General features: G+C 34.4%; 3 protein-coding genes across 3 annotated transcripts; 2 read left to right on the forward strand and 1 right to left on the reverse strand.

The window, feature by feature from the left end:
* Positions 1-16,416: 16,416 nt before the first annotated feature.
* LOC114720258 (uncharacterized) lies at positions 16,417-16,965 on the forward strand. The gene has a single exon (XM_028905903.1). It carries the CDS (start codon positions 16,417-16,419, stop codon positions 16,963-16,965), a length of 549 nt encoding a protein of 182 aa, XP_028761736.1.
* Positions 16,966-28,559: 11,594 nt separating this feature from the next.
* Positions 28,560-31,921, forward strand: LOC114720250 (probable inactive purple acid phosphatase 2). The gene is made up of 2 exons (XM_028905889.1): positions 28,560-29,334; positions 30,319-31,921. The coding sequence occupies exons 1-2, from the start codon at positions 28,630-28,632 to the stop codon at positions 31,561-31,563; spliced, it is 1,950 nt and encodes a 649-aa protein (XP_028761722.1). The 5' UTR covers positions 28,560-28,629; the 3' UTR covers positions 31,564-31,921.
* A 14,500-nt stretch (positions 31,922-46,421) lies between these two features.
* On the reverse strand, positions 46,422-49,132 carry LOC114720267 (putative SNAP25 homologous protein SNAP30). Its single transcript, XM_028905914.1, has 5 exons — positions 48,662-49,132; positions 48,260-48,353; positions 47,133-47,263; positions 46,936-47,033; positions 46,422-46,521 (listed from the first exon to the last, which is right to left on the reverse strand). Exons 1-5 carry the CDS (start codon positions 49,130-49,132, stop codon positions 46,422-46,424), a joined length of 894 nt encoding a protein of 297 aa, XP_028761747.1.
* Positions 49,133-58,578: the final 9,446 nt, after the last annotated feature.

Raw genomic sequence — 58,578 nt, forward strand, 5'->3', positions numbered from 1 at the left:
CCAATAGAACTTAGAATCACTCAATTTTGATTTTTTTAAAATTAATTATGATTTTTCAAAGTTTAGCCAAATTATAGGTTGCTATGAATAGTAACCTGAGACAAAATTTTTCAAAATCAAATTTTTCAAACTTTTGGCTATCAAATGTCATTCTATTTACTTCTAATTGGTCAATTATTTGATATAAATTAAAGGTGTTACATAAGACACTCTCTTCTCTTTGATACTCAAAAGAACATTCCCCATTAATATCAACTCCTCCATGAGCTCCGAGAGAATTTGTTGGAAGCCTCTCATGAATAACTTGCCAAAAGAAGAATTTGACTTTTTTTAAGACCTAAATTTTCTCGATCTTCTTACAATGGCCAGTAGTAGTTGGCTCTTGCTGTAGGATTTTATAGGCTGATTTAATGGTAAAGCTACTATTATTAATACCCCTCTAAATAAATCCATCTTCTCCGTACCCATAGAGGCCTTAATTCTACTAATTATGTTTATAATCCATTGAGGTAGAAATCTCTCCCATTCATGTATCTTCCACTATCCATTATCCATCACAAAAGAATGCATCGTGGCTATGGGTTCAACCAGGTAAATATCTCTTTCCACATAATGAATTAAAGGCTCATTTAACAGCATCTAAGAATCCTACTAGAAATTAGTTGTAGCACCATTTTTTGTCTGTCTACCTTTTTTGGTGGAATTTCTCCAAAAGTTGTGATGCTTTGCCAAACCATAGAGGAATTACTCTTTTTCCTAATTAGAGAGCAAATATCACTACCACAACCGTACTTGGCTTTCAAACATTGGACCCATAATGCTCCTAGTTTAGTAAGCATACCCAAGCAAAGTTTCATGATGAATGCAATATTCTGCCTGACAAGATCTGTAATACCTAAGGGTCCACTGTCTTTATCCTATTTTATTATTTCCCATGATATCAAATGCATTTTCCTACACGTTGGCTATTGATTCTAGAAGAAATTTATGCTACTCTTCTCTAGCTCCTTCAAAATCCCCTCAAGGATCAACATAGTTTGCATCAAATGACTTGGCAAGGCTTTAGCATTGATTTAATCAAAACCATTCTGTCTACCATTGTTAGCAATATACTTTTCCAGCCTACCAGTTTTTGCTGTGTTTTTCTTATAAAGGAAAAGAAGGCTGCTTTTGACACTCTCTTTGGAAGAGAGGGATACCCAAATATTTACCAAGATCTTCCATTATCCCGATTCCCAAATGTTGACATAATTCAATGGCCAAATTAAAACCCACAATTCTAGAGAAAAAAAGCTTTAGACTTGGCCAAATATATCCGATGTCTTAAAGCCTCACAAAATTGTATCATTAAATTTCTCATAACCTCAACTTGCTCTATAGCAGCTTCTCTACATAGAAATGGATCATCTGCGAAGAAAAGGCGAGTAATGAGCAGTCCTGTTTGATTGAACTTAATGCCCTTCCATTTGCTAGTCAGTACCTCCCTGTTTATGCTATGTGCAAGCCTCTACAAGCATAGAACAAATAGGTAAGGACTTATAGGGTCCCCCTGCCTAAGCCCATACGACGGTTGGAATGAGTTTAAAGTCTCCCTATTCGATAAGACTTGTATGGAAGCTAAGGTAGTACAAGCCATGATCAAGGTAATCATCCCTTCCTTCAATCTAATATTTTTCAAGGTAGAGTCTAGGAATTCCCAATCTAATTGATCATACGCTTTTTTCATGTCAACCTTGATTGCCACCCATCCCTTCTTCCGTATCCTAGTTCTCATAGAGTGGATGACTTCTTGAGCTATAATCATATTATTACAGCTCTGCCTTCCTGCAATAAAGTCGTATTGTTCTTGCCTCACAAGATAATTCATAGTGCCCTTCAATCTTTTAGCAATAATCTTGTAATTATTTTAAAGATGACATTACGAAAGGAAATAGGCCAGAAATCTTTTAATCTCTTAAGGTTATCCACCTTTGGAATGAGATCAATATGAGTGTGGTTAACCTCTTTCACCTTCTGTGGATTTCTCCAAATCTCCTACACAAAATCACATACTTTTCTTCCAATGATATTCCATTGAGTTTGGAAAAAGTGTGGCTATAACCCATCAGGACCTGAAACTTTAAAAGTACCCATCACGAAGGCTGTATTTTTTTAATCTCAACCTCATTCAAATCCCCGTGAATCGGATTAATATCGTGTTAAGATAGAGCAGGGAACTCTAAACACTACTTTGGAATGTTTCCCTTTCTACATATTTAGTGTGCAACTTCTTAAAGAATTGTTCTATCATGTTTTTTAATTGATCCTGATCAATCCAATTACTTGCATCATCTTATAATACCTCAAGTTTTTTTCCTTCTATTTATAACTATAAAGGCATGAAAGAAGCCAGTATTTCTACCCCCCACTAGAGCCATTTACATCTTGATTTCTAAAACCAAATTAGCTCCTCTTATGTGGAGAGTTTGAAATATTCTTGCCACAATTTTTTCTCTAATTTGAAGAGCCCATTCAAAAGCTTATTCTTCCTTGCCCTATCAATGCCTTCCAATCTTTTTAGAATCTTATGTTTCCTCTTTGGGATACTACCAACTACGGTTTTATTCTAGTGACTTGCTTCCTACTTGAAAATCAAGGCTCCATTACACCATTCTGTATTATCCTAAGATTTAGTGACGATGTCAGGGAACCCTCTTCTAAGACCCAGGCTGATTGGCATTTAAAAGGACATTCTATCAATCTGGGAATTGGGATATTAATACTAGTATTAATTACAATCACCTGATAATTGGATTTGAATTTTAATCCATGTTTGACCTTGCTTTATGAAAATTCTAGTTCCCATTCAACATTTCCAAATGCCCAATCTAACCTCTCCTTCACTCCCTTCTTTTCCCAAGTGAAATGTTCTCCAGTAATAGGTAGTTCCACAAGTCCCGACTCCAAGGTACAATCAGCTAAAATCCCCCACCACTAACCAAGCACCACGAGTATATCTTGCAATTATCCTAAAAGATTGCCAGAGGTTCATCCTTTTTACTCCAGCTGTTTCCCTGTACACAAATGTAGCAAAAAACTTCTCATTACTTCTCAAATCATTGATTTCACAATGTAAAAATTGGGTATGAGAGCAAATATAGTTCACTAGTACTTCATAATCATTCCACAGAACCCTAATCCCCTCTATATAGCCTGATGCTTCCACACGCAACCAATTACTAAAGCCACACCTCCTTACCACTTCATCTACTCTACTCTTACTGATTCTTCTCTCAAGGAGACAGAAGACATTTATTCCACACTTCCTAACTACTTCTTTCACAATTACTAGAAATGCCTTGTTTCTAGCACCTACAATTCCATGATGCAATGATCATTAAAACTGAAATAAGAGTTAAAGAACAGGGTAACTTACTCAATAATAGGTCACCATTATCCTAGGTAGGTCTCTAGTCTTTCAACCATGATATACCACTCCCATGGTTAACACACTCCATTGGGACTAACACAGCATAATTTCACCCACTTATTCTGTCCCCACTTAAGCTATTATCTCCTAGATCCCTTAGGAATAGCTCATCTTATTGGGGAACTGAAGACTGCGAACTAGGGTTGAGTAATAGGTGGGGTGGCCTAGCCCAAAGGTTAGCCCATAGCCTGCCTATTTATAAATAAACGAGCATGGGTTAGCCTATAACCTGGTAGCAGCCCATTTAAGGCCGTATTAAGTAGGCTATGAGGCAGTCCGTTTGGGTTGACCGAGTTATGGGGTAACCCGTTTATTTTTCTTTTCTTCTTTTTTTTTTTACAATTTTTTCAGCATAGCTACTTTGTATGTAACCTTGTGAAGCTGTTAATAAATTTTGCATACCAAATAGCAAACAAATAAGAAATAACATCACATAATATCAACCATATTCAGTCACATAACCTCATTTAGAGTCGCAAATAATCAAAGTTTGATCAAATCATAAAAGTAATCACCAATCATAAAAAGTCTCAAACTTTGAAAGTTCCAACTTCCACTTAAAGGATAAAATAAAAGTTCAGACAAGCATGAAGGTTTGATAAAAGATGAATGAGAAATAATATCACCAATTGATCATCTAGCTAGATCTTGAGTGATATCATCTTCTGCTTCAGAATCACTTGAAATTGTTGAATTTGTGGCTGCTGACTCTTGCTCTACAACAACAAAACAAATAAAAATAAGTTAATGTCATTAATATTAGTATAAAAAACATAAAGCAATACTGCAAACTCAAAATGATGTAGTAATTAGTTAATTACCAACAACAACACTTGTACTCTCATCAAAATTATCAACATCTAAATCATTTGGCTTAGGATGATTTGTACGTAGCCAATTTTGAGCAAATACAAGTGCCTCAGCCATTTTTAAAGATAAAGAACTTCGAAAAGTATCAAGTACTCAACCCCCAGTACTGAAAGCAGATTCTGAAGAGATTGTAGGAACTGGTGTAGCCAACAAATCTCATGCAATGAGATGAAGAACTTTATATTTGGAAGCATTTACTCTCTACCATGCCAAAAGATTAAATTTAGGATTAACAAGACCACATAATCCAGCTTGAAGATATTCATCAATGTCAGAAATTTGGCATTTACATGCAGTGCTTGCTAGTGGCTAAGAACTCTTGTTAGGTAGGGTCTTCTTCAATAGCCTCTTTAACATTAGGAACTAACTCATTGACCACATCACCACTAGCAGTAGAATTCACTTGCTCCAATGGTTGCTAAGATGTCGATGCATCATCATTAGAAGGTTTGACATTAATTGCATACTCATCATATAAGCGATGCAAGACACTCATGACATGCTTCAATGTGACCTCATGCTTTATGGGATCATTGGGAAAAGCTCTATCAAAAGCAACATTAACATATGTCAATTTGTATCTAAGGTTGAGGATTACCCTTATAATCAGCAACGGATTCATTTTCTCAATATCTCCCTAATACCGGTTGTACTTTAATTGTATCCTGATAGCCATATCAGTCAACAATGAATATTCACTAGTTGCACTTTTATGGAGGCTTGAATGGATTGCAACTACATGCAACAAGCATGTATTTGTGGTCATATAGTTAGATTCGGAGAATTTTAAGGTCATTGAGTAGAACAACTTCAAGAACACAAGAAACTCCTATGCAAAACCCCAATCGTATATACTACGATGATGAGTTGTGGCCTCACCATCATATATTATATCATCTTGGCTTGAATCAAGTCTAACTTTTTTTTTTAAAATATTCCTTGTAATTTGCATCTTCTTCTTCTATTCGATTAAAGACTTTAACAAATTTTATATCACTTTTTAACATGAGATATGTCAAATTCCACTGAATAACATAAACAAAATTTTATTAACGAAACAAAATGACATCATAAAGTGTAATGAAAACAAACATAATTAAATAATTATCTAAATTACCTAGTGGGACAATCCAAGCATAGTAGACTCTTGGAATCAATTCTCTCTTTAACAATAAGCTCCTTGAATTTATTCAACCTTGATGGAGAAGATCTAACAAACTTAATTGCATGTCGAATGAGCTCAATTGACTTATTCACATCTTTTAACCCTTCAGAAACCATCGGGTTCAAAATATGTGCCACACATTGCATATGCATAAATTCACCATCAAGTATGAGACCATTCCAACCCCTTAAACACTTTCTCAAATAAGCAAGTGTTGTATCATTGGAAGAGCATTGTCAACAGTGACAGTAAGAACTTTATCAATGCCCCAATTTAATAAGCATGTCTCAAGTTTTGCACCAATTGTATCCCCCTTATGGTTTTCAATCACACAAAAATTCAAAATCCGTTTCTGTAAATTCCAATCATCATCAATCTAATGGGCAGCCAAACACATGTAGTTGGTATTTTGGATTGAATTCCAACAATCTGTGGTGAGGGACACACAGACTTTAGATCGCTTAAAATATTTTTTCAACTTTTTGGCTTCTTCAAGATACACTTGGTACCAATACCTAGCAATAGTCCATCACGAGGGGATTTTGAATCTTGGTTCAAACCACTATAACATGTCTTTGAAACCCTCTCCTTCAACAGTTCAGAAATCCTTTTTGATGAAATGTGCAATAGCCTTTCTACATTCCTCTTCATTATATACTTGATGAGTCAATGATATGCTAGAATTAACTGAGAAGATTGACTGCTGCTTGCTTGCTTTATTTGGATTTTTTGGACACTATTCTTAATGTTGCAATAATTGTTTTGTCCCAAAATTAGTTGGATGGCTTACATAATCTGTCCCACAATAGTTGCAATGTGCACGATGTTTACCTTTTGTTTCAGTTAGTGACAACCTTATGAAATGTTTCCATGCTTCAGATGTTTGCCTCCTTTTTTTCCTAGGTAGTAGAGGTAGTCCTCCTCTTCCTCCCACATTGGTTGTTGATATTGTTGCATTCTATTCTCTAGCAGTAATAGGAGATGTAATAGTGGCAATAGTTTTAATATCATTAGTGTCTCCATTAGTCATTTGCACGTCATCCATGCTAGTGTTTATCTTTGAGTTGCTCATTTCCTTAGTAATCCCAATCAATGATAATAATAATGAGAAATATCCAGTATTTCAAGCAAATCAGCGCAAGACACCAAGCAAATAGGGAAAAAAATAGAGAGAACTACAATTATATATATACAGTAACTCAGTAAGTCATAAACAGAACAGTGGCTCCCAATGTTTCAAACGCACAAAATCAAGACAAAAACAAGGGCCTAATTAGGGGAAATTTTAGTGCAATAGGGACATATCTATGAATATTCTTCAATATATAATTATACGAGCAAATCCAAAAGACCAGAAAGTGAAGACATCAAGACAGCAAACTCAACAACTAGGCACCACACTCAGTGAACTCAACAAGGGCTTAATTCTATACTTCTGCTTAGCTCTCAATTAACTCAACCCAATGACTAGCAAATAGGGAGAAGTCAAAACACAAAAAGAAAAACTTACCTTCGCCATTGAGGAAAGCCAGTAGAGAAAGTGAAAACAGATTTGGGACCTTTGCTTCAATTGTTCAACTTCATGAATGGTGATCTACCATCTACCAGGCACTAGCAACTCAGCAACCTATGCTTGCTTTAATTGTTCGACAGATCTGGGGAAGCCACCAGCCCACAACATAAAGCTGCCGAGAAGGTGAAGAATGGAAAGGGAAGAGTCGATTAGTCAAAGGCAAACTCAGGAACTTGAAGAGATGAACACGTAGGAGCTTCGACCTCAAAGTTGAAGACACAGCACCAGTGACACAGCGTCACACTCATAGTCTCGTAGATGATCATCAATCACTGATTCACTAGAGCTCAAAGTTGAAGATTGTAAACCCACAGTTGTAATGTCACTCTCTCCGTTTCTCATAGTCACAGACGATCACATTGTCACAGACAGTAGACGCAAAGGCTGAGGTAGAGTGGCAGAGTCGAAATGGTGACTGGTGACTAGTGAAGTGAAGTGGTGAGGTTGAAAGTGAAAATTAAATGAAGAATAAAAATATAAGAAAAAATTAAGACTTAAACAAGTGGGTATGGGCAGCCCAATACCTTGCCCATAGCCTGTCCTATTTAATAGGTTACCCCACCTATTTAAACCTGCTCGTTTATAGTCTCTTATGTGGGCTAATTAAGCCGGCTTAGATAGGCAAAAATTTAACTAGCCACAGGTGGGCTAGCAGGTAATGGGTTTCTTGCTCATCCCTACTACGAACCAGCCTCTATTGGTTTTTCAAAGTTTGATTTGGCTACTAATTGAGTGCGTAAAATTGAGTGATTAGAATCTCTCATTTCCAACTTTTGTATTGGCTTCTCCAAAATTTTGTCTCCTTCCTGACATATCTTATCCTATTTTTCTCTATCTATGATAGTCATCACTAGATTAGGAACACTAGGGTATGTTTCATAGATATTGCCTTGCACCAAAATATGTTTTCTCTTGCCCATATTGGCCTTCCCTCCCTTCACCTTGTTTTTATTGGATTGATTATCTTTTTGTTCTGGCCCTATTACTTCTATTGGCACTTGGGCGTTGCCCTTCCTAAGGATCCTATTATGATTCTCATTTTCCTTTCCTCCTGCACGATTTGCTTTATTTTTCATGCCTTCTTTCTTGTCTTTTCCCATAGGCCTTACTAACTCAAGACTACTGCCCAACCTAATCCTCTTCTCCATCAAAACTTTCTAGGTTAAGTTTGCCTCTTTCTGCCACCTATCTTTTATTCCCTTCAAGGTTTTATTTTCTTCATATACCAACCCCTCTTTCTCTAACAAATCTTCTAGAGCAGTGAACTGAGCATGTGAGCTCTCTCCCTTACGTCCTTTAACATTCCTCGAGCCACTCCCGATAGCCCTTTTAGCTTCTTTCACTATACTGTTCCTTTGTGTACAAAATTTTCCTTGCCAGTTGACTATCATCCAACTCCCGAACTCCTCATCAGCAGCTAACTTCAAATTCACCACTGATGAATCCAGATTCGGCTGACCCATGTTACGCTACTATTTTAATCCTAAGGTAACCGCCTCGTTTGGTCTCATCTCATTTGGCCTTCCTGAGTCCGCCCTTTACAGAGTTTTAAGAACCATGGGCAGTTTTCCCAATGATAACTGTAAGGACCACATACGAAACAAATGAGGTAAAGCCCTTCATACTCCATATTATAAATCGCAGCAATTACTCTCGACATCAATTTCTTTTAGAGATCTAATTCAATGTAAACTCTTGCAAATATGCCTCTTTCAACATTTAAAATCCTAGATGAGTTTTCTATTCATGTCCCTAAGTCCACTTGAAGAGTTCGTCCCACTCTATTACTTAACCTCGAAATAAATGCTTTGTTATAGCAATAAAGGGGAATGTTGGGGATTCAAATCCATGTTGCTATATGCCTGAGGGAATTGTTGTAGGGATCAAAATGTATAGAGTACATCTCTATACCAAGACACTGTGTTTTTGGACTACTTAGGAACCTTTATACAGCACCTTCTTATATAAATCTATCTAGCCTTCCTTGTTTGAAAACTTCACCATAAAATAATTATTGGGAATGTCTATCATATCAAAGTCTGTTATACCTGTTATATTTAAGGTTTTGATGATAACAATTTAAGTTATTTTTGGTTTAGTAAGTTGATCGATCACCTGATCAATCAAAGGTTAATCAATCATATATCAGATAAAACATCTATGTATGTTAGTAACTTAGCACTAGGGTTAATTGATAACATGATAGATAATTCAATATTTATGATTTGATCGATCATCGTTAACACTGTTTAATATACAAGCTTGCAGAAAATTATCGATGGAGGCTATATCATTAACACTGTTTAATAGGAATCTGGTATCCAAAGAGAGGAGCAGAATATCTAATGGGATAGTCAGATACTGATCATGGAGGCTATAAAACAGAAAAGAAAATTACCGGTGTACAATGTCAATTTCTAGGAGGATACCTTGTTTCGTGATCGAGTAAAAAGTAGAATACTGTGGCAATATCCTCTACAGAATTAGATTATATTGCCACTACCAGCTGTTGTGCCCAAATTCTATGGTTAAAGCAACAGCTACAAGATTTAGGAATCAACTTAAAGGAAATCCCAATCCTGTGTAACAATACGAGCACAATAAGTTTGTCCAAGAATCCAGTTCATCATGCTTGAACCAAGCATATTGATGTTCAACATCACTTTATTCAGGACCATGTTCAAAAGAAAGATGTGAAGGTAGAATTCATTCCCATTGAATATCAAATAGCAGACATATTCACAAAGCCTCTCAATCAACAGAAATTCAATTACCTTATAAGAGAATTGGGAATAGTAAATTCCAATGAGTTGTAAGAAATTTCACATTACTCCTTTAATTTGAGCATTTGGATTTAAATTTTTGATGATTAGAAGACTAACTTAAGCATCAGAGTGGATAGAAATTTGTTTTGTAGGAAGCTCTGTTCAAACGTCAAAAAACAGAGGTGAACAAAGTATGGTGTGATCGATAAAGACATAATTATTTATGTATTGAAGTTGGCATAAATTATCGATCACCTTATCGATAAACATGAATTATGGATCAGTTGATCAATAAACAAGGCATATGGAGCTGACCAGAGATGATAGGAGGAGAATTATCAATGAGCTGATTGATCACTCAATTATCGATCAACACATCGATCAACAGCAACATGGAACCCTCAGTCAAATCAGTCAAATGGGTAAGACTTATTGATAAGCTGATCGATAAATTGTTAATCGATCAAATGATCGATAAACCAGACCAGGTATGAGCTTTTACTTAACATTTATTGATAATGTGATCGATTATTCATTGTCTGATAACTTGATCGATAATTGCCTTTGGTGTTCTTGTTTGTTCTTCTTATTTATCGAACACGTGATTGATCATGCATTGATCGATAACTTGATCAATCAATTTTGTGTTTATAACATTCAGAATTTGAAAAACCCCATCAGTTTAGAACCCTAACTCAATAAACGCTCTCTCCTATTTTCACGTAACGGTCAAGAATCTACTGTTCCATTAAATTACTTCACTCAAAATCACTCCTTAAGCCCTCAGGATCACTGCCAAACCTCTCAAACTCACAAAACATCGAACATTCTCCTGAATTTCTTCTGCGCAATGATAAATGGCAAGAGTCAAGCAAGCAGGAAGTGACCAAGAAGAAAGCACTAAGAAGCAAGCACAGTCCAAGAAAATGGCTCAGACGATTGCTAAAAAGTGATACAAACTTAAACTAAGGGAAGATTCTTTGAACAAGAGAGGGGTGCTCAAAATCAAAGAAAGCTGAGCAGAGAGTACTGAGCAACCACAGAGGAAGTCTCCACAATCCAAGTCAAAACTGCCAGTGGTAACTGAGGAATCAGAGACCGAGTCTAATGAGGAGGTCTCAATTCAGAAAGCTATAGATGTGGCCTTGAACATCCCAGTGCCAGGACAATCGAGACACAAAAAACAGAGAACAAGTGAAAGAGTATCTCAACTTGCTCAAGGTATTCCCTCTGCATCTGACTTCTTAGTGGGGAATCTAGATAAGGACGTAAACCTAGGCAAGTATAAATTAGATTTTGCCACTAGAAAACTTTGTCCTGTGGTCTCTATAAACTTAGATAGCCTAAAAGCCAATGAAAAGATTTAGCTGGATTTAAGTGAGCCCCTAGAATATTATTCCAACTGGTTAAGTATTGGAGGGGAATACTGTCCTGAGATAGTTAAGAGATTCTACTACAATATGGAACGATTGAAGAGTTTGATGACCAAGACAATCTGATAAATGAGTATCTCAAAATCAAACTCAGAGGAAGATCCTTCATTCTCACTCTTGCTAAGTTGAATGAATTACTGGGAACTCAGGACCATGTGAGAGGAGGTGACATGAACAACATTAACGCTTATAAGATCTTGATGCAAAGTGATAATTATCCTGATGAGCTAAGTTTTTCCCCCAAGCAAATGTGTGATTATTACAGAATAATTCACTACATCCACTCAAGGATCATGGTCAACAAATCTAGCAGTTTTTCACACTTAAACCAAGATAACTATCTCCTGTTGGCCAGAATCATCAGTAGAGAAAAGATCAATATAGGAGCCTTGATTTACAGTGAGATGAAGGACTTTGTCCTCAACAAGTCCAAATCTACTCCTATTCCATATCCTCAGTTGGCTACCTATCTACTCTAAGTGCATAATATTGCACCCCTTTAAGCCTAGAGAAGTTAAAGTGAAGGTCCCCACTTTTGGCATCAATCAACTAATAAGATGAAGATCTCTATGCCCTTTAGAGCCTCACAGAAACTAGCACACAAAGAAAAGGGGAAACAACCAGTTGCTAGCACCTCTAGACCCCAAGATGAATCATAATCCACCACAACTCCCTCTTACACCTCTAGACCATTATTTATGGAAAGGTCAATTAAGGAAATGTTCCAGTCAGAACTCCAAGACTTGAGAGGAGAGTGTATGTCATGGCCAAGGACTATGGGAAAATTTCAAATAAGAAATTTGAGGGCCTTTACACAATATTATATCTCTACCGTCAAGCCATGGCAGTTCTGGAAAGGGAAGTTTCACAAAGATTTTACTCTGTGGACAAGGAGATCAAGGAACTCAAAGGACTGGTCACCTCTCTCTACACTAACTTCTCTGCACCTAGCACTTCTTTTAGTTTTGAGGACCTTCTTTCCCATCCACCCTCTCCTCCTCACCCTGATCCTGAACTACCTTCTTTACTTATCCCTACCTCTTCCATATCTGTTTCTCCTTCTATCCCTCCTACATCTTCTCCTACTCCTCCTTCTACCATCTAGCCATTATTCCAATTCCTCAACCTACTCCTTCCCTTACTCTTCCACCTATCTCTCAAGTTCTTTCTCCTATTTCTCAACTTCCCTCTCTCCCTATTCCCTTTACTTTGCCTACTATCCCTTCTCCTTCCCCATCCTCTAATGCTGATAAAAAGGAGGAGAAGAATTCTATTTAGTCTTTCTGTTCTGTTTAGTCTTTCTATTTTTTTGTGTGCTTACTGTTGTGATTATGTGATTTGAACTCTGGGATTATTGATTGCTGTTGCAGTTTAATTTGAATGAATGCTGTTGCTATCTGTTCTCTTTCCAACTTGTGCATTTCTACTAAATTCTGGCTTTGTCAAATTTTTTTCCTGATAAAATATGATGTTCTTTAATTAATTTTTTCACCTATGTTTTGTCATCATCAAAAAGGGGGAGAATGTTAGATTTAAGGTTTTGATGATAACAATTTAAGTTATTTCTGGTTTAGCAAGTTGATCAATCACCTAATCGATCAAAGGTTAATCGATCATGTATCAGATAAAACGTCTCTGTATGTTAGTAACTTAGCACTAAGGTTGATCGATAACATGATAGATAATTCAATATTTATGAGTTGATCAATCAATTGATCGGTCATCGTTAACACTATTTAATGTACAAGCTTGTAGAAAATTATCGATCAATTGATCGATAATTTAATGTTCGATCAACTGTCAAAAAAAGGCATACAATTTTAATAAGCATTTATCGATCACCTGATCGATTAACAAGTTATCGATAAAAAGACAGATAAATGCTAAAGCCTCCATACTTATTTTTTTGTCCTGATTAATTTACCATTTATTGATCACTTTATCAATCAGACATTAATCAATAACATGTTCTAACACTACATGATAACTTACTGGTTTATCGATAATGTGCTCTATTTAAGTAGTTTGTCAAGATCTTTAATTGATCAATTAATCGATCAGTCTTTTATTGATTAAATGATCAATCATCATCACCTTCACTGCACTTGTTTATTTTAAGTATTTTTTAGATCACCTAATCGATCATTGATTTATCGATAAAATGATCAATCATCCAATCATCTACAACTTCTGTTTTCACATAACATGATCGATCAAAGTTTTTTCTAGTCTTTTCTGAAATAAAATTTCAGCAATCATTTATTGATCACTTAATCGATTAATTATACATCAATCATTTACTCGATCATCATATATTCGGTAATTTCACTGTGAAAATCTCTTTGAAACTTTTTATTGATCATTTCACCTATCAACCGTTTATCGATAAAGTATTCAATCAATAACTTTTACAAATATATTTATCTTATACTTAGTTTTATCAATAATATGACCGATCAAATAGTTTTTGATCATTGAACCACTTCATTTCATAACAACTATACACGATGTCTTTCAAAATCTTCTATCTCTTTATCTTCAAGCTTTTCTCAGCCTTCCTGTTAGACTTAACTCTCTATTGAGAGGAGTCAAAGGCAAAGTTAACTTTAAAGTTTATTCTTGCATAATCTTTCCAGAGGTCACTGTATTCATTTCTCACCTTTCATCGATCACCTTTTTGATCATTTGTTGATCCATAATCTAATCGATAAATATACATGACCGACTCAAGCTTTTTCCTTATATTTAATCGATAACTTGATCGATCAAGACATCGATCAAGTAAGTTCAGATTATATTTAAAGTACATGATGATTGATTCTATACTTTCCTAACTATTATATAACTATCAATGATCATTCCTTGTTCTGTTATCTTCACAAATTTTCTTCAAAAAGAGGACTTACTTGTTTCAAAGGCTATTACAGATTATGAAGCTCAACGGTTATTTAGTAGCCTTTAACCTACAGTGTCAGAAGCATTAATGGCAAACTACTATCGTAACTGCTGAACACATGCAACAGATCTTCCAACGACTGGAAGCTCTTCAGTCTAACGGTTAATTAAACTTCTCTAACTATAAAAGGAGCAAAGGGCATTGAATGAAGAATTGAATACGCGAGCTACTATCTATCGAGAAATTTACTATTGTATTCAATACTCTATTTTTACTGAGCTTCAGTGTTTAGTATTCATTTACTCTGTAAGAGAATTTGATACATCTTCTTTTACTCATTTCTGAGAGTAACTCAAGAGTGTGGACTCTTGAGGGGATTGTAACCTTACGGGTAGTAAAGGGGAGTGATTGAGAAAATCAATTACTGTACTGAGGCGCCAAGAGCCCATTTAATCTTGAAAACATAGTGAAAATCTCATAGGTGTTATGAGGACTGGATGTAGGTCAAGTGATTAAGACCAAACCAGTATAAATCCTGTCTTCGTTTTGCGGTGAAATCTTCCTAACTCAATCTTCTCTCTTTTACTTACTTCACTGTTTCATTAATTGTTTTATTACGTTAAAAAAAATTTTTAACTCACCTGATTCACCCCCTTCTTGGGTGAAGCTGCCACTATCAATACCCTATATTTTACACAGGAATCCTTTCAACATGTAAACATTATCCTTCTTGCCTAACACTATGATGATGAGAGCTTAATACCAAGGGTATTTCTAACTAATACACATGATTAATAAAATATTTTAGGGAAGATAACATCTAAATAACTAATTTAACTAATTTTCTTAATCTACTCAAATTAGTTAACTGACTCTTATTTTAAGAACCGAAGGTAGTAATTTATATGAATGGAATATGCTTTTCTTCTAAAGAAAGGTGAATCTTATTTTTCTTTCTTGTACTATCGAGCTTGTATTTTTTTTTTTTGATAAAGTGAAAACTTTTACCTTAAAAATGGTTATGGTACAATTTATTCTTGTTATTTGATTGAATTATTGGTAGAATCAACAAAACCAATGTTTTTTTCATTGAAGGGATTAGTAACAATGAATTTTTGAAAAGAGAAAACAAAATTATTTTTGTTATACTATATTTAGAAGTACTCACAAAAGAGGACGAGACTAATATACATCCACCTCAATCTCATTTTTGTGAACAGGGATAGGATGGAGTTTCTATCCCCCATCCCATTTCACCCTAGCAATGTCTTGGTCCTGGCCAGGATGGACGGAAATGAGACATCCTATTCATGATTTTTTTTATTCAACTATTGAAATTAAGCAAATTGAAATTAAGGAGGTGTTTGGATTGCCATTGGGATTGGAAAAAGTGGTTAGGAAAGTGTGAAAATGAGGTTTGGAGTTGATTTAAAGTTATTGGCTTGTTGTTTGGATGGGCTTAAACTCTAACTAACTTTTGGAAAAAACATTGGTTACGATGTAACTCAAAGTTATGGTGGGTGCATTTAAAGGCCCATTTATCGTTAAAATAGCATTAAATGCTCATTCAAAAATATGCCTACCAGATAAGCCCTTCTCTAATGGAGGAACTTTCTGTCTCAGTGGATTATCAACATCATACTGAAGATAAACCCCCCCAATGGAAATGAAGATGACTATTTTTGCTGGAGAAGTAGCAGTGATTGGAAATTTAATGTCAGATCAGCATACCAAATGGTTTTTCAACAGCATGATCAAGCTCACACAGCCCCGTGGAAGAAAATGTGGAAAATTCCGATTCCTGAGAAAATTAAATTCTTCCTCTGGCAGATCTTCCATGAGAGATTTAGCCACTAACTCACTCAAAGCCAAAAGAGGGTAAATGTCAGTGAGAGCTGCCCCTTTGAGTGTTAGAGAGAGGAGAATATCTTACATATTCTACGAGACTGTGAAGTGGCCCGAAACGTGTGGATAAATATTATTAATCCTAACCATCTTGCAAATTTCTTTTGTTCTGACTTGCAGGTTTGGCTTCAGAGAAACATGACCAAGGACATTGGCAATGCAAAGGTCTCACGATGGCCTTGGATAAAAGTTTTTAGTTTTATATGCTGGATCTTATGGAAAAATAGATGCAAGGGTGTCATGGAAGGCGTAAGAGCTCAAGAATCAGAGATTATTCATTTAGGCCTTCATCAACTTATGGAATCAACAACCCATGGAAAATTCAGACATCAGATAACTTATGGAATCAACAACCCATGGAAAATTCAGACATCAGATCTTCCAAATAGGTGAAGAGATAACGAAATGGTATCCACCACCAGAGGGCTGCCTTCGTCTAGATACAGATGGTTCTATGAATCTTCAAAGGCATGCTTCCTGTGGCGGATTAATCAGGAATCCAAAAGGAGATTGGGTCTTAGGATTTCAAAGAACACTTGGATGTATACCACCAATGTGTACAGAGCTTTTAGGAGTTGTAACAGGACTCCGCATTTGTAAACAACAAGGTTTCAACAAAATCTTGGTATATACTAATTCTCTTGAAGTGATTTGCTTGTTAATGGAGGATTGTGGAACGGATCATCCATTTAAACTTGCAATTGAAGAAGGCAGGAAGTTAATCTACTCTGATTGGGACATTGAGGTTCGACATGCACCACGGGAAACCTTATACTGCGCAGATTTTGTGGCAAAGGACGCTCATCAACGGGAGGAAGATATGACACTACTTTTGGAACCGCATCCTGGATGTAGCAACCACCTTCAAGCAGACTTGATGTTGTCTTAAGCATCTTAGCTTAGCTTCTTTTGTCAAGTTTATAACTTGCCCGACTATATATTAAAAATAAAGTAAAAATAAAACGATAAGCCCTTCTTTCTCACACCGAACACGTCTCCATTTTTTCTCACGCCGTTGCTACGTCTTCTCATTTTCTCCGGTTGAGTCACATGTCTTCCCCATTGTTCAACCGAGTTCAACCATCTTCTCCCTTTCTCTCGCTAATCTAGTGCATGCAAGGGGTGAATAGCTTCTAATAGGCATTCTATAACAATGACAGGAGGAGGAGTAGATCCCAAAAAAACACATCCTTTTCTCTAGTTGAGTCGCCAGTCTTTGCAATTCTTCAACCGAGTTCAACGGTCTTCTCTCTTTCTCTCACTGATCTGGTGCATGCAAGGGGCAAGTGGCAAGTGGCTGATCTGGCCAAGTAGATCTAGTCTATCATGCTTTGCTCCAGTCCATCATAGCTTGCTCAACAAACTCAGAGAAGCATAACCATGGTGTGTTATTTGGTTTGAAGTTTCCATTACAGGCACGTACTTAAATTTGACTAGATCTGGACCTCTGTTCTTTAACTGCTTGATTTCGCTTCTAGCCCTTTGTGATTCTAGTTTTTTTTTTTTCTAATTGTATGTGTGATTTCTGGAGTTTATTTTTATCATTTGCTGCTTTCTTTCTTGGGTGAGCTCTTGTGCTGTACTTTCAACATTATATTTGGGAAATGTTCTAAAATCGTGGTGAGCTCCTCTGCTAAAACCGTCTTCTCCCCACTCATTTATGCTATTTTGATGATTCTACTTTTAATAATTTAGTTATGATGATATGCTTGTTGCCTAGGATGATGTTTAACCTGCAAAACTCTTCTTGATCTGGATGTCCTGAACAGCATTTGTCATAGTTGATGTGAGCTTGCTTCAGAGTATTTATGAACATCAACAAGTGAATAACATAAGATCGTTTTGGGAGAGGGAACAAAAGGGGTAGGGGTAGCCTGAAATATATTCTTAAGACTTTTGGTTGTAGTTGATGAAAATTGAATTTAAAAGATGTAATTTATCACCGCTTTTATATATTGATTTCTTATGTTTTGTCTCTACATCTTAGCGTAAGGTTGCCAAGAACTAGTTGTCTTAGGAATTTCCATCAATGGTGTTGTTAAAAGGGATGCAGTGGCTAATTAAGGATATAATTACTATCTATGAATCTAACTGCAATGGGGCGTCATTAGATTGTGTCTTAATCATAATTTTTTTTTAAAGATTACTTGGTACTGCTGCGGAGGAAAAGTGTAATATGTTACTTGTTTGAAGTTGCCTATCTGGAAAGGAAAAGTAGGATCATTGGATTGGATGTGACCTGGACTTTTCGTTCATAGTGAGTTCCGTAAATGAACTGCTTGTTAACATTCATTTGATCCCAAGGATGTATTGCTTGATTCTATTATTACAGCTTATCTCCATTATGTATTACGGAAGCAACAGATTTTAATTTATAAACATGCAATTTTCTAAATTGCATTTACTTTGAATGGACAATTTGCTCTGTCTTGCTGTATGGATGATAAATTTTTTGAAAGCTATTGTGAACACTAGAGAAAATGAATATTAAATACACATGGATTGTCATATGCCTTTTTGCGCAACAACATTGTGCCAGTGCCTTTCCTTTTCCCCTTTTTCTGTTTGGTGTTCCTCCTTCTTTTCCATCCTCTGTTTAAGTTTAAGTTTCTTAATTAAAATCCCAAATGATTATTTAATTTTCTGTTTATAAGTTATAGGGAAAATCCCAAAAAAAATGATTATTGAATTTCAAAATTTCAAATCAGGAATTACTACAAAAATGTGTTGTCATTTGCTTTTCAAGTGTAGTCATTTTCTTTATTAGTGTAGTGACCGATACTGATTTGGAATTTTAAAATTTAACGGTCATTTTTTTGGGGATTTTTCCTAAGTTATACAAGCTGAATATAATTTTTTTTTCATATTATAAAATTTATGAATACTTGAAATGGCATTGATATGTAATCTGCAATATTGTGTAAAACTTGAAATGTTAGTTATGTTTTTGCCATTAATACTTTAAAAATTTATATACTATGTTCAAATGATTATGTGCGGACACATAGATGCATGCGGATGTGTGAGCATGCATTTTTAGAGGAACTTTTAGATCAAATAATAGCTTTTTTTTTTTGGAAAAGAAAAATGAAACTGAGATCAAGGAGAGTATGTTGAAATTGTAGCTATTTATAAACTTCACTCTGTGATTTTTTGTGTCTATGAATATGGATATTTGTTGATTTTTGAACTGCAAATACTGGATTGTTAGGAATATAGTTTTGTGTGTCTCATAAGCTTTGCTTCTAAGTTTGATACATATATAATTTCACATAGAACTATGAGTAACAATAAAGGCAAAGCATATTGAAATGTGAGCACCACAGTGGTTTTTCTCAAAGCATGCGTTGACCAAATTTATAGCAAATATCATCAAAGATATTCATTTACAAAGCAAGGCTAGAACAACATTGAAAAAAACATTCAATGAAAAGACAAGGAGAGGATATTATAAAAAAAAACAGCTAAAAAATAGGTTAGATAACTTGAAAAAAGAGTGGAAGGCATTGGAATCATTAATCACTAAAGAGACTGGTGTGGGGTGGGACCCTGCAATAAATAAAATGGTGGCACCAGATGAGTAGTGGGAAAGAAAAAAAGAGGTATGAACTAGTTTATGTTAACTTATAAGAAGTATTATCATATTGGACATGATTTAATTTCAGTTTACTTGTGACCTTGCAGGAAAATCTAGAATACGAAAAGTTTAGGCACAATAGGTTAAAGTTTCGAATTGAATTAGACACTATATTCAAAGATACTATGGCATCTAGAGAGGATATATGGGCACCATCTTTGACCTAGTTGGAGCCATAAAGGGTTGATCAAGCCAAGGAGTATCGACCAATGAAGGATTGGGAAGAAGGTTCAAGGGATAGTAAAAACAAGCTTTTAAGCATAAACTTAATTGCAAATACATCAAACACTACACCTACTATACCTAGTGGTTCAGGAAGTCAATGGAAGAGAAAAAGAGGTAAAGGGTCAAAAAAGTACAAAAAGCAAAAAACTTCTACGATCAAAAAGAGCAACAGATGCATTAAGTACTATAGCTATTGCTTCAAAAGATATAGCGGAAGCAGTAAGCAAAATGTCCAATAGTGATATAACTACTGAGTTTCCCACTGATCTGCTAAGTATTGAGGAAATTGCTAATAATACTCACCTTTGTGTCCTTTGTTGTAATCTTTTGGCAAACAAGACTTTCAAGGATATTTATGCTGGCCTGAGATGAAATCAGGAGGTATTAGTAGCATGGTTGAAGTACAATGCTAACAACTTGTTGCCTTATGCAAAATCGAAGAATTTTTGAGTTGTGTCAAGAGACCTATTGTGACTTATCTTTTTCTAGTTTAATTTGTTTAATGACTATGTTTAATGAGTATGTGTTTAATGACTATGTTAAAGTTTAATTACTATTTGTGTATTGTCTTTTTTTTGTAAAAATAATATTTGTTTCTTATTTCAAATACTCACACTTAGTATTTAGCCACTCAAAGGTTACATAATCCATGTTAGATTTGATGGATGGTTGGGAAAAGGGTTGGGACGATACAGGATTTAATAATAAAGATGAATGGTTTTACTTACTTCCTTTTTGACATGAACACATAACACAATTACCAGAGTTAACTGTATTAATGGGTCAGTATAAGACACTCTTTGTGTGTAAATAGTCATGTAGAATTAGTGAACAAACAAGTTATTTATGGGTATAAGAACTTTTGCACAAGCATGAAGGACGGTTTAAGGATATACTTTGAATGGAAACAGAGACTTTCACCAGTTATGTTCTAAATTGGTTGAACATGGGTTACAAAATTCTAAGTACATAGGCGCCCATAAATCTGCTGTCATGTTCTTGAATATAATTGCACATGGATAGTGTAATAGGATGATTAAAGAAAGGTTTCAATGTTCAGGAGAAATTGTCAATCGGCATTTTCATAAAGTATTGAATGCTTGCCTCAATTTATCTAGGGAAAATATAAAGTCATGCGATCTTACATTTTCTTATTATCACCTAAAAATAGCAAATGATTCACGATACTTCTTATTTTTTAGAGATGTAATAGGAGCACTTGATGGCACTCATACACATTGTAAGGTTAGTCATGCTAAGCAAGACAAACATATTGGGAGAAAGGGATTTCCAAGTCAAAATGTCATGGCCGCATGTGATTGGGATAAGTGCTTCACTTTCATGCTGGCAGGATGGGAAGGTAGTGCACATAATGCTCATGTGTTCTATTTTGCTATCTCAACTCCCTTCATGAATTTTCCCTATACACCTCAAGGTATATTTCTTTAAATTTCAAATCAATTATTTTTAAGTCACTTTTCAATTGCATTATTTTTGCATCAGCATAATTTCATGTTTTTTAAGGAAAATATTATTTGATAGATGCTAGTTATCCAACACAAGTAGGATACCTTGGCCTATATAGGCATGAGTGCTATCACCTTCTAGACTTTAGTCATCAACTAAGATTTAGAAATGAGAATGAGGCTTTTAATTATTATCATTTAAGTTTGAAATGCACTGTTGAAAGAATTTTTGGGGTTTGAAACAATAGGTTTGCAATCTTAAAAAATATGCCCAAATTCAAGTTTCAAACACAAGTCCGCATAGTTTGTGCAATAATGGTTGTGTATAATTTTATCAGGCAAAATTCTCCCACTGATGACTACTTTATACAAGCAGAACATGGAAGTGTAATTGATGAAGACAATAATTATGTAGCTGATGAGGCATTCTCATCAAGTTTAACATCTACCACACAAATGAATCGCATTCGTGACTCAATCAAAAACCAAATTGTACAAAGCTTATGATCTAATTAGTTATGTAATTTCATTTACTTCAAAAATAAACATATTAATAAATTTTAATTTATATTTATGTTTGTCCATTATATATATTTAATTATCTACAATGCATTTTCAAAATTTTCTCACTAACAAATATTTTTATTTTATAGTTTCACCCAAAAAAACTATTTTTATTTTATTATAATAATTTTAGGTATTTTTTTAAACTATTATCACATTATAAACATATAATATTAAACACCACCATTCAATAAAATTCATATCATTTTCAGTCATTTTACAACTAAACTTTTTTTTTATTAATTATCCAAGCAAATTTTTAAATTTTTAAATTGATTTCTTATAAATACCATTTAAATATAAATCATATTACACTAACTAATTTCTACTCCAACTCACGCTTGTAAAAATTAGATAAAATAAAAGTTAGTTTTACTGCCGCTAATCCAAACATACTCTAAGTCATTTTTTCATGTTGTAATGTCTTTTTTTCTTGATTTGGGCTTTGTTGTTGTCGATCCTAAAGTAAATCTAGTTGGAAAAAATAGATTTAAGGAGATACTTACTCATTTGAGAAGAAAAAAAATAATGAAATTTTTAAAATAAAAAAAATAATACCCCAAGATAAGACAACTCCCTTGTCCCATTTTGTGCTTATCCTGTCTCAAAAGTTTTTGGGATAAAACCATCCATTTCAATACTATTAGAATTGCGACCACACAGTCGAGACAAGATAAATTAAGGGGAAAATGACATTGAGGTCCCACAGAACCAAAAATACAGCAAAAAGGTCCCCTGAAATCCCATAATTTTTCTGAAGTCCCAGAGGGACTTAGATGCAATTTTCAGAATCTGAAAATTACCCTCTTGCCCTTGCTTATGAGATTCGAAAATGCTGAAAGGAGATTAGAGCCTCTGTTTTTTGTTTGACCAGAAGAAAGCTGAAACCCTGTTGTGCTTTTGTGCTGCTGGAAATCTGGTGAAAACCTATCGCGATGCTCAAATTCCCCTCACAACCCGCCGAAAATCTTGAGCCTTCGTGCTGGTTGGTGTGTGTTGTGATTTAAGTTGGGTGTGTAGAATGATAATGGGTGCTCTGTTTTTGAGTTGTTTTTGGGTGGTTTTCCTCTGTTCTGACGTTGGTTTAGTGGCAAAGGAAGAAAAAGATGAAGGTTAGTGAGGGTAGAAACCCTTAGCACGAAATGGGACTGTGTTGTCAATCAGGCCGCGATTGTTGTCAATGTGTGCCGCTACACTTGTCAATGTAGCTCTTTAAGTTGTCAATGACAGTTGCGTGCTTCTTGATGCAGGTTTAAGTTACTGATGGTATTTCAAAGCTTTTGTTTTTGGTTTAGGATTCAGAAGTTAATGAATGGAAAAGCTGTGTTTTTGGTTGTGTGTGTTGTGATTTAAGTTGGGTGTGTAGAATGATAATGGATGCTCTGTTTTTGGGTGGTTTTCCTCTGTTTTGACGTTAGTTTAGTGGCAAAGGAAGAAAAAGATGAAGGTTAGTGAGGCTAGAAACCCTTAGCACGAAATGGGATTGTGTTGTCAATCACGCCGCGATTGTTGTCAATGTGTGCCGCTACACTTGTCAATGTAGCTCCTTAAGTTGTCAATGACAGTTGCGTGATTCTTGATGCAGGTTTAAGTTACTGATGGCAAGTACGTCTGGAAAACATCTATTTTGCTTTGTTCACATAAGGGGAAAGTTTATAAATGATGGAGAAGATAATATGAGATATGTGGGAGGTAGTGTAAGAATAACCAATGTAAAGGAGGGCACAAGTTATGAAGAATTGAAGGAAATTATATCATCAATTGTTAGAAAAGAAAGCAACTCATTTCTTCTGAAATTCTCAGTTGTGTTTGATAAAAAAACTTTTGTGGAGTTGGTAGATGATGATGGGGTGGAACATTTGATAAAGTTCAATGAAGAAAGTGGTCATGTATATGTCGAAGAAAATGAAAATGAGGACCACATAGAAGCAACAAGGGATAATATATACAATGGAGGAGCAAGATGTGTAAGTATAGTTGAACAAAACTATAAATGGGTGTGAAGGGAATTTTTTGTAAATGGATACACACCAATAGTTAGTTTCTCGTAATTACATGCAACCCCTGTGTTTTTTTGGAATGGGTTGTGAAATAGGTGTAGTTTCATGTATATGAAGGTGTAAATGAAAGTTGACTATGAATTGGCATGTTAGATTCTGCTGTCATTTAAGTTGTCATACCTGCACTCTGTATTGTCATTAGACCTGTTATGACTTATCAATAGAGCACTGTCACTTGTCAATTAATTTGCTGATGTAAGTTGTCAACAATATGAATTCAAGTTACATAACTTGTTTTAGTAACATATGATATTTTCAATCACTCTGTCATATTATATTTTTGGTTATTTGTCATATATAATCATTATTAATGAAGTGTCAATGGTGGCACTGTGACTTGTCAATGGTGGCATAGTGACTTGTCAATCATGTCCTTAAGACTTGTTAATGGTGGCGCTGTGACTTGTCAATGGTGGCACTGTGACTTGTTGTTGGTGGCACTATGACTTGCCAATGGTGCACACTGACTTGTCGTTGGTGGCACTATGACTTGTCAATGGTGGCACACGGACTTGTCATTGGTGGCAATTTGACTTGTCAATCGTCGCACCGTGACTTATCAATGGTGGCACTGTGACTTGCTAATAGAGCACTGTGACTTGTCACTGACTACTCTTATAGTTGTCACTAGCAGCCTGCGTAGTTGTCACTGCATGCTCTGTTAGTTGTCACTGGATGCGGTGTTAGTTGTCACTGGATGCTGTGTTAGTTGTCATCACATGCTCTGTTAGTTGTCAGTGGATGCTTAGTTGACTAGATGCTGTGTTAGTTGTCACTAGATGCTATGTTAGTTGTCACTGCATGCTCTGTTAGTTGTCACTGCATGCTCTGTTACTTGTCACTGGATGCTGTTACTTCACACTGGATGCTCTGTCATTTCTCACTGGATGCTCTGTCATTTCTCAGTGGATGCTCTGTTAGTTGTTAGTGGATGCTGTTTTTTGTTACTGGATGCTCTGTCCCTTGTCACTGGATGCTATGTTACTTGTCACAATATGCTCTGTCCCTTGTTACTGGATGCTGTGTTGTTAGTAAAACCTTTTGATGATGTGTTTTTTTTTTTTGCAGATGAACTGTTTCCATACGATGATGCGTGCTGTTAAGCCAGAGTTGTTTGCCAATGAGGACAAAATTGGCAACGAAGTGAAATGAGCTAAAGTTTATGTGCAGAATGATACGTGAGTGTAGTTGTTCTGTTTGATTGTGTTATGTTGTGTTTGTTCACAATAAAAATTGCATGCTGCTTACATATTGAATTTGCTTGGCAGTGATTCATGTGGAGTTCATGTCCTCTCTTGGCTACAAGAGTGGGATGGCACTGTTTGTGATGCTGCAGGATATACCATGCCACGATACTCCAATGATGAATTGCAAGAGTTGAAGGTTGGCTGTTTGTGGTGGTTGGTTACCCATCCACAAAATGAACATAGGGATGAAGTGATGTCAATGCTATTGGACTTCAACAAGAGCAAGAAGAGGAGATAGAGGAGTCCATTAATTTTTTGTTCTGTTATGCCAGGATGTGTTATGAGATGATTGGCACCTAAGGGTGTGAGCCATGAGGGCAATAGCTTAATGGTCAATAGGTCCTTTTGTAACAAACTGATCAAATTATGTTTATAATATTATTATCTTTGTTATCAGATGTTATGATACCAATTTCTTGGGGACAACTCATATTTTTATTTTTGTTGTTTTATATCTTTATTGATATCGACAAATTTATGTAATATTAATAAGTAATATAACATGAGTTAATGACAAGTGATATAACAAATGAATATGTGGATATTAACAATTGATATTCAAAATTTTTACAACTAAAGGTGTTATTTATTTGTAATGTTAAGTAATATTTATATTAACATATAATTAATCAGAAGGTGTTATTCAGAGTTATGTTCAATTAACAAGTCACTCTGCTCTATTGGTAAGTCACAGTGCTACCAGTGACAAGTCACAGTGCTCTATTGGCAAGTCACAGTGCCACCATTGATAAGTCACGGTGCGACGATTGACAAGTCAAATTGCCACCAATGACAAGTCCGTGTGCCACCATTGACAAGTCATAGTGCCACCAACGACAAGTCAGTGTGCACCATTGGCAAGTCATAGTGCCACCAACAACAAGTCACAGTGCCACCATTGACAAGTCACAGCGCCACCATTAACAAGTCTTAAGGACATGATTGACAAGTCACTATGCCACCATTGACAAGTCACAGTGCCACCATTGACACTTCATTAATAATGATTATATATGACAAATAACCAAAAATATAATATGACAGAGTGATTGAAAATATCATATGTTACTAAAACAAGTTATGTAACTTGAATTCATATTGTTGACAACTTACATCAGCAAATTAATTGACAAGTGACAGTGCTCTATTGATAAGTCATAACAGGTCTAATGACAATACAGAGTGCAGGTATGACAACTTAAATGACAGCAGAATCTAACATGCCAATTCATAGTCAACTTTCATTTACACCTTCATATACATGAAACTACACCTATTTCACAACCCATTCCAAAAAAACACAGGGGTTGCATGTAATTACGAGAAACTAACTATTGGTGTGTATCCATTTACAAAAAATTCCCTTCACACCCATTTACAGTTTTGTTCAACTATACTTACACATCTTGCTCCTCCATTGTATATATTATCCCTTGTTGCTTCTATGTGGTCCTCATTTTCATTTTCTTCGACATACACATGACCACTTTCTTCATTGAACTTTATCAAATGTTCCACCCCATCATCATCTACCAACTCCACAAAAGTTTTTTTATCAAACACAACTGAGAATTTCAGAAGAAATGAGTTGCTTTCTTTTCTAACAATTGATGATATAATTTCCTTCAATTCTTCATAACTTGTGCCCTCCTTTACATTGGTTGTTCTTACACTACCTCCCACATATCTCATATTATCTTCTCCATCATTTATAAACTTTCCCCTTATGTGAACAAAGCAAAATAGATGTTTTCCAGACGTACTTGCCATCAGTAACTTAAACCTGCATCAAGAATCACGCAACTGTCATTGACAACTTAAGGAGCTACATTGACAAGTGTAGCGGCACACATTGACAACAATCGCGGCGTGATTGACAACACAATCCCATTTCGTGCTAAGGGTTTCTAGCCTCACTAACCTTCATCTTTTTCTTCCTTTGCCACTAAACTAACGTCAAAACAGAGGAAAACCACCCAAAAACAGAGCATCCATTATCATTCTACACACCCAACTTAAATCACAACACACACCAACCAAAAACACAGCTTTTCCATTCATTAACTTCTGAATCCTAAACCAAAAACAAAAGCTTTGAAATACCATCAGTAACTTAAACCTGCATCAAGAAGCACGCAACTGTCATTGACAACTTAAAGAGCTACATTGACAAGTGTAGCGGCACACATTGACAACAATCGCGGCCTGATTGACAACACAGTCCCATTTCGTGCTAAGGGTTTCTACCCTCACTAACCTTCATCTTTTTCTTCCTTTGCCACTAAACCAACGTCAGAACAGAGGAAAACCACCCAAAAACAACTCAAAAACAGAGCACCCATTATCATTCTACACACCCAACTTAAATCACAACACACACCAACCAGCACGAAGGCTCACGATTTTCGGCGGGTTGTGAGGGGAATTTGAGCATCGCGATGGGTTTTCACCAGATTTCCAGCAGCACAAAAGCACAACAGGGTTTCAGCTTTCTTCCGGTCAAACAAAAAACAGAGGCTCTAATCTCCTTTCAGCATTTTCGAATCTCATAAGCAAGGGCAAGAGGGTAATTTCCAGATTCTGAAAATTGCATCTAAGTCCCTCTGGGACTTCAGAAAAATTATGGGATTTCAGGGGACCTTTTTGCTGTATTTTTGGTTCTGTGGGACCTCAATGTCATTTTCCCTAAATTAAGCATCCTTCATTATTATAGTTTTTAAGTCTTAAATGTAGAAGTTAATTGAGGAGTTATTATTTAATTTTTATGTTCCAAACAGCATTTGAATTTTAACCTATGCAATCTGGCTTGATAATTCAAATTAATAAACTATCATCTCCCAAACATATATGCAGCGTACACAAATTAAACAATTAATCTTCTAAACTATTTTTGGATTCAGCTTAAGAAAGACCTAAATTCTTAGTAAATACAGTATATATTAATTTTTTGAATTAATTTTTATTTTTATTTACCATTCTCCAATATTATCGTCTTCACTATTCCTTATCCTAACATCCAATCCCTTTCAAAAACTTCACAAGCCTCTTGCTTGAGCACATGATTGAAGAAAATGATTCGCAGAATTGGAAGAATATGCCTTGAGCCACTTGCACGGAACCGCTATCTATCATATCCATTTGCAAAACCAGTTTTTCTTCCTTTGAAAAAAACCCATAGACTGGTACATTTTTCAAGTTCTCGCCTTTGCATCACCCCGCCCCGGTCGCGCGCGCGCGGGCGCATATATATATATATATATATATATATATATATATATATATATTATACATATTGATGTATCATTTCATCCTTCGTCTTCCCTTCCTTTCAACGGGATCACCGATCACTGAGTAATGTACTGTAGAAGAATGAAGCCTTGCATGCTACTTCTCTTCTTCTTATTCATCTTCGTCGACCCTTCCTTCCAATTCCAGGTTTCTATCTCTCTCAATTCAACTAATCTGTCAAAATCCGGCGATTCGGTCCTGATCAAATGGTTCGGCGTCGACTTGCCCTCCGACCTTGATTGGCTCGGCATATACTCTCCTCCGGATTCTCCCAACGATCAATTCATCGGCTACGTCTTCCTCTCCAAATCACCCACTTGGAAAGCTGGGTTGGGCTCCGTTTCCCTCCCTCTAGTCAACCTCCGATCCAGCTACTCCTTCCGGATCTTCCGTTGGACCCGCTCTGAGGTCGACCCGACTCACCTTGATGAAGACCACAACCCGCTTCCCGGTACGGCGCACCTCCTGGCATCCTCGGAGGTGGTCTCGTTTCAGTCGGGTCGTGGGCCAGAGCAGATTCATTTGTCCTTCACGGACAATGATGATGAGATGAGGGTCGTGTACATCACGAAGGATGCGAGGGAGACGTATGTGAGATATGGGGAGAAAGAGAGGAAGTTGGATAGCGTAGCGCTGGCGCGCGTGAGGAGGTATGAGAGGGAGCACATGTGCGACGCGCCGGCGAACGGAAGCATCGGTTGGCGGGATCCTGGGTATATACATGACGGGGTTATGACGAACTTGAAGAAAGGAGTGAGATATTATTACAAGGTAAACTAATCTCCACATGATGCATTTGCTGAATTGAATCTACCGATTTCTAATCATTTTGATTTGGATTCTCTGTATTTACCACTTGGTTGTCCTGTGTTGTTTAATTTTTTGGTTGTTGAGCATGATGATGTAAGCTACTATTTGGAGTTGTCCTCTTAACCTCCAATGTACAATTTACTTGACTTCGTATGCCTCAACAACATCATTCCTTTATAAAAGCCTCCTTCTTAACTTTTTTTTTTTTTTTTGCCTTTTAATTTTCCTTCTTAGGGAATTCCTCAACAGTGGATGTCTATTGTATGCTAAACTGGTTAGGTCTCAAGTCTTACTGACAAGTATAGTGTCACTTGTTCGACTGATAGACTGGTTGATATACACTTGGCTGTGGTACTTCAGTCAGTGGTGGCTCTTGAACTTTATATTGCTTTTGACCAAAAAGAAAAACGAACTTTATATTGCAAAACTATGCATTTAAGCTTTGAATCTGTTGACAATTTCCTTGGTTATCCAGTAGATTGATACTAGTAGTTGATTATTTTGATTATAGACTTATTTATTGACACTTGGTTGTGGTACTTCAATAATGGCTTCTTGAACATGCAATTGCAAAGCTGCTGTGTTTGAGCTTCATTTATTGTTTTACATGCTTTAGCTTTTTTCCTTTTGATTTGTCAGTAGAATAGTGTTACTTAAACATGTGGAATATATGTATGTTTTCTGGTCTCTGCAGTAAGTCTTCCCTTTTTTCTTTTGTTCAGATATTTTCAAGAATTCCACTGATTTATCCATTGCTGGTTCTCCCAAATACATACTTCTGTGATACATGATTAGTTTGGCTCATGTTTCTTTTACTTTTAAAACCAAAACTATTTTAATCTTGCTCAGAATAAGTTTAATTACGTAAAGTAGTAGAGCATGGACTCAATCTAGCTAGTTAGACTATGTCATCTACTCTTGAGGTCATCATCTGCTTTTTGCCAGGTTGGAAATGATTATGGAGGTTGGAGTGAAACTCACAGCTTTGTGTCAAGGAACGGTGACTCTGATGAAACAATAGCTTTCCTCTTTGGTGACATGGGAACTGCTACTCCTTACAATACATTTCTGCGTACACAAGAGGAAAGCATATCAACAATGAAGTGGATCCTCCGTGATATTGAAGCTCTAGGCGATAAGCCGGCATTCATCTCCCACATTGGAGACATTAGCTATGCCAGAGGATACTCATGGTTATGGGACCATTTTTTCACTCAAATTGAACCAGTTGCAGCCAGAGTGGCATATCATGTTTGCATTGGTAATCATGAATATGACTGGCCCTTGCAGCCATGGAAACCTGATTGGGCCAGTTATGGAAGAGATGGGGGTGGTGAGTGTGGCGTGCCCTACAGTCTAAAGTTCAATATGCCTGGAAACTCTAAGGAACCCACTGGAACAGAAGCCCCAGCAACTCGGAACCTTTATTACTCATTTGATATGGGAGCAGTACATTTCGTGTACTTCTCAACTGAGACCAATTTCCTCCCTGGAAGCAGCCAATATAACTTTTTAAAGCATGACTTGGAATCAGTTGATAGGGGTAAGACTCCTTTTGTAATAGTCCAAGGGCACCGACCCATGTACACGACAAGTAACGAATTTAGAGATGCTGGATTGAGAGCAAAGATGCTGGAACACTTGGAACCTTTGTTGGTGAAAAATAATGTGACACTAGCTTTATGGGGTCATGTCCATAGATACGAGAGATTTTGTCCTCTAAACAACTTCACTTGTAGTAACAGTGTGGGTCGAAAAGGGGAGGACTCAGAAGCGTATACTGTTCATATTGTAATTGGAATGGCAGGGCAAGATTGGCAACCCATCTGGGAACCCAGACCTGACCACCCTAAGGACCCAATCTATCCCCAACCAGAACGGTCTCTGTACCGTGGGGGTGAGTTCGGGTACACCAGATTGTTCGCTACAAAAGAGAAACTTGTGCTTTCTTATGTTGGGAACCATGATGGTGAGGTGCATGATATGGTGGAAATTCTTGCGTCTGGAGAAGTTATAAACGGTGGTGCCAAAGATAGAACCCTTGAATGGACCTTTTCATGGTACGTTAAGGCAGGAAGTGTGTTGATACTTGGGACCCTATTAGGCTACCTTCTTGGCTGGTTATCACATGGCAAGAAGAACTCTGAGGCCAGAGGTAATTGGACTCCTGTGAAGACTGAGGAACCATAAAATGGTGCATTATGATAAAATGAGAAACTCCAAAGTATACCCACCTTACAAAAATTAATAGGGCATGTTAGTTGATTTGGAGTTGTAAGATGGTGCCCTCATGGTGCTTGTTTAAGCAAAGAACCAAAAAAAAAAAATCTGTATATTAGGCAAATTTTTCTGACAGAACTAAAGCCACTTTTGGCATTCTTTTGAGGGATATGTGTTGTTCCATCTATAACTTGGATCCACTGTTTTATTCTGCTGTTAGATACAAGTTCCACAGGCATAGTAAGATGAGGTGAGACTGATGTGAACAAAATGTGCTGATGTAAATGTATTCTTAGTTATTAAGAGCAGGTCCTTATTTTACTTGAAATAGCCTCATGTTTTTCATTCAGTAGTTACTGGTTTCTTGTTGTATACACTTCAAATGTCCTTTCATAATATATTTCAAATGTCATTCCTACCGAAGGTAGCAATATGCAGTTTTTACCGAAAACCATCCTGCAGGTATAACTATTCCATTTTCTATGGACAAGACTTAAAATGCAGTATCTAAGTTGTTGTCATACCTTACAGGTAGAAGTTGAGGTAAAAATCAATTAATATAGTGTAATACATGTCTGGATATACTTTTGTTAAAAATAATTAGTCTGACAATTTAAATTTGTTTGGATAATATAGTGTGATATACGTTTGGATATACTTTTGTTAAAAAAAAAATCAGTCTGACAAATTAACTATTTAAATGTGTTTGTATCGTATAATTTAAAGAATATGTATATGTAAAATGGCTAAAACAATAAGTTTTATTATATATATGTTCATTATTTTGCCATCCTTTATACATATTATATGTATATAATTTGATAATTTTAAGGAAAATATTAAAATTATAATTATGAAGATCAAAAGAGTTTAATGTATTATTACTTCTGGATCTTAATATCAGAGCTAGTTTAACATTTAATTCAATCTAAATATAAGACTATAATCCACTATGCTTCTCACATATATCTGTTTTTCAAAGTAATTCTTGTAATAGTTGTACATGTTAAACGTTCCATCAAATAGTATTTCTAGCTAATACACATGACCAGCAAAGGTATTTTAGGAAAGACAATACCTATTTATTACAAATAACTATTTTAACTAATTTTCTTAATCTACTAAACTTAATCAACTAGTTCTTATATTAAGGACTGAAGTTAATATTAAAAACAATTATAACTACTAAAAACGCTATTAGATCTATTTAATAAATAAATACACACACACACATTTAACTAAATAATATTCAATACCTAATTAGATTTCATATGCTCTACAATTTGTTCTCTATTATTTAAGTTAAACTTGAACGTCAACTAGATAATTATTCTCTTTCTTAATTCCACCTTCATTTTCAACTAAGTATAAATTACGCAGCAGTTTCATAATTTCTCCCAATACTATGAGGCCTTGTGTTTGATACTTGATCGTGTACTTGAGCATGGTTAAAATTCAAATGTAAGTAAGTGACAATACTAGTTGAGCAAATACACATTAGATCACTCTAAAAAGACAAAATATAAGCAGCTACAATTACCAGCAGAAACATCCCATAATCATTCAAGTTCAACAAAGCAATACAGATGAAAAGAGATCCGCTCATGTATACACAGCAGATGTATAGATTTTTTTCTAGGGCATAACGGGTGAAAAGAGATAAACTTACCTACTTAAAAAAGATATCTTGTTCCTCCCAATTAATAAGAGTGGACTTGGTGTTAGATCAACTAATTTGGCGAATAAAGCTCTTCTATCTAAGTAGTTTTGAAGAATCATCAACTTATAGTCTCTTTCTCTTTTGGGTCAAACACTAAAATTAAAGCGAATTGATTTATCTCTCTCATCCATTGTAAAGAAATCATATAACTCATCCTGGATTTAGAAATGACCATTAGAAAATGCGGAAAGTATTACTCATAACTTGGAGTGGAATGTGGATGAAGATCAGATATTCCTCCAAACCACCATCTCCAGTGGCTAGAGCCTTAACTAGAGTGGCTAAACTGATACGACATAGTCCTTTCAGTTGGAAGCACATCCATTGCAACTCACCCCTTATTTCATACTTATATTCTTCCCATGTTGCCGAGAATACTCTGCAAATTCCATTGTCCTACTACAATAGGCAAGATTTCCTCACTTGGAAGGGTAACCCAACAGGTTCTTATTCAGTCAAGGATGGTTATAAGCTTCTTTCACAATCTGCATCTTCTGTTGCCAGTTTGGTAGACCCTTTGCGCTTTTTATGGTCTATTTCTTTACCTTTTAAATACTTGCTCTTTACTAGGAAATTACTCCCTCAAGTATTACCACCAATTGCAGATGTACTTATGGCACATCACTTCAATTCTTCTATTTCTTGTCCTTTTTTGGTTGTGATGATGATAAAACTCTTGAGCATATTTTTATCTCGTGTCCTTATGTCAAATTAATCTAGTTTGGTAGGTTTTTAATCAAACTTCAAGGACACCCTTTCTCATATTTGTTGAGTTGGTTGAATTCTACAATCTATGCTCTTCACTCAGAAGGCCTTCATGATATTATGCAAGGAATAATTATCATTCTTAATGCCCTCCGACATAAAAGAAATATTGCCATTCATAATGGTGTCATTTAGTCACCACATCAGGTCATTAGAGAAGTTAATGGCATTCAATCTTTTTCATCTGTAGCTTTCTCTAGTTAGAAAATAGAAGCGTGGCTTATTTCAAATTTCAAACTAAGCGCCCCATCAATGATTATCTCTTTGAAGATAGATTGGTCCAATTTACTTTACAAGAACAAATTTTGCAGGAAAATACATTGTCATATACTCATTTGGAGTTCAGGACAACTAGTATTGCGTATTTGTTAAGTGAAAAAAATAGATAGACAACTCAACGAATCACTTCTTGTACACTTGTTTGCGTACAGCTCTTTATTAGATCATTTATAGAAGGCGCCTTTATGAAATTGCACATGATTCCTTGGAAATCATTTGCATCAACAAAAAGAACTTTAATCTGACAGCCTCATCATCAATAAATCATTTGGCAAGATTTGTTGTCTATTTTTTTTGTGTTTCTTCTTCTTCTTCTTCTTTTAATCAAAGACTGAGAACAAGCACTTACACCAAAGCAACAAACATCTAAACCTAGTTTCCTCTATCAATCCCCTGTAAGGAATTAAAAGACACGCAGCGGAAATTAACCTTTAAAATTTTTCAATTCCTTACCCAGATCTACCGATTGTCAAGTAGTAAGAGATGTTACCTGCGGTATTCAAATCGATGGTGGCTCGGGGATTCCGACGTTCTGGATGCCTATGCACTTGGTGTGATCATGAGAAGTTGACGACTCAGATCGGCTTCCTCTACCGGTATCCACACGAACAGCGTTCCAATCATGAACGACGTGCTAGCGCCTTTTGTTCTTCTAGGGTTTTTGATAATCTGTCCTCACTGTCTCTCTATTGACCGTTTCTTATCTACAAACGTTTTGCACCCTCACACGCCCAAAAACCCTAGCTCCTAATATCAAATATATATAGGACGCTAAGGATATTGGATTTCTAAATTAATCCTAAATTAATTCCGAAATTAATACAATATCACATATTGTATAATCTGATAAGAAATTAATTAAATAAATACAGTTTTTATATTAAATCCGTCCTACAGATTTAATTCACCTATTCATTTAATTCAAAATAAAGATATGACGGAATTATGTTTGATTTATTCTAATAAATCAAATTTGAGATATTATACCTTATCAATTAAAAAAATGATATAGATTTAATTTATCCTTGTAAATCAAATCTTATAAATATCTCTTATATTATATATATATATATATATACACGTGAATTTATATATATATATATATACACGTCCACCCTAGATTATTCATTGAATCTGGACATATCTTAGATTCAATGAATCTAGACATCATAGCTCGTGTTGGGCTATTTTGTGTGCGACCCTGTAGGCCTATATGAAGTTGGCAGTGGGCCATTTATTATAATGACTCACAAGTCGTAAGTGGTCTCTAGCAAGACATCATGACTACCCAAATCATATGAGGATCGATGAACGATGCAACCTTTCATGCAACCATATCACGTCCTTTTTGTCACACGACATTTCGGTCATGGATGAGGCATGGAGAACGTCATCCTCCTATTCTTGACCGTTGCTTTCTCGATCCCTGAGTAGTCTGAGTATAGAAATGGAACTACCTTTACATTATAGTATGGCCATACATTTCTCAGACTCACTCATCGAGGGGCCCAGTAATGTCTCTCTACGAATGTGAGGGACAAATTCCATCTTGATCATTCACATTCCTCCATATGAAAAACCACTAAGCCTGAACATAGTCTTTATGATAACTCGGTCAAAAGTGACTTTTGACTAGGTCAAAGCTAAGCGTTTCTCATATAGGAATCCATGATGATCTCAGGTCAAAGGGCATAGTGACATGGTTTGTATATGAGAGAAGCTTATGACTTAACCCATGCAGCTCTCTCATAGCGGGTCGGTCTAACACCTTGTACTCTTACATGTGCTTATGACTTTGATTTATATCTCTATACATCTTCAAAGTCATACTGGTCTTATTTTATCTCTGCTCCCACATAGATGATCGACCAGGGACATTTAGGATAAAATCATGAGTTATCTAAGGATAGTCATCACAGTAAATATGCAAATAATATGATAACATAATTAAGAAATTCATAAATCAACAATGTTCATAACACAATGATTGGCCTCTATGGCACAATTTCCAACATCCCCCTCACCTAAAGAACGTGGTTGATCTAAGATACAAAAATTACCCTCTATATGATGGGAGAGTTTTGCTAGGTGATCAATAATAGGAATAGAGTCCCTAGGAGAATGTATCGATATAACTGTCCAATCCCATGAAGCAAGAGCCTAGCATCATCAACTATGTCCTTAAAGGGATAGCTGCTTTCACAACCTCTACAAAACAAACACAAGGGTTCCACACAATTGCTATAAACCGCTATATTTCTATACCCTCTATTCCAACACGATTGCTAAGCCAAGTTTCCAGCTGAATCCACCTAGCCACTAATCATTCTTGGTCCAAACAGCACCCCCACATCCACTTCTACCATCTTGCAAGACAGAACCATCCACCTACAATTTAACAAAGTCCGCTTGGAAATGGTTGCTACAATCTCTCCTAAGGGAGTAGTTAGAGTAGAAATTACAATTTGCCATCAAATATTTGTCCCAGCATGCACAAAAGAAGCTTTCATGCCCATTTAACAGTTCTCCATTCTTTCTAGAATCAAATAGCTCATTACAATGGGAGAACCCAAATGTCCCAATAGATGTAGCCAAAAAGGGTAACCCACTGGACCTTCTTGGTATAGGAGTAGCCTGCCTCTGTAGTTAAATTCTATTGGATCCATTCCAATCCTTGCATGGAATAAAAAATATGCTAACATTGTGGATCAACTACTGACTTTCATCTCTAAATGACATTGGAATAGCTTCTTAGCATATGCCTGGAATCTTCTTCCTCACATCCAAAAGGGCAAGTTGCTGCTTCTACAATTCCTCTTTTGCATCTTAAGGCTGCATTATGTGATCTTCCATATGTGACCAGCCACATAAAAGATCGAATCTTCTCGAGTACTTGCCATCTCCATAAGGTCTTCCAAATGTTGTCCTCCTGTCTTGGGTGACCTACAAGAAGAAACGTATAGGCAAATTTAACAATAAAACTACCATCGGCGGGTGGCCGCCAAAAATGTCTATTCTCTCCTCTCTTCTCATGTGGTGGGTATGCACTAGTGATACAAATCACAAAATGGTAAGGGAACTAGTAATTGAGCTTCTGTGTATTCCATTCCCTTTCTGGGGTCACATAATCTACAACATGCTCATTCTTATCCATTCATCCTTCATATCCTAGAATCAGCTCAATAACGGGTCAATTCATCTCTGACCAGCTATCAAACCAGAAAGATGTAGATATACTATTTCCAATTTTCTTTGCCGATCCATTTTTAAAGGATACCCAAACTTCACAAATACCCTTTCAAGTTAGTGAAGAATTCATAGTTTTATTTATAGTAGGGAGATCCATGTCACCGCAACCATATTTACTTCTCAACACCTTAACCTAGAGCACTTCCTTGTCATATATCAAATTCCAACACAGCTTCATTATAAAAGCTTCATTCTGTTTTTTAAAGTTTCTAATCCCTAAACCTTCAAACTTTTTCTCTTGGGTAATATGTTCCCGGGAAATCGAATAAAGTTTCCTGGTTTCTTTTCTCTCATCCCAAAGGAAGTTTCTACTAGTCTTCTCCAAGTCCTTGATCATCTATTTCGAAAGTAGCATAGTCTGTATGTGATAAGACGGTAAGGCAAATAAGACCGCCTTGATAAGAGTGGCTCTAACAGCAAGATTTAGATAATTCCTTTCCACCCTGAAAGCTTTTTGTGGGTCTTCTCTAATATTAGGGCAAAAAGGAAATAAGAGGGTCTTTTATGCATAAGAGGGATACCCAGATATTTCCCTAAGTCACTAGTTAATCCAACTCCCATCCTCTGACTCAAATCCATAGCTCTTGAAATATGAACATTCTTTCAGAAACAATTTTTTGTTTTTGTTCTATTCATTGTCTATCCCGAATACTGACAGAATTTATTAATATAATGATTCATCACATCAATATAAAAGGTAGACGCTTCTCCAAAGAGAACCAAATCGTTAGCAGAGAATAAGTGTGAGAGATAATAGCCTTGTGAATGAAGTTGGATAGGAGCCCACTGATCGTCATCCACAGCATCACTAATTATATGACTCAATCTTTCCATGCACAAAGTGAAAATATATGGGGAGATTGGGTCTCCTTGTCTAACCCCTCTAGAAGATCTAAAACTTTTAGAAGCTTCCCTGTTTCACAAGACTTGAAAGGTTGCGTTAGAAATACAAGCCACAATCATGTTACAAAGGTTTCTTCTTCTTTAGCACACCACACCTTTTTTCATTCCATGTTTTCTAATTATGTAGGGTCATACTACGAAAGAACCATGTAAGCTTATCTTCTTTTAACATCATTTTCACTTTCATTAAAAAAAAATACAATAACTTAGCATAATTGAAGACTTGTCCAATACAAACAAAAGCATAATTCCAAATATAAAAAGTCAAGTCACAATATTCAAATACAATTCAAGCCTCCGGGTGAAGGTGTTTCAAAAATGCCAGTGGGTTGTAAGCACTATCCCTCAACCAATGTACCAAGATCTCTCGATTTCCTCTTAGTGCAACAAACATTTCTCAAATAGGTTATCGATACTCAAATCACAATCACCAGCAAATTCCTCCATGGATCGAAATTCAGTAACAACCTTAGTAATTGATGCATCATCGTTCATGATTTTGTTTGTTTTCTCTAAGTTCATCAGGCTTTCTTCAACACTAATCCCATTAGATGCAGACTCAGTGTCTCTCCTTCACTAGATGCTTCAGACGCCATCACATCCTAATAAGGGTTTAGAAAACAAGCAGGTCGTTGTGAATTAATGAGCAAAAAATTGAAGACAGGAATCAGATTTAATGAGGGGAACAAGAAATTGTTCCAATCATTTGGACATGTAACAATAATGTCTTATTCCACTAAGCGGAGCTAGTTCACACATTGTAATCTATCAACAACCAAATATTTGAAGAAATTGTTAATCAAAAGATCAAATTCGATAACAATCTTTTAGACATAGCATGTATAAATATGTGAACCAAAGAAACATTTTATACATAACAAAGGTAATTAATAAAACATGACGTTATGATAATTTGAAGTGTTGTCATTTTCTTTTCAAATGTGGTCAATTGCTATTAAAATATAATAAACACCCACACAAAAGTCAAGCACTTCAGATATAATGCTGCTTGGGCTCTGGAAGGAGATTTTTCCCAACTTGTCGCTCAATCTTGGGAAAACTCTACTTGGCAGGAAGGGACCAAGAACTTCGCTATTACTGCTCTCGCTTGGAATGATCAAAATCTTGGGAGTATACCAAAGAAAAAAAGAGAAACATTGAGGAGATTAGAAGGCATCGACAAAGCAAGAACTCACAGTGATCGTAATGGGCTACAGAAACTTGAATAATCTCTCTGGAAATCTTACAACAAACTTGTTGCACAAGAGGAACTTTTATGGTGGCAAAAATCTCAACAGAAATGGCTTCAATTTGGGGATCAGAATACAAGATTCTTTCACTCATCCACCATCATTAGAAGAAAGAAAGAGAGAATTGGCTCCCTTTTGAATGAACAAGGTGTATGGATAAGTGACCATAATGACCTTAAGCATATGGCTTTTGACTTCTTTAAAAAGCTATACACCAAGAAACCTCGTCCTTATCAGGCTGAATTCTTTGCAAAGTTCCCTCCTCTCTAGGATCAGGATATTCAAGCAATTGAAAGAGAAATTTCTGATTTGGAAGTAAAAAATGCTGCCTTTTTAATAGGCATCTTTAAAGCACCTGGCCTGGATGGTTTGCAGCCCCATTTCTTCCAAAGCCAATGGAATCTTGTTGGTGATAAAATTTGCAGACTAATCAAGGAAACTTTTGCCCATCCAAGGAAAATGGACGAGTACAATCAAGCCAATATTATCCTCCTCCCTAAAGTTGACCATCCTACTTGCCTTAAGGAGTTTCGTCTAATCTCCCTTTGCAATGTGAGTCTCAAAATTCTCACTAAGATCCTTGCAAATAGATTAAAGAGTCATATCGACCATGTCATTGACTCTCATCAAAGCAGTTTCATCATGGGAAGACAGAGCTGTGACAATGTTATATTGGCCCAAGAAGCTTTGCATACTATGAGAACAAGGAAAACAAAGAAAGGGTTCATTGCCATTAAAGTGGATCTTGAAAAGGCGTTTGACTGCCTGGACTGGGATTTTATTAGAGAAATGCTTAAAAGCTTAAAATTCAGTGAGCAATTCATCAACCTCATCATGTGTTCTATCACTTCTGCCACCCTCAAAGTTCTTTGGAATGGTGATGAGACCCAAAACTTTTCCCCAATGAGAGGTGTCAGACAGGGAGACCCTTTGAGTCCTTATATTTTCGTGCTTTGTATGGAAAGGCTCAGCCAACTCATTTCCTTGCTAGTTGCAAATAAAAGGTGGAAACCCCTTCTTTTTAAAGCTAAGGGGCCGAGCCTATCCCACCTTTTCTTTGCAGATGATCTCTTCCTATTCTCAGAAGCTTCTTTGGATCAAATTGAACTTATAAAAAGCACCATGTCTGAATTCTATATAGCTTCAAGTCACAGGATAAATCTGTTAAAGTCAAAAAAATTTTGCTCTCCCCACATCAACCATAATCGCACTATGGAAATTAGTCAAAACTTGGGGATTGGTTTGATTGCCGACCTTGGAAAATCTCTTGTGTCCCCCTTATCCATGGCCGTGTCACCAAGAATATTTTTGCCCCCCTCCTTCTAAAAGTACAAAAGAAACTGACGGCTTGGAAAGGGAATTTTCTGAATCTCACAAGAAGAACTATTCTGGTAAAATCTGTGTTGAACTCTATCGCTAACCACTTAATGCAAACCATGCTTCTACCAAAAGGGGTCACCGAAGAGATCACGAAACTCAGCAGGAAATTCTTATGGAACGAACACACAAGTTCACGCAAAATCCATCTGGTCACATGGGAGAATATTTTGCAGCAAAAAGACAAAGGAGGACTCAATATCAAAGACCTTCATTTGCAGAACCAAGCTTTCATCCTCAAGCTTTGCTGGTAGCTTCTCACGAAGCCACATATGTTTGGGTTCAATGTTTAAGAGCCAAGTATGCCTGCAATCAATGGTTTTCCCCATATTCAAAACAAAAATTCGGCCTCTCTTACTTGGCGTAGCATTGTCAAAATGTGGGACCAATTTGTTGAAGGAGTGGGAAGGAAAATTGGTAATGGCTTAAATACGAGATTTTGGTGGGATAAGTGGTCTCCTTTAAACAATCCTCTCATCTGTCATATAGATTCTACCACTAACAATCTGGACACCGAAGCCTCTGTCAATGCTTTTCTTCTCCCCAATGGAGAATGGGACATTGCTGCCTACAATAAAGTCCTCCCTCAGGCAATTGTAAACAAAATTGTCTCCACCAGAATTAATAGACAGCTCTCTGAAGACCAATATTGTTGGAGACCATCCAATGATGGAAACTTCTCAATTAAAGCAGCTTATCAGTTTATTAAACATGCTCCCGACTCAAGCTACTGTCCTGTTTGGAAGAGGATATGGAAATGTCCGACTTCAGAGAAACTAAAATACTTCCTCTGGCAAGGTATCAATGATAGACTCCCTACAAACTACCCGAGAGCTCAAATGAAACTCACTTCTGATAGTTCTTGTCCCTATATGTGTGATTGTGAGGAAAACACTATCCATATCCTGAGAGACTGTGAGATTGCCAAGAGTGTCTCGTGATTTTTTGCTGGTAACTTGCGGGTATGGATGGATTGGAACCTCATAAACAAAGCTGGAATGCATATCTTCAAAAAATGGTCATAGCAACAAGTCTTCTGTACCATCTGTTGGTTGCTATAGACATCAAGATGCAAGAAAGTGTTTGAAGGGAAAGACTACCACCCCTCAACTATCAGGAATATTTGTCTTCATAAATTGTTGGAAGATAGAGATCACCGAAACTTTACCAACACGATTCTTCAAATTTCAAGTAGAGATACAGCAAGATGGACCCCATGTCAGCGTGACTTCCTTAGGATTGACGTAGACGCTTCCGTCACCAATCTTCAACACGGTGCATGTGGAGGAATCATTCGAAACTCAGAAGGTTTATGGGTACTAGGATTCAAACAACATTTGGGCTTCGTCTCCCCCGCTAGAGCTAAATTACTCGCCATTCTCACTGGACTACGAACCTGTCAGAAGAAGAACTTTAATGCTCTGCTTGGATTGAGTGAAAATAGGAGAGGAAGGAAAAGTGGAGTGGAAAATGGGAGAGGAATGAACTTTTCCCCTGCTTGGATGGGAAAGAAAATAGGAGAGGAAAGAAAAGTGGGAGGAAAAATGTGGTGGGCCCCATGTCCTATTTTCCTCTCAAAATTTCTCTCCACAAGTGGAGAGATTTTCACCATTTCAGATCATTCCCTCACTACCCTCTCCCGCCAAACATTATCACTTGAAGGAATAACGAGATGGGCATTATGCTAATAGGTATTATGCTAATGAGTTCGTTATCATTTTATTAAAATATTACATAATATATAAGTTATTTATTTCATTTTATTTTAATTAAGTTCAAAAATTATTTCCTTTTTATTTTTACATAAAAAATAATTTTTTTACTAAATTATTTGGTTTCCTTGCCAATTAATTATAATAAGGACATTTTAGTCATCCTTATATTTTTACATTTTCTTTCCTCTCTGTTTTCTCTCACTCATCCAAGCAGGAAGAGTGATAATATTTTCCTTTCAGTTTTCTCTTCTCTTCATTTTCTTTCCTCTCATTTTCTTTCTTCCCAACTTTTCTTCTCATCCAAGCGGGGGGTAAGAAAGTCTCCATGTTCTCTAACTCCTTGGAAGCCATTAATCTGATCTTTAGAGATGGTAATCAAGGACACCCTCTTTGGAATATTATCCACGAAATTCGCCTAACTATAGCCGAGATCTGGATCTTTGAACTGCATCACTCGCATAGAGAAGCACTAACATGTACTGATCTCCCGGCTAAGAATGCTCATGTTGCGAACACGACACCCATATTTTTTGACTCTGTTATTTCTGTTTGTGCAGCCCAATATGCACGTGATAGGAGCTAAGCTCTCCTAGTCTTTTGTTTGTATCAAGCTTCGTTTGCCTCTACTAATTCAAAAAAAAAAATATAACAAACAAAAATGCGAGTTCAAAAAAATAATAATAATAAACAAGACTGATTTGAAATTTTAAATTTTGAAAGATTTTTTCTGAGATTTTTTCTTAATTTAAAATTACGTTATGACTAATTTGGAATTTGTTAAATTCACATGGGATTTTGAAATTCAAGTGTTAGTTCTTTGGAGTTCTTCCTATGTTTGGGATGTTTTTATATTTTTAAATATATGTCACTTGGTAAAAAAAATTAATATCCTTAAATTATTTTGTAGAATATATTGATTTTAATTGGAGATAATTTTAAAAAGTAATAATATTTTTTACCATTTTGATTCTACAACTTTGTTTAGCTACTTTTCCTTATAAAGTGGTTAGAAGTATTACATGTGGCGTCAATTCTCAAATTAGTGACATAAGCGTAATTCAATTCTTTCAAATTGTGGGTGCTTGTTGGGAATTTTTCCCAATTAAAAACCAATTTTATGTTCAAAAATACAAATTTAATAGGAGATCCAGATTACCCTAAAAAATTAAAAGGTTGAGGTACATCAGCATTTCGAAATATTTTCTTATATATATCCAACATCTGAAAATATTTTGTAGTATATTCAGTACTCTGAATCATCTTCTCAAATACATTAGCATTTTAAAATATTTTTCTAGATATGTTTAGCACGTTAAAGGCAAAAAAATACTTCAAAATATTAGATGCACTATAAAATGCTTCCAGCATCTAAAAAATTACTACAAAATATTGGATACACTTTAACCCAAAATTAAAAAAAAAAACTGTCAGGGGAAAGTTTTGGGGGGGGGGGATAAAAAAAACTTTAAATATGAACAAATATTAGCAGCAAGACTATTATGCAATGCGCCCCAAAGCTTTGTTGGATCAAAGGAAAAAAAAAAATACTGGAGCCAATACAATACTGCTAGCGAAGGGCGTTGGCGATGATAGGTGCAAGAATAAAATGAAGTCCATGAAAGAAAGTACTACCTCCGTTCCCAAGTATAAGATTATGTTTGTAGTTTATAAATAAGATCTTATAATTAAGATATGAGACAGTACTTGAGAAAGCAGAAGACTAATTAAAAGAACCACTGACAGAAGACTGCGGCCATTGACAAATATTCTCTTAGACATTCATGTATCCATGAAACTGGTCTACAGGTTGGGATGGAAATAATAGTGCCATTGCCTACCTGCGCAAACAAAACAAAACAAAAATGCTCAAATGATTCTTCTTCAGGTACACCATTTAGGAGGGTTAATTGAAATAAGAGTGCCATTACCTACCTGCCATGTAAGTTTATTCGCAATGAGGTTGGCACATTCAAAGATGCCCTTCCAAAGCCAACATGAATTATTGGGCTTCTTAACCAAAGAGGGAGAATAAATATCCAAGTGTTTAATTCTTGTTGTAGAATACAATAGGGAATGAGCAGAAGCATGCATAATTTCCAAGATTTGTTTGGCTAAAAGAGTACGATTCACTGAAATTTAAAAAAAAAAAAATTAAACCATATTAACCTTAAAATTTAATAATTTTATTCTTTTTTTTTTTTTTTTTACATAGGGGAGGATACCCACTCATACACGCATTCCGGGCACATGGACACCCACCTTTAACTGGCACCATGGGGTATAGAACCCATGGCATCCTTGTGAGGGGAGACATGATGTGCCAATTGAGCCACGTGAAGCCATAAAAATATCATTGGTGAGAGAAGTTCACCAAAAGCAAACCTGCTACTGAAAACAAAACAAAAAAGACAAAAAACAAAAAAACCCAAAACACACAAGACAAGCACAGAAAAGAAATAGGATAATGGGTAGCCTGAAAAGAATAATCCCAATCATAACACTACCCATTCTATGACTACTATAAATCCAAAGTATCATAATGTAGCCTTATCAGCCTTAATCTTTTTTAAAAACAAATTTTATCCTAATTTAATATATATGTATTTAAAAAATAATTTACACAATAATAAATAAAAGAAAAAAATTATACATTGACATGAAAAAGTTAATAATAGGGAAAATTGAGGATAAATCCCCCATTGAAAATTTAATTGGCAAATGAGAGCTAAGGATTTTGTGTAACTTAACTTCTTTTTGTACAACTTATCTTCCCTTGTATGCAATATATCTTCCTTTGTGTGCAATGATCTTCCTTTGTGCGACGTGCAACTCAATTTTCCTTTGTGCAAATGAAATTCTCTTATGTGCAACTCATCTTTCCTATGTGCAAACTAATTGTTTATATCCAAATAATGTTTTGTGCAAACTATCTTCTCTTTGTGCAACTTATTATCCTTTGTGTGCAACTAATCTTCCCTTGTGCAATCAATCTCCTAGGCCCCATTTACTAGTTAAATTTTCAATGGGGGATTTATCTCTAATTTTTCCTTAGTAATATAACTCATAAATAGGGGGGGAAAAACAGAGAGAGCATGCATACACTCTCCCACTCACTTATAGTTATAAATAGGACCATAGTACATGAAACTAGTTGCAAGCGTCCTATGTCAAAACCCTAGCAAAGGAGTCGGGAAAAAAGAAACAAGAACCTAACAAATGAGTTATTTCACATGGTATAAAGGTAACTAGATTAATGAGTCTAGCGAGATCATGAAGCCTAGGAAATAAATGATTTATGAATTAGAAACAGAGCAATTTGCTATAGATAATATATATGTACATAAGTAGATAGATTGAAGGATCTTGCATACACGAAGAATAGACATCTTAGTTGAGAGGAAGGTTTACATAACGCCAAAAAGGAGCAGAAAATACATTCAAATGTACGCAAGAAAAAGATAAATCTGGAGGGGCAGCAAATTTAAGATCAAAGAAAAATCACAATCGATAGCGGGGGGAAAAAACCATTTACAAGGGGAAAAGAACTTTCAATAGCTTCTTCAAAGTATGCTAACTTGCTAGCAGTTTACGAGCACGCTGGTTGGCACCCTTAACTCGAGAATTCAGTTCATCCACATCATCACTAAGATGATCAAGTGCTTTGTTTTGCCTGCAAGAAACCATTTAGTGTATAAATCACCAGTCAAGCATTTTATGAAGGTATTCGTTTTGCATAATGTGTAATTATTTGCGTACTGCATTTTAACATGATGTCCTACATGTGCATATGATCAGACCCATTTGAAAAACAAACGTCTGGAACTCAGCTGTATTATAATTGGGCCAACTTTTTTGTCCAAACCATTGGACTTAAATACACTGATAATGGTTTTGAGTTTGCATTAATGAACATTTCACTTGAAAAAATTTACCTCTCAAACTAAAAATACATAGTAAATCTTACCGATATATGTCTAACATAACTCAATTCTACGACAACAAACACTAATGAAATGTTAGGGATTGTTGATATCTAAGCGCTAAAAAGGACTTAAGGAGTATAAAATCATAATACAGTTTTTACCTGTCAAGTTCAGTTCCCATGTCAACTGCTATACCCTTTAAATCGCCCAAGATATTACTCAGATCATCAAGTGCGCCATCTTGTTTGTTCTTCTCCATCTGTGTGGAAATCATTTTGTGAGAGATCCCAAAAGAAGATGTTGCTTCCACAAATCATAACCAATATGTCAATACGCATACGCCATGAGGAATGCTTACCTCAATTTTCTGATATGCATTTGTTGGCTCAGAAGGAGGTGTTTTAGAAACTGCCTTTCCTTTACCATCATTTAGGCCTAATTTTTCCCTCTCTTCCTTATGCTGCTTATCATTTGTCTTGGATGGCTTGTCTGTTCAGATATCAAACACTAAATTTCATGATATTGTCATGTTTTTAGCAAAACATCATAGTACATCACATGAGTTACTTTCAACTAGATTCAGATGGATAGCAAAAAATATGATTCATTGGATAACAGGATAAAAAATTCATATAAATCATGTTATTTACTTTATAGAATTATGTGCTATTGACCGTTGTGGAATATGCATCGGGAGCTATTCTAGTTTACTTGTCAATATGTATAAAAGGACAACTAGATATATCAAACTCTTGCTGGCGCTGCATCCTTTTGGATAAGAAGCAGATGATGGAGGGAGTAACCTCTAGTAATTGGTTAGTAGCTTTTGTTTTCTTTCAAGCTTCGGCTTGCCCCTTTGTAAGCAAAAAAGATACATCAAACTCTTACCATACTCGGGGTCCAAGAAAAAACAAAATAAATGGTACTGTTTATTTGCCACTTTCTAGGATTCTGTGCTTTTGACTTTTGTGCAATTCCCCAAGAGCAATTTTAATTTGTTCAGGAATTATATATTCCTCAGTTTAACTCAGTTACAGTATTTGTTAAAAATATGTTTTAGTTTTCTTCAAATATTCCATTTAATTATTTGCATTGGAGGCTACTCCTTTAATGAAAAATTCCCTTAACTTGTGCGATCAACAAGAAGGTTTAGGGGGAAAAAAATTAAATATAAGAGATAAGTAGATTAAATCTTACATTTAAAACCAAACCATACTCTTCTACTAGCTCTTATATTTAGGACTGAAAAAATATATACAAAATAAATTGCTGTTGTTTCTATACTATTTTTTTGGATTATATGATTTTGATCCTCACACAATGCCTATAGAGTGTTAGTAAATTCTTGTTTACTAGGTGAAAACAGTTAGTGTTAGTAAATTAATTTTTTTTAAGAAATATCTGAATGTAAGAGAATTTATGGCTAAGATTCTGGAATCATGAGGTACGCTGAGGAAATTAGACAGGAAATCTTAAGAAGAAAACCTGGTGTAATTATGGGGCCTTTAATCTCCCTGGTCTTCTTTGGCTTCCAGGGCATAGAGAACATGCCTCCAAGATTGTTCAGCAGTTTTTCACCCTAATGAACAGAAAGAATGTTTAAATAATATTACAAACTATGGAAAAGAAAGCCAGGAAACAAAAGGAGCAAAACAATATAGAAAGTACTAATTTCAGAAGTCTATAGCCATAAATCATGATTTGGCATAACACATGAAAATCCTTCTCTTAGACTTCAAACTCCTCACAGTTTGGTGTATCATCACTAAACTGTATAGTGTTCTAGGAAACAGAATTTACCCGACTCAAATCCTTCTCGGTCTCAACAATTAAAAGAAACACTTAAGAAACTGCAAATAAATTAATCAATAAGGAAACAGAATGTACCCGACTTAAATCCTTCTCGGTCTCAACAATCATATTGTGGGTCCTGTGGATTTGCTCACCCTGTTGGTGCAGCATGTCAAGGGTCCTTGTAGCATCCCCTTTGATGTCCTCAGCTATCCTCAGACAATTATTAACATCCTTTGTTGTCTCTTCAGACTTGTATACAGCATAGTTTTCCAGCTCTTGGACACTCTGGTTCTCTAGGCCCCCAGAGTCCTGGAAATTGTTCTTGTACCTGTTTTTAGCAGCAGCCGAGGAAGATGATGAAGTGGCAGAAGTCTTTCTTCCTCTTCCCCAATCGTCATCGCCATCGTCGTCATCAAAGTAGTTTCCTTTGGATTTTGGTGCTGGTATGACAGGTTCTGAGGTTGTTCTTCTTTCTGGTTTAACGGTTGTCTCAGGAGGAGCGGAAGATTCTGAGCCTGCGGGGTTCTCCTCCTTTGGAGGGGCTGCTTTCCTAAACCCAAACATTTTCACAAACAGTAACAGAACCAACACTTCTCACAAAACCTGAAAATAAACTCAAAACCGCAGTGCAATTAATAAGAAACAGCCAAAGAATAATAATTAAAAACTGTGCTTAACAGAATAACACAAAGATAAAGATTCATGATGTGATAATCTCAACATTCCTGATGTACCGCCAAAATCATGTCATTCTGAGAAACCTGATCTCTTGGATGATATCAAGTATATCAATATATCAAGAAATTCTGAAGTATATATAATCTGCTGATGTATAATGGAACAATGAAATTTTTCGAACATTAGATATCTTCATACTCAAGGTACTAAGATGACGGTGTACTGGAAGGTTCAAGAAACATATTCTCTAGAGAAACCCCATTATAATAACCAGAAACAAATCAGCAGTAAGATAATTAGAGTAAAACTAAAATATTGATCCAAATTTGGTATTAGAAGTTGATCCTTGCTCGCTAAGAAACATAACGGTGGATGAGGAAAATGTAGATAAACTCCTTAACATCATTAATTACTATTACGATTTCGTATACAACGAAATCAAAATGCACATGTGCACTGAATCAGACCAAGTAAGAACAATGAAAGTAACGAAACCCATTATTGAGAAACATCGAAGAAAAATAAAAAACCATAGAAGAAGATGCAATTGAGAGAACCTTGAGGGAAACAAAAATGCAGAGAAAGAAGTTTTGGGTACCTGAAATCCGGAGGGAAGAAGAACAAAGGCAAGTATAAATTGGGTGATATCGAACACAAACCCAGGGCCAATGATGGGTTTGTGTGCGAGAGCAAGGTGACAGATTAAGAAACAAGATAAAAAATGAAGAGAATTCAAGAATAGAAGGGGATTAAGCATCAGCATGCGTCTTGCATAAATAAGAAAAGAAATGGAATGAAATGAGAGAAGCCGCGGAAAATTTTCCAAACCATTCCTGTAAATTGTCCTCTTCACAAATTAAGGCCGTCTTCAACACCTTGTCTTTCTTTGGAAATAATTTCTTTTCTCTTGTTTTTCTTTTATTATAAATATACTAATTAGATACTTCCTCTACTAGTTCCTCCACTTCTATTTATATAAGGGTATAGGTATAGTTTGTTGTCTTATAAAGAAACAATCAGCCTTATATTTAAAATTTATCTTAATTTTTAATTATTACTTTATATATCGTAGTATAGAGCATATGAGAAAAGATATTATCTTATTAATAAATGAACATAATTGATTAATTTCTCTAAATAAGGGTATTACTAGAGCAAAGTTCTATCTATTACATATTTAATTAAAGTTTTAAACTGAATTCACCTTTTTTTTCAGTACAAAAAAGGTCGCTATTTGTTTCCTATAAAAAAATGAAGTGAGAATTTGTAATAACTGGTCGAGATTTGGTATTTATTAAAAAATTAACTTTTCATCTGTAATCAGTCAAAATTATCAAAATCAAATAGTAGCAAAATTAAAAAGCTTTTGGAATAAAATTAGAAATGTTTTTGTTTCAATAAAATTGTCATTTTATTTATAAATATATTTCCCATATTTTATTATTTCTTTGGTAAAAAGTCAAAATACCATTAAAACGAAAAAACGTCACAAAGTTTCAAAATAAATAGAATAACAATTATCCAGAATAAAATTTTAAAAAAGAAATAAAAACTATCCTAGAATTACATTCCTTAAAACAAGATTAAAAAAACAATAAATATCTTTCCAAATTTAGTTGTCTGAAGGTGGTGGCTCTGGAGGTATTTTGGTGATGCTTCTATTGTGTCAACATGTTGGCAAAAAGAATATTGTGTTAAAATCATAAATTTAATTCGGTCTCTATTTTGAGAAGTTGTGACTTATGACAATGTTATATTCATGGTCCAAAACAAATGAAAATGTATATCTCCATTAGTTCCAAAGGCATTTGAAATTATATTTTTTATAATTATTCATTCAAATGTGTTAATCCTAAACAATTATTTTGTAGATATAGATTGTTTTCAGTAGTTATTTGTTAGATTATTTTGTAATTTTTTGAATTAAATAAAACCATTATTTACTCTCCCAAAAAAACTACTCCTCCGATCTTTATAATAAAACCCATTTACTAATTTAATTAAATTAAGGAAGTTAGGTAAAATAGTTAATTATAAGAAATATGACATATTTTCCTAAAACACCATAATCATCTTTCTTAATACCCCTCTCCCTCTTCTATTTAATTATGGCTAAGGGAGTATCTATAGGGATAATTTAGAAAAAATTGATAAATATGATAAATTGGTCTTATATTTAGAACCAAAACTAATTTAACAATTGGATCCTCTATTACGGACCGGAGGAGTATTATGTTATGCACAATCAATACATGCCCCTTTTAGAATAAGTCTCATAAAAATATTTATATTTATTTTTTTCAAAGTTATTCTCTTATTTGAAGCAATCATGTTCTAGATATTATCAAGTACTAAATGTAAGTACTTCTTTTAACGAGAATTTAGACTTTGGCTCACCATATTATGAGGAATTAGCTCTTTTTACCAGACCAAAACCCACTTTGGCTAAAATTTTATAAATTATTCCCAAGTCTTTACATCTATAATTATGCACCCACCTGTTTCTTTAGTAAAAAGTTATTGACTAATTTGAATAGATTAAAAAAAATTAGTTAAGTTAGTCACTGTAATCAGTAGTTATTGTCTTTTCTAAAATATTCTTGGTAATCAAATGTATTAGTTGGAATTACTATTTGACGAAACATTTAACATGTGCAATCACTGTAAAAATTATTTTAAAATGAATTGATAAATATAAAAGATAAAATAAATTAAGATTTTATATTTAGAGTCAAATTAAATATCAAATTAGTTAAGTTAGTCATATGTAATCAGTAGTTATTGTCTTTCTTAAATATTCTTGGTAATCAAATGTATTAGTTGAATTACTATTTTAACGAAACATTTAACATGTGCAATCACTGTAAAAATTATTTTAAAATGAATTGATAAATATAAAGATAAAATAAATTAAGATTTATATTTAGAGTCAAATTAAATATCAAATTAGTTTTTATATTAAGAATTGGATGTATAGTATTTAATTTCCGGTCATCAAAAAAAAAAGTATTTAATTTCCATGCAAGTTATGGTCCGTTGGACCACATTATGCACGAGGGGCGATGGTAAAAAAATAATACTTGAGGCCCATTTTCTGGTTATTGATTGGGCCGAAGAGGAATACAATCAAGCATCATTAACTGGCCCGATAAAAAAAATGTAAAATAAATAGTAACATGAATGTCCTCTAAGTTAATGAAAATTGCAAGTTTAGCCCTTAACTTGTTAATTCTTCGTAAGGACAAAAACGTGCTAGGAGAAGCCAAATTTTCCATGAGCGTATCCTCGGAAAATTTATCTTAAGGGACTGGATATGTTAATCCGCTTTTTTTTGGGCCAACAATCCATACCATTAATTCATGTTAAGAAAGTTTTTCACCAATTAAGATTTGATCTCGCTTAAATCCATACCAATTAATATTGATTAAAAAAAGATACTCTATTATGAATAAAGTAGGTATATTTAGATACCAAATTAAAACCTTATATAAAATTAAAAACTAAATGTATATTTTAATTATTTTCTTTAAATAAAGGTCACGCGTAAAATGCACATAGACTAGTTAGCTAATACTACTCCGTTCTTATTATAAAATCCTTTTAATTAAATTACGCAGTTTAAGAAAAACATTTAAAATTAGTTAAAGACAATTACTCCCTCCGTTCCTTATTATAAGAGACGAATAACCGAATTACGTTGATTAAAAAACAGTTAAAATTAGTTAAGAACAATCAATGTGTAAAAAATATAATTTTTTTCCAAAAAACCCTCATTAATAAGGAGAGAGAGAGCATGAGAGAGAACAATTAAATTATTAAAAGAAAGAGAAGTGGGAGAGAGAGTGTGTGAGTTGGAGACAATAAATATGGGTAAAATAGAAAATCAACACAAAAAAGTAAAGATAACTTTTAAGTGTCTCTTATATATAGGAACATGCCATAAGCATCAAATGTCTCTTATAATAAGGAACGGAGGAAGTAATATGTAGTAAATATAATTTTTTTAAATATGCCCTTATATATAAATGGGTAGATGTGAGAGAGTAATAGTGAGATAAATGAAGAAAGAGAACATATTAAATATATTAAACTATGGGTAAAATAGGTAATAATGCATTAAATGTTTAGATAAATTCAAAAAAAAATCTTATAAAAAAGAACAAATCTATTAAAAATTAGATCTTATAATAAAGAACGGAGGGAGTAGTAACCTATGACTAAAATCTTTAAAGAGACTGGATTTGTGCACAACAGGAGAAATATTATCCATTATGAAACTTCAACATTCATTTGGTGATTTTAACCGGTAAAAAAAAATTAGTGCAGCGGTTTGTTTCTCTTAACATTTGACTCGAGTCACGTATCAAATGGTTTTTGTTTGTTTTATTAATCTGTGGAGAAGGTGATTTTATAATAAACCAATATTAATTATATGTAAAACTTCTACAAAATCACATGCTAAAGAAGATAATTGGGCCAATATTACCTTATGTCCTAATTATAAGATTTCGTTTGTAAACTACCAATGAGATTTTATAATTAAAACCGAAGGTAGTATCATCTTTAATTCTTAAAACTCAATCTCATTTTGGTTTTAGCTGCTAAATTTGAAACCAATAATTTTGATTCTTAAAATCTTGTCTCAAAAATCAAAAACACTATTCTAAAAGCAAATCAAAATGATGTCAAATTTTAAGAATTAAAATTAGTATTAACTCATAATAATCTTAAACAAAGCATTTGATATCAAATTATGGATAATCTCATTCAACCGACACACAAGTCGAGAACAAGACATAGCTTCCTGTAGAAATTGGGGGATAAATTAAAGAGCGGTTGGTTTCCACAATGGACCAATCCGCACATCACACACAGTTAATTGCTTTGAATCTCATTTATGGTTTCGTCTCTTCTATCCTTTTCATTGGACTTCAACTCCTAGCCCCGTTCTCATCTACATATGTACTTTCTTTTGTCATAGTTGGAAATTAAACATCATATTTAAATATAAATTTGAAAAAAAATCAGAGATGTAAAGTTCACTATATATATTTGCAATCTAGAAGGTTTTTTTATTCGTGAGTGAATAAAATTTAAATAACAATAGGTAAAGATACAATTTCATCTCTGATTTTATTTATAAGATGCATCTAACACCCTGATCTTTTTAATAGTACAATGCAATTTCACCCATGATTTTTTTGTGTCCAATTTTACCTATGATTTTTTTTATTTTGGTGCATATAAGAAATAAAATCAAGAGTAAAATCGAAATAAAATTAGGAGTAAATTATACCCAAAAAAATATCAAAATAATGTATAACTGAAGAATAAGATCAAGAGTAAAATTATAGATTCCTCTAAAAATATTCCTTCATGGAAGAAGGAATTTGGAATTGGAATAGAATTCTAGTCTTTTGAGTCCAAAAAAAAGAAGAAGAAGGAATTCTAGTCTTTATTTTGTCTTTCAAAAAAAAGGAGCCATCAATCAAAACCTTATATATAAATGTTGCTTTCGCATGTGTCACTTTGAAATGAACACTCAACTATCGCCTACCTAGAGTACTCTCTCCATGTTCACTTTAATTAAATAACGAGCACCTTGCCGCCAGAAGGGTAAGACGGTGAGTTAATTTTCAAAGGACAAAGCCCTTCTAAGGGTATATAATTTAAAAATTAAATTAATGAATTAAATTTCCCCTGGGGATTTATCCCTTCTAATAATCTAAAATCGTCTGCCTGGAATTTGATATTATTTGTTGTGACTTGTTATAAATAATTTGCAACGGCTTTTTCCTTCTCTTAGTTATGATGGGATCATTGAAATTTAACTTATAGAAAAAAGAATTTGTACATTATTAGGATTTTACACTTATTTTTGGGAAAATGAGAAGGACCAATTGAAAATTATATTGATTAAAAAGGGTCATAAAAATTATAATTATTTTGAAGGACCAAATTATGAAATGCAAATTTAAAGTACTAAATTGTCCCTAACCAAATATCTTAACTTTCCTCTTATTTTTAGATTTTTTTTCCCAAAAAAAGGTAAAACTAAAAGTAAGACCACCCATTATCCCCTGGTCATATCATTTGTTTTTAACTCTTATTTTTTCACCAATATTTATCCACCATATGATTAATATATCACTTAATTATTAACATAATTATTTATTCATTTATATCATCATTAAGTTAATTTTGGTCTGATTTATAATATTTTATATTATTAACATTACATTATTTTTTATTTTTAAAACTTATATAAATTTCTTGTAAAATCTTACAAAAAATTTACAAACTTTCTTAAAATGGTTTAAAATTTCGTAATTCTTTTACTTTCTATACATATATATAGAGTTTCTTTAACATATATAATAAATTATAAAATAATCTAAATTTTAGTAAAATTATATAACTTTTATAATCTGTTGTTAGACATCTGTGATGGTTTAAAAATAAAATTTTAATTTTTTTTACATGATAAAACTTTAATTTTTACATGAATCAATAATGTTTACGAATTCTTTTCAATGATTTTTACGTAAGTTGTAAACTTTGAGAGAAACTATGTTTACTTTAATGAAATTTATTAATTCTTATTATTTTTAAAAATAAAATATAGGAGGCAATATTGGAGAAAATGTAGGAGCTTAGAATAAGAACAATAACATATTTTTATATTTAATTATTTATATTTAAATATTTTGTTATTTTAAATAATTATAATTTTTAAGATCTCTCTAATAAATATTACTCTCTTAATCTTTCTTTCTAATTTTTCCCTATTTTTTTAGATTTTCAACTTGCTGAAGATGAATCTAAAACTAGCCTTCGTCAATTTGAAGTTGATCATTAGACATTTAAAATGTAATTTGCCAGTGACCTCCCTCCATGTTTAATAAATTTAAATTTTAACTTTTTTAGTCAATGGTGAAAATAACTTTTTAAAAATAGCGAGTCTCCTCAATATCAATTTCACTATAAAACCAATAACAAATTTCATATACTCCGTCAAATTCCTAATATAAAAGCTTATTAGAAGGATGAATTTAGTTCTAAATATAAAATCTCAATCATATTATTTCTCATATTTATTATGTTTAAACTTCCATACAATATAATATTACATAAGAGTATTTTAGAAAATTCAAGTTATGTTTATTATAATTAATTAATTTACTTATTTTTTTAATCTATCTAAATAATAAAGTAGCTCTTATATTAAAAATTAGAAAAAGTGATATATGACTAAATAATGTATCTATTCCCTGACATTATTTTTCAATTTTCAAGGCTTTAAATTATTTTCAATCTTGGTTCTTGACCTGTAATTTTATCCCACTTTGAAAGTGCATATTATTGTTACATTTTTTGTGGATTCTGCCTAATGGGGTTGCCTACACTCTTGCTAACTAGCCATATATATATATATATATATATATATATATATAATGTATATAGAGAGGGGGGGAGAGAGCGGCATATAGGTGGCCCATAGTTTGGTTGATTTGCACTACAACCACCAAAGCAATATTTCAAGAAAGGGAAATAGATAGGGTGGCAAGGAACTCAGAAGTTGACGTTGAACTTACAAAAGCATCATTGTAGCCCAGCCTGAGATCAACAAAACCAAGGCATCTATCAATATGTACCTTGTATATAATTATACACACACCAAAAAGTGTTGGTCTAAATAGAAGTGATTTAGGCACTTTGAATATTATATCTTGGGTTCGATCTTTGAAGCAATATGTATGGAACAACACTGTTGGGAGAAGTTCCCACTACGGTATCTGACAGTATCCTGAGAAATTAGTTTCTCACAGTTCGGGTGGAAGGATGCTCTGGGCAACTAAAAAATATATATATACACATATATTAAGGGACTACAATTGAAATTTTGTATAATGTGCACTTTTGCCTCTATGTATATACATATTGCAAATAAAAAGACATCACCTTCCTTAGTCCTTAATATATGTGTTTTGCGGACAATATCATTTTGGTTTTTTCTTGTTAAATTTTACATGATAATTAGCTATTGGGTGTTTGCTTTCACTCAATATTAATTAATGTTAGATTGGTAAAATGCTTTAATTAATTTTGTAGTTTGGAAATATTGCACATCAAAGTTATACTCCCACCAATTCTTAATATAAAGAGTTAATAAAGAATTAGATTTTAACAAAATAAATATAAAAGTTACATAACTAATTCATGAATAGTAAGAATATTGTTGAGTTAATTATTTACAACAAATATGTATTACTTTTTCTAAAATATTTTTTTAATTATGTGCATTAGAACTATTCTATTTAGAGAAAAAAATTATAAACTTAAAATATAAAATGAATTAATGCTTTTATATTTAAAATCAAAATAAATTTTTTACCTAACTTTTATATTTAAGACTGGAGCTAGCCATACTTGTATTTAAAATAATGAGAGTAACAAGTGGGTAATGAATCTCGAATCTGCAAAGTGCTAAAAGGAACTTGTCCTTTTGGCCAAAAAAAAAAAAAAGAACTTGTCCTAATTTCAGTTTGCCACAAAAAGCCTTGCAACTTTTTATGAGTGCTCTATCATTGTTAAAAAAATATATAGATGATAAAATGTGTTATTCTTTAAAGTAATAGAAAAAATTCTAAAAAAATATTTTTAAAATTTTAAATCAGAATTGACCATAAAATATGTTATTATGTATATTTTAAATATGGTCAATTGCTATTAAAGTATAGTAAACAAGACTAATTTAAAATTTAAAATTTAAGATATTTTTTTTTGAAATTTTTTCAAAGCATTATTACTTTGATTTTCCATTATTTAAAAGAGTAATTGCTAGATGAAGTTCTAGAAATTATTCTAATAGTATATTTTTATTTTTAAAAATTAATTAAAATATAAACAGTACAAATAAATAATCTAATGACAGTTTTTAAAGTTGAACATTGACCACATCTAATCCTGTTGGTGAATGAATTGATAAGTATGGACTTTATTTCTTTTCGCCATGTTTCCTTTCAATGCATCAATTCTATAAGTTCAAACCATTCAAATTAAATTTCAAACAGTATAGATTAATTCATACTTTATACATTAAATTCAATCTAACGATTTATAATAGTATCAATATCTTTACTGAGTCTGGTAAAAAAAAAAAAAATCTTTACTGAGTGAAGATAAGCCATTTCCACAAGATGAACATCTAACCAACCCATTTCTCTAATTTCTTTAAAATTAAACTCATTAAAAATTTTCTGTTCTTCCTTGCTTTCTATTCCCTTATACTCATCTGGTCTTTAATATAGGACCTAATTATTGAGATAATT

The sequence above is a fragment of the Neltuma alba genome, unplaced genomic scaffold (genome assembly GCF_004799145.2).
Source record: "Neltuma alba isolate B1F8T4 unplaced genomic scaffold, ASM479914v2 tig00002216_pilon, whole genome shotgun sequence".
Taxonomy (NCBI): domain Eukaryota; kingdom Viridiplantae; phylum Streptophyta; class Magnoliopsida; order Fabales; family Fabaceae; genus Neltuma; species Neltuma alba.

Bases quoted from the DNA above. Each gene is read 5' to 3' on its own strand.
- LOC114720258 (XM_028905903.1), top strand. From the start codon at position 16,417: ATGGAATCAACAACCCATGGAAAATTCAGACATCAGATCTTCCAAATA.
- LOC114720250 (XM_028905889.1), top strand. From the start codon at position 28,630: ATGTACTGTAGAAGAATGAAGCCTTGCATGCTACTTCTCTTCTTCTTA. The intron at 29,335-30,318 runs GTAAACTAATCT...GCTTTTTGCCAG, and splicing joins GAGTGAGATATTATTACAAG to GTTGGAAATGATTATGGAGG.
- LOC114720267 (XM_028905914.1), bottom strand. From the start codon at position 49,132: ATGTTTGGGTTTAGGAAAGCAGCCCCTCCAAAGGAGGAGAACCCCGCA. The intron at 48,354-48,661 runs GTACATTCTGTT...TCTGTTCATTAG, and splicing joins CCGAGAAGGATTTAAGTCGG to GGTGAAAAACTGCTGAACAA. The intron at 47,034-47,132 runs GTAAGCATTCCT...ATTTCCACACAG, and splicing joins ATGCATATCAGAAAATTGAG to ATGGAGAAGAACAAACAAGA.